Here is a 72,089-nt window from a genome sequence, read left to right as displayed (position 1 = left end):
CTCCCCTTATAATTCAAGTCGTTTATGGGACTTGAATCCGAAACTCCTCTTCTCAAACTCATGTGTTTACATATGACTTAGTTTTCGAGATTTTTTCGTGTTAGAGACTTTAATATATGATGAAAGTTGGTTTCAAAGCTTTTTTCTTTTGTCTAGTAAAAGTTTAAAAACTTTAATTAACAACTTTAAATTGACACCCTTTTTTCATCTTAAGTTAACAGTAAATGTTTGAATTTTATCTTTATTAATGATATTTGTGACAAAATTTTACATCGTTTTTTTTTAATGGCCAACGAATCCTCCAAATGGGCTACTTGCGAAATTCACCACATCGGGATACACTCGCCTTCTGAACCGGGGAAAACCCTCACCTAGGGCCGAAGCCCGTGAACACTCGCCCGAAGGCACGATAGTGCGGTGAGGTAAAACCCGCTCAGTTCAAGGATCGAACTAGCGATCGTCGCCTACTCGCCTAGTCTCCCATCATCACCAGGTGCCGCAGAAACTAAATGCTAGGGGTAGGAATTGAACTTGGGTCACTTGGGACACAAGGTCTCTCCCTAACCACTCTACCACTAGCTCATTGGCCAAAATTTTACATCGTGTTAGCCGTCATTTGTATTTAAAAAGATTTTTTTTTTTCAAAAAAGATAATTAACTGAGATATTTTTTTATGCAATGGTAAATTGTAATGATATTCATAATCCCTATAGTACAAACTTAATTTATAAGTTCTTTCTATTCTATATAAAGAAAATTCGTTTTGACTTATTCAATACACAAATTTACTATTTACCGAATCCTATACACAAATTTATTGCTTACACTCTTAGTTTCAGTTTGGTATTGGATAATAGAATGGACGAAAGAATGGAATGGACGAAGGAATGGAATGGACGAGGGAATGCAATGGATCATTACTATTTCATGTCTTGTTTGGTTACCATGTGTGAATGAAATAAATTATTATTGTGTATTGTTCGGTAGGCAAGAAAAACGGAGTAATAAAATCAGCGGTGAGTGGTGGTGGTGGTCGGTGGTAGTGATTGTGGGTGGTGGCGGTGGTGGGTGTCAGCGGCGGCAATGGCTGGTGGTGGTGGCGGCAGCGATGGGTGGTGGTGGTGGCGGCAAGTGGCGGTGCGGTGGTGACAATGAGTGGTGGTGGCGGCAAGGTGGCCGTTGGTGGTGGGTGGCAGCAGAGGTGGCGGTTGGTGGCGACAGCGGCGGCAGTTGGTGGTGACGGTGGTGGTGGCGCCGACGATGGTGGTGGGCGGCGGCGACGGCGAGTGGCGTTGGCGGTTGGTTGCGGCTGTTGATGATAACGGTGGCGAGTGGGTGGCGATGGCGGCGGTGGCAGTGGCTGTCAGGTGAGGTGGTGGCGGGTGGCGGCGATGTCGTCAGGGCCGGCCCAATGGGCTTATGACCCTAGGCACAAGCCTAGGGCCACCATGATTAAAGGGCCACCAAATTTCTATTAGGTTTTTTTATACTAGGCCCATTTTAACTCTATTACACATAAGAACATAGGCCCAAGTGTCCATATATTGCAGTCCGTTAAACCCAATCCATAAAGAAACTCAAAGCGCGGCGACGTTCTTCGAAGAATCAGACTTGCGAATGAATCGAGGCAATAAAGAAACGTGAAATCAGGGCAACGATTGAGTAAACCGATGTGTAATCATCACAATTAGGGCGGTGGGAGACTTTAGGGCTTTCAGATTTGGGGCTAATCATCGCATGGCAATATCAATTGAATAACACAGGTAACATTGTATCAACGGCTATATGGGCGAAATCAATATAGAGTTAACTGCCATTTTCGTCCCTATGGTTTGGTCACTTTGGCCATTTCAGTCCATTTTTAAAAAATGCGCCATTTTCCTCCCCGACGTTCTGGAAAGGTGCCATTTCAGTCCAAAAATCATAACCCAGTTAAGTCGGTTTGTAAATAAGGATTGATTGTGTAAATTTGTAACATAAAGGACCATTTAAGTAAAATGTATAAATATTAATATAATTATAAAATATTATATATATATATATATATATATATAATGTATACACACCACCGCCGCCGGAACCGGAGCTCCGGTGGTCACCACCGCCGCCGGAACCGGAGCTCCGGTGGTCACCACCGCCGCCGGAACCGGAGCTCCGGTGGTCACCACCGCCGCCGCCGGAACCACCACCATCAACGTCATCATCGTCATTTAATGATCTCTGCCGCCGCAATCGATCTTCTTCAACGATTGTTGAAGAATGAAAAATGAAAAAGGCAAACCAGAAGGTGAACGGAGGTGGGATGATGCAGGTTTATGGTGGTGTTCGACGGGGAGGATGATCGGAGGTCGTCGGAGATGATTATGATCAGCAGAGAATGGTAATAACGGAACGGAATGGTGGTTCGCCGGTGATACGGTGGTCGGAGGTGATCAGAGGACTCAGTGGTGAGACGATGAATGATGGAGATACAGACCGAGACGAAGAACGACGAGGTTGAACGGTGAGGACGATGACGGAGAAAAACAGAGATGATGACCGGAGATGAAGATGATGTACGGCGTTGAACGGTGAAGAAGATGATGACAGGAGGTTAGGTTCGAGTGACCGGAACAATGGTAGGAGAATGTGGTCGAACAAGTTGAAGGTGATGGTGTGGTGATGTGTTGAAAACAGCCGGAGATGATGACGGAATTTAAGGAGGGTGGTGGTTATGGCGGAGAACAGAGGTGGTTATTGAAATGTGTCGGAGGTGGTTCGTCGGAGTTGTTGCAGGTTATGGATTGGATGGTGACGGTGGTGAACGAGGCGGTGACGGTGGCCTGAGATGTTGATGGCGGCCAAGGCAGGTGTGGTGGTGGTGGTGGTGTGTTAGTGGTGAACGAGGTGGAGATGGTGGTATGAGATGTTGGTGGCAGATCGGAGTGGTGGTGGTGGCAGTGGCTGTGGTGGCGGTGGTGGGAACTGGTGATGCAGGTGGTGGAGAGTGTAGAGATAGAACAGGTGGTGGCGGTGGTGGGAACTGGTGCGGCGGCGGTGGAGGTGAAGGTGATGGTGGTGGTGGTGGTTTAGAGAGAGAGACGAACTGGTGCCATTTTCGTCCCTGTGGTTTGGTCACTTTGGCCATTTCAGTCCATTTTTCAAAAATGCGCCATTTTCCTTAAATGGTCCTTTATGTTACAAATTTACACAATCAGTCCTTATTTACAAACTGACTTAACTGGGTTATGATTTTTGGACTGAAATGGCACCTTTCCAGAACGTCGGGGAGGAAAATGGCGCATTTTTGAAAAATGGACTGAAATGGCCAAAGTGACCAAACCACAGGGACGAAAATGGCAGTTAACTCATCAATATATATTGCTCAAACCCTCAAACAGAAACTAAAATAAGTTTGCGATTTGTCGATTTTATTATTTGGAACTTGGAAGACAGACACTTGTTTCACTTAGTTTTGCGATTTCGTCTTGTGGTTGGCTTTGAACTTGGAAGACAGTGGCACTCAGGTTAAATATCCGATTATTCACATTTGCTGTTTAGGATGTATTTGCATATTTGAATTTGTGGTTTAGAGCTTATGCTTATTTCATTATTTGGTGATTCCAAGTTGTTGTTTAGGGAATTAGGGCACATTTGTTGATTTCAGTTTGTTGTTTAGGCCTTTAGGGCTTGTTTGCTTATTGTAATTTGTTGTTTAGGGAATTAGGGCTCATTGTTAATCTCTTAAATAGATTTATATTTCAGCAATGTCAAATCGAATCCATACTTTTGAATCTGGTTATTCAAAAAGGCAAAAAAACAATGTAAACAAAGTGCTTTAATCGAATCACAAAAAACGAGAACTTCTAAATATATTGAAAAGGATAACTTTTTAGTTTATTAGTGTCGTTTCTCTCGTCACTAAACGAAATTGCAGAACTGCAAGATCTCACAGAGGCTCTACTCGCTGCTGCAGTGGTACGGGAGTGGACTGATGGGTGTGGGATTTAAACGACTCGGGTACGTTTAGTGTTAAAACTTTTAAAAATAGATTACAAAATACTAAATTTCCAGATTTGGGGAATGATTTTGTGTGGAAAAACTGGGACCAGGCCAAAGTGAATTTTCTATCTTAGAGAATTTCCTTGGGAAGAATGTCGACGGTTATTGCTTTAGCCTGCAGAAATGTCCAAACGGGTTCAATTAGGTGCAAAATTTGAGAGCCAAAAGGATAAGAATGTGGACTACTTGTTTGTCAACTGTCAAGTGGCCCACTGGGTGTGGGATTATATTTCAAAATTGTGTAGAATCATATCTAGTATATTTACATTCTTTGTCAAGGATATTTTGGGATGGCACAAGCTAATTCGAGGTATCACAAAGCGGAGAAAATTAGTGTAGACAGTGATGCAAGTTGCCATATGGGTGGTGTGGAGGAGCAGGAATGAACTCGTCTTTAACACTAAACAAGCATGCTTCGCTCTGATGATTGACGAAATAAAGCATCTAGCGTATTTATGGATTAAAAGTCACTCGGTGCTAAAGGAAATCACATGGGATGAATGGTGTAAATTTAATGTTTCGAGTAAATGTAGTTAATGTGGTTCATTTTGGACAAACTTCTTGTAATTGTGACGAGGGCTAGCACACTGTTTGTCTGTTGATTTAACTAAATATACGTTTTTTGGCCGTTAAAAAAAATTGTCGGTCTCAAGGGCCTCCACTTTGTAGTTCGCTTAGGGTCTCCGAAAACATAGAAACGGCTCTGGATGTCGTCGCTGGTGGTGGGTTGTGGCGAAAGTGGTGGGTTGTGGGTTGTTGATGAATGGTGCAAAAGAGGATGGAATGGAAAAAAATCATGGGGGTGGAAGGAATGATTTTGATGAGAATGGAATGTCTTTTGGAATTGGTGATTCCATTCCATTGACCAACCAAACACCATTTTCTTCATTCACTCGTAATCATTCATTCCATTTCACCTCTCATTTCTGCATTCCAAACGCTACCTTACAATTTTTCTTTTAAACTCTTTCAAATTGACTTGTAGTTAAAAAGAAAAATGTGTTTTCAAAAAAGAAAATTAACTGAGATATTTTTATATGCAACGGAATACAATATTCATAATCCCTATTAATACAAACTTATTCAATACACAAATTTATGACCTCTTTCTATTCTATGTAAAGAAAATTCGTTTTAACTTATTCAATACACAAATTTATTATTTACCGAATTCTATACACAAATTTATTATTTACCGATACACTCTTTCAATTTTTTTAAACTCTTTCACATTGACTTGTATTTAAAAAGAAAAATGTTTTTTCAAAAAAGAAAATTAACTGAGATATTTTATATGTAGTCGTAAATTGTATTGATATTCATGATCTCTATAGTACAAACTTAATTTATAACCTCTTTCTATTATACATATTAAACTAAAGTCATATAATTTTTTAAGTATTTGTTTTTTAACTTTTAATAGTATTTTAATTATTATTTAATTTTGTTTAGACTTAAAATAACTCCAATTTTTTAAGTATTTGTTTTTTAAATTTTAATATTTTTTTTAATTACTGTGATTCTAACTTAAAAAAAACTAATTCCACATCTATGTTTAATTTTTTAATATGTACGTTACCGCAAGTATTGGATCGGTATTGGTTCAGTTTGTTACAATACCAGTACAATACATGCACTTGGCAGAGTTATAAAATGAAAACTAAATTATGCATATTAAACTAAAGCGATCATGAATAATAAGTATAATTTTTTAAGTATTTGTTTTTTAATTTTTATAGTATTTTAATTATTATTTAATTTTTTTGGACTTAAAATAACTCCAATTTTTAAGTATTTGTTTTTTAAATTTTAATAGTTTTTTAATTACTTTGATTCTAACTTAAAAAAAACTAATTCTACATCTATGTTTAATTTTGTAATATGTACGTTACCGCAAGCATTGGATCGGTATTGGTTAGATTTGTTACAATACCGGTACGATACATACACTTGGCAGAGTTATATATAAATGAAAACTAAAGTGATCATGAATAGTAACTATAATTTTTTAAGTATTTGTTTTTAAAAATTTAATAGCATTTTAATTATTATTTAATTTTGTTTGGACTTAAAATAACTCCAGTTTTATAAGTATTTGTTTTTTAAATTTTAATAGTTTATTTAATTACTTTGATTCTAACTTAAAAAAACTAATCCTACATTTATGTTTAATATTTAATATGTACGAAACTGCAATAATTGGATCGATATTGGTTCGGTTTGTTACACTACCGGTACGATACATGCATTTGGCAGAGTTGTATAAATGAAAAAACTTCAAAACCGAAAACCATAAAAATGAATACCGGTACTACCTATGTTTTTTGTATGAATACCAGCTCCTCATGTATAAATTGGATTGATATTGGTTCGGTTTGTTACACTACAGTACCATTCAATAATAAGTCGTGGTTTCTTATTTTCGTTATTTTACTTTTCAAATGAGTGTTCAATATTGAATATACATTAAACCAATTATTTTTACCATTACTTAAATTTAAATATAATCAAGTTATACATTTTTGGTCAGTTATAAATAAGTTATATGTATAATTGTTTTTTTCCTTATCATGACGAATTGAACAATATCGTACGAACAACATAGGTATTGGTATTCCTTTTTATGCTTGTTCGATGTTCCTACTGATGTGGTGTTGAACCAATTGGATTCCAACCGAATAGCATTGGTTCCGGTATAATTGTCGACGGTCGCTACTATTCATACCGGTATAAGTTTAGTCAAAGACGGAGTTGTATTCACCCATACATTCGTTTTCGTACCAGTTTCATAATAATAAAGCAAATCGATATCTACCAAAAGTTAACCCGTTGCAAAGCGCGGGAAAATCCACTAGATAGATATACATATGAATCCATAGTTATGATGAATCGTAATTGTATATTTTAAGTATTCATTTTTTTTTGTAATATTTTATTTATTATTGTTTGACTTTTTAGTAATAAATAATAACTATTAATTTTTCGGTATTGGTTTTTTATTAGTAGTATTTTATTTAGCAATCAGTTCGGTATCGGTTTGATTCACTACAGTATCGGTACGATTCATGTACTCGGCATAGAAGTCTACACGTGTTTTACATAGACCGAAACGATAAAAACAAACACCTATAATGACACTGATGTTGTTAAAACGGTATCGATTAGTTCAAATTGTCACGGTACTGGTACCGCTATTTATCATCATAGTCAGGGTTGTATAAATGAAAAACATTGAAACCGAAACCATAAAATGAATACAGGTATCGGTACAGATGTTGTTTGGTATGGTACACAAGCAATGTGATGTTTGTTTATTTAAAGAAAAGTTAGTAAAAAATAAATATCGAGACTGAACCGATGTTGTCCGTTTGGTTGTGGTTCGGTTCATAACGATAGTGGCACGATATCTCTTATCAAACAAAAAATCATAAAAAATAAGGCATACATATACCGATGTTGTTTGGTTCGGACGGTATGATAGCGATAAGATCTTAGCTAATTGAAAGCAAAATAAAATAAATAATGTTACCGAACAACTCAGTCTTTGTTGATTTGATTTGGTACGGTAGTGTCACGATAGCGGTTTTCAATAAAGTTTATACGGGAATGTTAAAAAAATAAGCATAGAATGCAAGCCAACTAAATCGATATGATATCAACTGAAAAACATCAGTATCGATATTCGTTTTTATTTTTTTTCGATCAACATAAGATTTTTTTCTTTCGATTACTAGAGCGAATGCCGATAGCATAACGAACCAAAAAGATACCAATCAAATTCCCGCCGTGAAGCGCGGGGAAAATTTCACTACTTCTATGTAAAGAAAATTTGTTTTAACTTATTCAATAATAAGAGTTAATGTGGTTTACAAAAACTAACAATCTAAGGTACTAAGGGCGGACGTTATCATGTTGGGGACTATTTCGTGGAGTTGTTTTCACCGAGCGGTGAATGTCCGCCGCCCCCTAAGCGGTGTTCGGTGATTGCCTTTTTTGGTGTATAGTCACCGATTGTTTGAGTGAGATTGATTGAGGAATATATAACTCAAACACCTAATAGTGTTTGAACCATTGCCAGTAATTGAGTGCAAAATTAGGAGTGGAATGTGGACTTGACATGACATGATATTATTGGCTAGACGGAAACTCAGACACTCTAAAGTGATTGAATGATACCCTCCACCCTAATAGTTTAAAATCACTTTGTGGAAAACTAACTTTCCATTTTTTTAACATTTGGGGGTATTAATTACATAGTTAGTCCCTGTGGTTTACACAAACTAACAATCTAAGGTACTAATAGTAAACCAAAGAATTAACGTTAATACCCCCACATGTTAAAAAATGGAAAGTTAGTACCCTAAAAAGTGATTTTAAACTATCAGTACCTTAGATTGTTAATTTGTGTAAACCATATGGACTAACTATCTAACTAACTCTAATTATTTACCGAATTCTATACACAAATTTATTATTAACCGATATACTTTTTTTAAACTCTTTCGCATTGACTTGTATTTAAAAAGAAAATGCTTTTAAAAAAAGAAAATTAACTGAGATATTTTTATATTCATTTTCATAATCTCTATAGTACAAACTTAAAATCTCTTTATGTGGTCCTCTCCATCACCGTCATTGAATTCGATATATACTTGCACCAACCAAAACAACTTATTAATTGTCTAGAAATAAATTTAATTTTACAATAATTCAAAATTTTTTTTATGACAAGTCATATGATCAATAGATATGGGTATGAATGGAATATGGTGTTAAACGAGGAAACCCAACATACTCATTTGCTACATCATCCAAAGTCAAACAAAGCATGTTACATCTTCACAAATCATATACAACAATTATCAAAATTTGATTTTTCTTTCACACATCAATCATTCATATATCCCGGTGATTCATACTTTTTTCTTGTAAAGAACTTTCTATTGTAGAAATCTTATAAAATGAATTTGTACAATTTTTTTTTATCTGTAACCATTATAAATGATTTTATACATTAGATAGGGTTTTCTAACAAGACTTTTATCTTGATATATTTTCATTTTAATGGTAAATTCATATAAAAATACACATTAAGTTATTTAAACAAAAATATGTCGGTATATTTTACAAGTGATATAATTTATAAAAATAGTTGGACAAAAATCTATTCACCCACTTTAATACCAAGCTTTTTATAAACTTGATACTGGGGTACAATTGAGTATGCATTTCTCTTAGTTATTTACATAAAACTGATTTCACCAGGGCCAACCCTGAGAATTCGTGTACTTTGTTCGAGCTCCAAGAAACGTGTACTTAGGCCTTAACGAAAATTGAATATTGGACTCACTAAAGGTCTAAAACTAATGCGAATGGACTAATAGCTAATATAAACCATAAAAATAGTTTGTAAGTGAGCCTATGTTGGTGTTTATATGTGTATACCCTATTAATTTAACCTTTTTTTAGAATACCGTGCCCTTTGAAAGATCGGACCCTGGCCGGTGGTCATCCCCGTCCACCCTCAGGGCCGACCATGGATTTCATATTCACCAACTCTTAAAAATTAGCGTCTCAAAACCTCTTTATCAAATAGGATAGAGGTATGTTTTGTCCCTACACACCCTCATATTCTATTAATAACCTTGCGCCTTTGATGCAAGTAAGATTATAGTAAAAGAGAACATAATAACCGTTCCTTTGGTTGCATAGGAAGAGCAAAACATACTGACAGTTAACGTATAACTATGAACATAACAATGCAATATTTTTATGCCATTTGCTTATATCTACATAATTACTAAACATTTTAATTATGCAACTATCTTCTAAAACATGTGAGAGAATGATTATCATATTTTCCGGGTCATTACTCGTTTCGAGACCCGAATATCTAAGCTTACGAAGACTCGTTCCACCCTCCCAGTTCTAGTGTTTTGAACTCTAATAATTTTCCTTTTATTTTAATTATCGCTTTTATTATGTTACCGTTCTATTAGATAAACAATAATAGTCAAAATGTACAGACTGGCCCAATTAAATTTCGGTGTCCCATAATACATTAAAAAAAAAAACAACAATATAATTTGAGAAAAACAGCAAGCAGACAATATTTAAATCAATAAAAATAGATGAAGTAGACGAGATGTTAAGAATAAATTAGCACATTTAAGTATGAAGTTGTTAAGAATAAATTAGCACATTTAAGTATGAAGCAATATAATAAGGGTGTAAGGGGTGCTCACCTAATAGGTGAGTCCCCCATCTTACACATAGCCAATCAGATCAAGCCACGTCAACTCCCCTAATACACTCCCCTAATACCTTGTTTTGATGGCGGCACTCACCTATTAGGTGAGTTGTTTTTTTTTTTTTTTTTTATTCTAAAATAATGCATGTTTTATAAATTAAAAAAAGATTAGTAAAAATAAAAATTAAATAAAAGACATTTCATTAAATTAAAAAAAAAAACATTCGAACTAGAAAAAAAGATACATTCAACCTAAAAAAATATAAAAACAAACTACTCCTCGTCCGAATCAACTTCAAGGTGAGGCAAATCTAAACTTCCGAGATGCTCAACGAGATCGTGTTTTAGCCTCCAATGCGTGTCTTCGTCAATGAGCTCCGTATAGGCTGTATCATCGAAGACGGGTTCGACTGGAGGATCTTGAATATGAACCGGTGCTATCGCCCTTCCGTCGTCTTTTATAATCATGTTGTGTAAAATAAGGCACGTATACACGATGGACCTTATTTTTTTCACCGTTTTCGAACGCATTGGACGATTTAGTATTCCCCACTTCGACTTTAACACACCAAACGCCCGTTCCACATCTTTTCTTGCGGCCTCGTGTTGCCTCTTGAATTTTTTTTCGTTCGGGTCGTGTGGATATGGAAAAGACTTCACAAACACGGACCAGGTAGGGTAGATCACATCAGTAAGATAATACCCGCGTTTGTATAAATGGTTGTTCACTTGAAATGGACAATTTGGCGCCGTTCCATTTCGTTGAGCAAGAAATAACGGAGATTGTTGCAGCACGTTGATATCGTTTTGTGAACCCGCTGGCCCACAAAAAGCATGCCAAATCCACAAATCTTGAGACGCTACCGCTTCTAACATAACCGTCGGGTATTGATGATCGCCTCTCATGTATTGTCCACGCAATTCTGTGGGGCACATTCTCCAGACGAAGTGTGTACAATCCAGACTCCCTAACATGCCAGGTAGGTGATGCCGTGTCTAGTAGCTCCGCTTGTTGGATGAGATTTTGGAAGAAAACTAAGCTACTATCGCTTGACGACGCATCTCAATCGTCGGGAAAGTCGGGTAGGGTAGAAAGAAACGGGAACTTGGAATCCATTTTGTGTTTGAAAGATATAAATTTGAGAATTTTGGTGTTGGTTTGTTGTGAATGTGGTAAAAAATGAATTAAGATTGGTTAGTATATATATTGTTTTAAAAAAAATTGATTTTTTTTTTTAAAATTCGACCGTTGGTAAACGGTCAATTCTCGATCCACGCGCAAAATCAATCGGTGAACCCACAATAAAAACCCACCCCGATTCGGGACCCCGCGGTGATGGCGGCGGTGTTCCCGATCGGGGAAAGGCCTCACCGATGGGACTCCCCGAGAACGCCCCGTTCACCCTAATATAAAAAGTTTATTTCGTTGTGTTTACATTTAAATCTAGCACATTTAGATTTATTAACTCAAAGTTGTGAAGAAAAAGCTCATCGAAAATAATATTGTCACTTAAGGCTGCTTTAGATATCCATAAATAATGAACAAAGACGATTACAGACTAATGGCAGGTAGACGAGCAACAAGTTGCGCCGCTACCCCCTTCTGAATAGCAAACCCTATCCTGCTAAACACAAAATTCTGCCCCTTAACATGCGCGGTGTTACTGCTTACCACCTGCTGAACCCGCTTGAGGAACCGCACCACGTCAGGGGCGAGAGCGCCAAAAGTATCGAAAGCGAGTGGGGTGAACATGTGCTGATTCTCGATGCAAGCTTTCTCATGCTTAGCTACTTTGGCCGCCTCTGCCTTAGTTATTGCTTGACCCGCCACAAACCCGTGGTCCCTTAGCCCAACGAGGGGGGACACACCTGTCAAATCAACACACGCGTGTTTTCCTCCTTCCCATCCAAAAACAAGAATGTCAGCGGGCCGTAGGGTAGATCTCCCTTCTAATGGATCGGTCAAGAAGTTCACCGGAGCTTCCTTTTTCGCCGATATCCATGAACAGGACTACAGGAGCGTAACTTTCAAGGGGCCGGAAACGCCCGACTTCCCGAACTTTTCGCTCATTAGTGCTACGTATATATATGTTTCCTATAGAATTTTTTAGGTATATACGTTTTCGACCCCCGGTTTTATAAAAATAAAATTTACTTATATAGAATTTTTCGGTCCGGTGACTTCCGACCCCCCGATGAAAATTTTCAAGCTTCGCCAGTGTCCATGAATGATTCATGTGTTATTGACTTATTTCTAGAAATGATATATCAAAGAGTAACATAGCAATGTGGTCCTTTAATTTAGGGCATTTTTATCACCTCAATCCAAAAGTGAAACTTTTTATATCTGAGTCCGTACGTTTTCATTTTTTTATTTTTGTTGTCATTCTCTTCCAATTGTCAAATTAGGTTAGAGTTTTCTATTAACTTTTGTCGGTATCCTCATTTAAATGAAGGGTATACTCGTCATTTTATGTCATAATATACTTTAATTAAATAAGGAAAACGACAAAAAAAGAAGTTAACAGAAATTTCTAACCCAGTTTGCCAATTCGATAAAAATGACAACAAAATGAATCTCAGTGACCCAGACATAAAAATTTTTATTTTGAACTGAAGTGATAAAATGAGCTAAACTCAGAGACCATTCTAACATTTTACTCTGTATCAAATAAAAATACCAATATTTTAGTCCTAGACACATGTATTAGTCGTACAAATCTTTAATGCATCATATTATCATAATATTAAATCTAACAAGTCTAACCTCCCTTAGGTCTCAACTCGAGGCAACGCGTCTTCATGCATGTTCCTCTCAAGTCTTACACGCATATACATATTATTTTATAAAATTAATTATTGTTTTTCAACAACTAAGTTGTGTTATAAATGTTCTTAACGGTATTATATATCATGTCAGCACAACTTTATAAAATAACATACAAGACTTACTAAAAAAAGGATCAAACATCCAACGTCTTTGAGTTTTATTAAAAATAGATTATAGATATACACTTTTTCTAGATGACCCAAAGTTATAATCTCAAATGAAATTATTTTAACGTTGTTACGTTTTTTTTTTTAATTTTTTTTATTTTATTAAAGCTAAATTAGATAGGTATGGTTTAAAAGATAAAATGGTTAATTGAAAAATTAAGGTTAAGGGTAGAAAACTTAAATTCGTCTAATTTATACATCTTTTTCCGTTGCGATGATACAAATCTCTTTATAATGTCTTGCAACAAAATAGTCGTTTTAGATGCCAAAGGTTTCCGATTTGCTTTTTAGCAATGAAACTACCTTAATATTTTTCGTGTGTCACGCATACCTAAGTCGTAGAGAAACCTAGACTATATAAATAGTAATTAGGGGTGCAAACGAGCCGAACCGAGCCCGACCAGCTCGAGCTCGAGCTCGTTTAACATATGAAAGCTCGAGCTCGGCTCAAAGGTAATTTTTCAAGCTCGAGCTCGGCTCGGGCTCAACTCGTTTAGTATTTATTAATTAATTTATATTAATTAATATTATTATTATTATACATATAATTAAGTTATTTTTTTATATTTATATAAATGGTAATTATTATTATATAAATATATGTTTAATATATTAATAAAAAATATATAAACAGAAAGCTCATTTAGGCTCGCGAGCCGGCTCGAGCTCGATAAGCGAAGCTCGGGCTCGTTTACTAAACGAGCTTGTTTTTTAGGCTCGGGCTCGAGCTCGTTTAAGCTCGGCTCGTTCGAGCTTTTTTTCGAGCCGAGCTCGAGTGACTCGCTAGTAGCTCGGCTCATTTACACCCCTAATATTAATACACGGCTCTTAAGATACCATTCTCTATATTATATTTGGAAGTGACAATTTGAAGGACCAAAAGGCTTTATCATTTAGTTTGTCTGTTCTTTCTTTGTAGTTGAAACAATAACATTTCTTTGTAGTTGAAACAATAACATTTATTCAATCTAAGGGTGTTCATGGTCCGGTTTTAATGGTTTTTAGTTGAGAGTAAACCTTAGAGTCAACCGAAGTGTTAGGGGACTTTGTTGCGTTGATCTTGCTAACGATATCGGGTATTACTTGGGCCATTTGCTTGGCCATGAATGAGATCATCTTCTTGCTTGAGCTCGACTTGGAGGTTTTCTTTGAGTTTGGGAGGCGGTTAGAAGACATCTATAAGATGAAGTAAAGCGAAAGGATGAGACTTGATCATAATGTGTTAGAAAAATAAAATTTTCTTTGTATGAATTAGCATGGTAGTATGTCACGTAGCGTATAAGTTTCACATCGTTCACATAAGCATAATACGTATTATCATGTGCATAAATCAAACAACAATGAAAGAGTCGTAAATTTCATTTGTTCTCGAATATTATTATTGTTTTAGATTGCGAGTAACGTGTGATTCGGGTCTTCGATTACGAAATGAACAAGGTATCAAGTATAAAACCACAGTAAAATGGATATGACATAGAAAAGATTCAATGAAAAACTTGGAGTGTCTCGGAACGAAACTAAGACTATTCCAAAGTGGTCGAAAATCCTTTTGAGTTAGGGGAACATGCTTTGGCCTAATAGGTAGAATACTCTCGCCGAAATTTCGGTTAACGGTATTCACCTTTCCGGTTACTACATGTCCCTAGTCAATCAAAAATTCAAGACTTCGGCGGTGTCACACCCCAACCGATGGCGGAATCATCGGGGCGCGGCACTGAGCGAAACAGATTGTCCAGAAATTTCTATAACAATTATCATTACCAATCAATTTAAAATAACATGTCCCATACCATGTCTCAAAAGGTAAACAAATTATTACAGACAAAATCTAGGCAAATAGTTCTATTCCAACAACTCAGATTTTTAAGTATCCCAATTGTTTATCTGCTTCTAGAGACTCCTGATTACATTAGTATAGACAACTATTTGTTGGCCTCTAGAAACTTGTTGTGGCCTCGCTTTCCTAGCAGATAAGCGTCCTAATTACCTGTCACATACGTTAAAGTAAAGGTCAATACACATAGTGTAAAGGCGAGTATACAAGTTTGATAATAGCATATAGAGTGCGAAATAGTTTACGCATAACCAGCACGTACACGGAGGAAAACGAAGCATGTTCATTATCGATATGAACCTATCGATACCAATGACTGCGGGTTGACTGCCCAAGGCAGTTCGTAATACATGATCACCACCGTAATCCATGCAAATAATTGTCCTTAACAACCCCTGTGTGAACGGGTGCTGAGTCCAAACTATAGTACTATCGTCGTTAAGGCAGGTAGACAGCATTCCATGTGTAAACATAACAAACAAGCATTCATTAAGTCACGTAATACATGCGGTAACGGTTAGCATTAAAAGTATTGCGTAGTGTGTCCGATTGTGATTTTGTATAAGTAACGTATGTAACACCCAAAAGTGCATAAAGCAAAAAGGGGTCGAGTATACTCACAGCAGTTGGATGGATTGAAGGGAGCGCTTGAGAGTAAGATTAGTCTGAATAGTTCGATAGAATAACGATAAGTGATGCGTAAAACGAGGATAAGTGTCGGTGGGTCGAACAGCGGGTCGATCGGACGACAGTCCGATCGGACAGCTGATCGTGCGAGTGACTGACCGTTCGGACGGTTGTCCGATCGGATGGTCGTTCGAGTGGATTGTTTCTTCCTTTAGGAAGGATGTGTTTGTGTATAATGTTTTGACTTTTGAAGTTTTTGTTGTAGTATTTGAAAACATTGAAGTGTTTCTACCTTTCAGGTCTGTCGATCGGACAGTCGTTCGATCGGCCGGAAATCCGATCGGTTAGACACTTTAGTGGGAACAAGTTCACAGCAGAATGTCACTCGATTGGACAACCGTTCGATTGGGTGGCATCCTTAGTGAATTGAACATGTTGAAAAATCGATTAAGTGTTAAAGCCTAAGTATCCCATGGTCCGAAGAGTAATCCGATCGGATGGTTGTCCGATTGGGCAGCAGTTCGTTCAATACTCAAACTTCAAAGATTAGAACAAGTGATTAAGTGTGGGACCCAAGGTGCAAGCCGTTCGGCTGACCAGTCGATCGAGTGGTTGTCCGTTCGAACAACAGTCCGATCGGACGGCACCTCGTCCTGGTCGTCCTGTTCGTCTCACACTTGGTTTCTTGATTGTTTGTCGTTTTATCGAGGCATTTTGATAACGTGTAAAACAACAGTAACCTTGTCACTACTTGGTGCTTCTGATCGGACAGGAATCACCCAGATCCGGTCAGTTAACTTTTTGTGACGGTGTTCCATGTTTAACCCGAAATCGGTAAACCTCGTGGCTAGAATACAGATCTTGAGCCACACAACCACAGTAGTATGTCGACACAAGGTCGGATTCCACTGGTTTTGAGTGCATTGAGTGTAAAAGAGTTGAAAAAAAGTTGGAAAACCATCATTCAATCCTTTCTTTTGTGAAAATGTTTAGATCTACTAGAGATCTTTGTTTGTTTATGTGGAAATCGGTTAAATCTAAGTTGTTCTTGGTGGATTGAGGCCAAAACATGAAGTTCTTCAAGAACACATGATGACGTCATCCTAGAACACCTTGAATCTTGGTGATTTCACGGTTAAAAGTTAAGATTCAAAAGATAGAAAGGTGTAGGAGTGCGTGTAGATCAAGAAAGTACAAGATTTAGGTCGAGATCTTACCTGAATCGAGAGAAATCTGAGAAAAGGTGAGGAGAGCGTGCTGTTCGGGCAGAGAGTTTCCAGAAATGGAAAGTGTGAATGTGACATGGGTATTTATAGGATTCCAAAAGAAGAAAGGGCTGGCCGAACGATCAGCAGCTCGATCGGAATCGAGCGGACAGCCTGTCCGATCGGACGGCTGGGCGATCGGCTGGTGGCCTGATCGATCGGTCGCCTGTTTCGAGCGTTCGGTGCGACGAGTTTTGCTGTTTCGATTTCGATTGCGAGCGTTGCGATGCGATAGAGTTTCCTAGTCAAATTACTTTTAATCCCAACTACTCATATCGCGCTGTAACACCTCGAAAATATAAAACATTACATAAGAATTATAGAGTATATAATAAACAAGAATTAGCTAACTAGGATAAATAACCCAGTTAGTTAAGAGTCTTGTAGTAACACACAAATGAGTTAAAAGCCAAAGATATTAACTAAACAAGAATGGAGGGGCCTAGGTTGTCAAAATTTAAACTTAAATTACTAAGTTAGTAAAAATAAAAACAAAATACCCCATTTTTTGAGTCCATGGTTCGATCAAAAGGCAGTAGAGGGCGACCCCCACTCTCAAAAACCCTAACCTTCACTAATCTCTCAAATTGAAGGCTCAAACCAAGTTAAAATCGAAATCTGAACATAGAATCGTGATCACCTCGTCAAGGGGATCATAAGGTATGTAAAATTTGGTTGTTTTGATTCGATTCAAATCTCTAGCATATGATGAAAATCGAATGTTTAGCTTGATTTTGATGTTGTAATGATGAAAATAGAGGAGATATGATGTCTAGAGACAAACCCTAGGTGAATTCTTGTTAAAGCCTTGCATGCAAATAATAAGATCTATAATCACCATTTTAGGTGATTGATGTGTTAGTAGAAACTTGATAAACACTGGGATCAAGACTCTTGTTTTAGAGTAAATTGAAATTATGAGATGATCTCTAAAATTTTTGATGTTAAAATATGTGTATATTGTCTAATTGGAGTTAGTTGAGTGATAATTTCAAGTCATGAACTTGGTTTAAATCATGTAGAAATCTGACCCGCTAGGTGTTTGATAAAACGCCTAAAAGAGGGTTAAAATGTTAAAGGTTGGGTAAAAACACAGATTTGACTATGTTAAGAAATCATGTGTTAAAACTTATAAAAGGGTTCTAAATTTGTTATGAATTGAACTCTTTAGGCAAGGAATCCGGGACGTCAAGCGGACACGCCGGAGGGGATACCCGTGGAAAAGGTGTGCTATAAAGGTACGTGACTTTAGTCTCGTTGAATTATGCTTATTCGTTTGAGTCTAATGTGTAATGGAGTCGTAGTGTAACGGATGCGTTTGATGTGTCTTTAAAGTGGCGAAGTTCACCCGACCATCAAACGGGTCAAAATAAAGGCTTAGAAATTAGGTTGGCTTACTAGTAAAGTGATGGTTTTCACTATGTAGCCAAACGGATTAAATTGTGGCCTTAAAATGAATTGTGAAAGTAACGGCTTGAAAGTCTTATATATCGTTAAGTGTTGGATTACACTACATTTATGAATTCAGCATTGATACTTTAAAGTTGTGAATCCAGAATATTGGATCAAACAAAGAGTAGTAAGTACAATGGTCACTTAAAACGGAATGTTTGAATTCCAAAGAAGTAAGCCTATAGTTCTAAGGGATCACGAAGCCATGAATGGCACAACTACACTAAGGTTATAAGCCCGGGGATATTGGGTAAGCATGCCAAGTGTATTAAGAAACTAAAAGTGATACAATGCAACCATTGCTAATGGGTTGGGTAAACGAAACAAGGAAATCGGGGACAAATCGTTGGCATCTCGGTTTCCGTGATGTGAAAATTTCATGGTTAGATCCGTAATTTTATTACGAACACATAGGAAAAAGAATCGGTAAAAACGGACTAGCGAGTAAAAAGTTATGATGGTTAAAATTTGGAAAATAATCAATTTCCGGAGCTGGGCTGTCACACCCCGTTTTCCACGTGTCTCACCGGTGGGCCCGGTGGGGGATTACCGTGACGATGTTGGCAACAATATAGTCAAACCACATAATTATATAATGCACAGCGGAAGCTTAAAGATAAATAAATATATTTCAACCTCTGATTGTAATATCAAATGTATTACAGAAGTCGAATGTATCCACAGCGGATCAAAATAAATAAATATTGTTCATTCAGATACGGCATCGAGTTTGCGAGACTATTCGTGATGCTTAGGCAGCTAATACCAGCCAATTTCGTCTAGCACCTGCACTTAATCTTTTTGGGGAAAATACGTCAGTTTACACTGGTAAATACATTCAACTGGCACATTTGAAAATGTTTATAAAAATTGATTTGAATGCACAAGGCAAAAACTCTTTTATAACTTGGGAAAATTATAATAAAATCTTGTGAACGTTTTACATGTTCTTTTATGCGTTCAGTAGCCCGGGTCGTGCCGGGTTAAAGATTTATAGACACACCACGTTTGCGTAAAACCGTAGTATAAAAACCAACGGCTACGTCTTTTAAATTTAATGTCGACACTTTATACCGGGTGTACGCCTACACCGGGATGTCGATGGTCGTGGCCATTTCGTAAAATGATGCCATGGATATCCGGGACAACGGTCATTAAACCCCCCAAAGGCTTATAAGCAACAAAACTGTTTAAATGAGCCGATCATATTATTTAATTAACCACCTAAGCGATGGAAGAATATAATGCTCAATCAAGCGGTATTAATATACCGTAACCCAAGCCCATATAGGGGAAATAAGTTAAAGTATTTACCTTTGCAAATATTAATCCTTAGTTAGATTAAATCACCGATAGCTTTTACTGGGGCTCCTAATCTGGAACGAAGGTTTTAATTAACCTCTTAGAATCCTAACGAGTCGTTATAATGGCCGTAGCCTAGACCGGTTGGTTCCAATATATATAGATATGGTTTAATCGCGCGAAAAGGCGAAAACCGAGAATGGAGTGTGATTCTGACCCAACAAGTTCAGAGACTTGTTTTATTCGGGTTTATGGTTCACACTCTGGATTTTGGGGTTCAAATATTATAATTTGACCCGTATCGGCTAATTTATGAAAACTAGTTTCATAAGCCGAACCGTGCGCGCAATAGGCGAAACGGTTAACCATGAGAGTCGTACGCTATTTCCTAAGTCAATTATGCCTTAAATGGGTTGTGGTATCAGTAGGATACCTTCCGTGACGCCCGTAACGAGTTTAAGTTAATATTATGCCCCGTAGGGGCTTTTCGGTCATTTTAAAGGCTTTAAAAGGGCTTTTCGAGTTCTACAGGAAATCTGAGTTTCCCGAACAGCTTATAAAGCTTAAAATACTTTATTTATTATTTAAAACCAGTAGCAACTGGAATCGGGTCAAAAGACCTTGTAGAACTCATGTTTTGGCCGAAAAGGGCATATTCGGTATTTACCGAACCGTAGCCATAACCGCAGGTTATGAGCGAGGTAAAATTTATTAAAAATCTTTAAAATTCCCAAAATATTATTTTAATACAGTGGGTAAAAGTTTTGGTGACGAAATCTTGGTTTAGATGGTCGTTATGCTAATTGCGCCGTTAATTACTAAAGTTTACTTTAGTTGCGCTTTTTAGCATAACTCTCATTCTAGACCTCGGATTGACGTGAAACTTTAAGGACATGCTTATAATTTAATAAGCAAGGTTTTGGTCCGTTCACGTGTCCGAAATACTCGTTTTAATTTCAAAAGGCCGTTACGGTCAACTTTTAGGCGAATGACGGAAATGCGCAAAAGACTCGGATAACTCATGAACCGATCACAGAGGTTTATACCAACATGTGACCTGGTCCTAAGAGAGTCCTAAGGTATATTTATACCTCACTAAAACGGGTCAGAACTGAAGTCAAAGCAAAAGTCAAACTTTTGCGACATTCGGCTCCGAACCGGGTCAATATAGCAAATGGTCGATTCAAACGAGCGCAAACAAGTTTATATACTTAATATCATGTTTTATAAGTGTCAAAACAGGTTTCATAACTTATACATTACAGATTATGCATAAATCGCTAAAATAGCTTTCTGTTGACTTTTTAACCGCACGTTTGACTCGATATTTGACATAGTTAGAGTGGTGATCAGGGGGAACCTTTTTAGAGGTTTATTACCCACATAAATACCATCTCATAACCACTTTTGATTCGTCATAAGACTGAACCTTTTGCAAGTTATTGTAATGACAACCGTTAGTTACGACGGTTGTGTTTATGAGCTATAACTATGGAAATGCATGACCAAAATGGTTGTGAACGACTTATAGAAGTGTGTTCTTGCTTATAGAGCAGAGAAAAGGACTTGAGAGCTCTTGCAATGATCAGAGATGTGTGTTTTTGGTGTTGTGAAGGTTATGTGTATAATGTGGCTATTTATAGCCAATGCCAAGCACCTATGATCATTACAAACACTCACAACTGTCCAGAGATGATGGGTAGGTGTCCCTAAGGTGTATGGGTCGTGTAGGGGGCACCCATGCCTCATTGATTGATGTTTGGTCGTTCAAATGCTCCAAAAGGCAAGTAGTTACAAGCATTCTGCATCTGGGCGTCCAATGCGGCCCGCATGGAAGTTTCATGCGTTTATAATGCGGGCCGCCTGGGATTTAAATACCAGACGAGTAAAAGAGGAGGCTCGCGGCCCGCCTCAACTTAACCATAAATGCAATGCGGGTCGCGTGAGGCCTGTTTTTCAGATTTTTAAAATCTTTTGAAATGATTACGAAATCCTGGTAATTAATAACGAAATCTTTCGTAATGATTTACCTGACCTTTCGGGTTTGAAGGGGTAACTTTGCGGTTTGGCCCTCGGTTATTTACCGATAGGGGCCTCGTGTTATTTACCCGCATTATTAAGTCCCCGGTTTATTTATTAATTATACAGAAAGCCTTAACTTTCATTATTGACGCTTTTAACCCTTCTTATACGAATGCGAGTATAACTCTTTCGTTTTAAAACGGAACTTCGCGGAATTTATGCAGTATATTCTAGTGAGCGTATAATACTGTTACGAAGCCGTGGGAACGTTAAAGGGTCACTCAGAGGTAATATTAAACATGTTGACACAGTTAACCCCTGTAGCTCGTAATCTCTCACTTTCTTCCGCGTTTCGTTTCCGTACGATCTATGATTTATTCGTTTGAAGGTTCAAACGTTATTTAGGGTTACTATACAGTATAATTACCCTTGTTGACATTTATAACCCTCGAATTGATATACTTTCAAGGTTTGTCAAAATTAGTCCTTTATTTATTATGGATGCCACGTGTAATCAAATGACACGTGTTAACACATCATTGGACACAAAAATTCGAGGTGTTACATCCTCACCCCCTTAAAATAAATCTCGACCCGAGATTTACTCAAATAAATAGGGGTACTTTTCTTTCATTGTAGCTTCGACTTCCCACGTATATTCAGGACCTCTACGAGCATCCCATTTGACTTTTACAATCGGTACGTGCTTTCTGCGAAGCTTCTTCACCTGTCGATCTTCAATCGACAAAGGTTTTTCTATAAATTTTAAGCTCTCATCTATATGCACATCTGTGTGTGGAATCACCAATGATTCATCGGTGAAGCACTTTTTGAGATTGCAGATGTGGAACACATTGTGAATTCCATTGAGCTCTTCAGGCAAGTTTAACTTATAGGCGACTGATCCGATTCGTTCAATGACCTCAAAAGGTCCTATGTATCTCGGACTCAGTTTGCCTTTCTTGCCGAAACGCATCACCCCCTTCCAGGGTGATACCTTAAGCAACACTTTTTCACCTACTTCGAAGTGAAGATCCTTACGTTTTGGATCAGCGTAGCTTTTCTGCCTATCGCGGGCAGCCTTGAGACGTTCCCGGATCTGGACAATCTTGTCCGTTGTCTGGAAAACAATCTATGGTCCTGATAATTGGACCTCTCCTACTTCCGCCCAACAAACAGGCGATCTGCATTTCCTACCGTATAATGCCTCGAAAGGCGCAGCCTTTATGCTGGTGTGGTAGCTATTATTGTAGGAGAATTCGATTAGGGGTAGGTTCTTATCCCAGTTACCGCCTAAATCGATTGCACATGCACGAAGCATGTCTTCTAGCGTTTGGATAGTACGCTCACTTTGACCATCCTTCTGTGGATGGTAAGCCGTACTAAAGTTTAAACGCGTGCCCAAAGATTGCTGGAAACTTTTCCAGAAGTGTGATGTGTATCTAGTATCCCTGTCGGAAATAATAGACACAGGTATGCCGTGTAAGGCTACAATCTTATCAACATAAAGTTGGGCTAACATATCGGAGCTATACGTCTCCTTGATGGGTAGAAAATGAGCTGATTTAGTCAGCCTATCGACTATGACCCATATTGTATCATTTCCTTTCCTGGTTTTGGGTAACTTGGTTATGAAATCCATAGTTACGCATTCCCACTTCCACTCGGGAAGTTCAGGCTGTTGTAGCAAGCCAGACGGCTTTTGGTGCTCGGCTTTGACTTGAGCACAAGTCAAGCACTTTGCTACGTGGGCGACTACAGACTTTTTCAAGCCTATCCACCAATAATTTGCCTTTAAGTCTTGGTACATCTTGTCAGCACCAGGATGGACTGAGTATTTGGAACTATGGGCTTCCTGGAGAACAACATCTCGTAGTCCTCCATAAATCGGAACCCACATACGTCCGTTCAATCTAAGAATTCCATCCTTGCTAAGAGTCAACTGCTCCTCAGTTACTCCCAGCTTTTCATTAGGGTAATTAGCTTCCATCACAGCCTCTCGCTGTGCAGCTAATATCCTTTCAATTAAATTGTTCTTGACCTCAATGCTCTTGGCATTGATTCGAATAGGTTTTACCCTTTCTTTTCTGCTCAAGGCATCGGCGACTACATTCGCCTTGCCGGGATGGTACCTGATCTCGCAATCATAGTCATTCAGGGTCTCCATCCAACGGCGCTGCCTCATGTTCAACTCTTTCTGGTTGAACAGGTGCTGGAGGCTTTTGTGATCAGAATAAATCACAAATTTAATACCATAAAGGTAGTGCCTCCACAACTTCAGTGCAAATACAACGGCACCCAACTCCAAATCATGGGTGGTGTAATTCTTTTCATGCACCTTTAATTGCCTTGAAGCATAGGCAATCACCTTGCCCTTTTGCATAAGCACACACCCCATGCCTGTGTGTGATGCATCGCAGTAAACTACAAATTCATCTGTACCTTCCGGTAATGTCAGCACAGGTGCGTTGCTTAGCTTTTGCTTCAGTATTTCGAAGGACTCTTGCTGCTTTGGGCCCCAAATGAACTTTTCTTTCTTCTTGGTTAGGGAAGTCAAGGGCGCAGCAATCCTCGAAAAATTTTCAATAAACCTCCGGTAGTATCCTGCTAACCCCAGGAAACTACGAATTTCGGTAGGCGTCTTTGGCTCTTGCCAGTTCATGACTGCCTCTACCTTAGCGGGATCTACTTGAATACCACGCTCGCTCACAACGTGTCCTAAAAACTGAACCTCTCTTAGCCAGAATTCACATTTCGAGAATTTGGCGTAGAGTTTCTCACGCTGTAGTAATTCGAGAATGCAACGAAGGTGCTTCTCGTGGTCAGCTTGGTTCTTGGAATATATAAGGATATCGTCGATGAAGACTATGACAAATTTGTCCAAATACGGCTTGCAGACGCGATTCATGAGATCCATGAACGCAGCCGGTGCATTTGTGAGCCCAAAAGGCATCACTAGGAACTCGTAATGACCATAGCGAGTCCTAAATGCAGTCTTGTGTACATCTTCATCTCTGACCCTTAGTTGATGATAGCCCAACCTCAAGTCGATCTTGGAGAAGTAGCTTGCTCCTTGCAGCTGATCGAATAGATCATCGATCCTTGGTAAAGGATATCTATTCTTTATGGTAACTTTATTTAGTTCTCGATAGTCGATGCACAACCGCATCGATCCGTCCTTCTTCTTTACAAATAGGACAGGAGCTCCCCAGGGAGATGAACTAGGTCTGATAAAACCTTTCGCCAGCAGTTCATCCAACTGGGTCCTCAGTTCTTTCATTTCTGTCGGAGCTAATCTGTAAGGTGCTCTTGCTATCGGAGCTGCTCCAGGAATGATGTCTATTCTGAACTCCACTTGTCTATCTGGTGGCAAACCAGGTAGTTCTTCAGGAAAAACCTCGGGGTATTCAGAAATGACAGGAAGATCCTCGATCTTCGGCTTCGGTTCTTCAATTATCACCTGAGCCATGTAAATTACACAGCCTCTGTTCAAACACCTTGAAGCTTTCAGCATAGATACGTCTTCGGGCAATCCGTAATGCGTATCCCCTCGAATGGTAAGAGATTCACCACTCGGAGTCTTTAAAACTATCTGCCTTTTGCCGCAAATGATTTGGGCCTGATTACGGGATAACCAGTCCATGCCTAGCACAATGTCAAAACCCGCTAATTTGAAGGGAAGTAGAGATAAAGGAAAAGAATGGTTCTTAATGGACATTTCACATCCTTCTAGAACAGTTGAGACGGTTTCTATCGTGCCGTCTGCTAACTCTACTTCGTATTTCGCATCAAGGGTTTTGATAGGCATATTTAGTAGTTGGCAAAATTTCTGGTCTACAAAGGATTTATCAGCGCCAGAATCGAATAGTACTCTTGCAAATATATCATTTACGAGAAAAGTACCTGTAAGCACATTGTCGTCCTTAACTACTTCCTTTGCATCCATGCGAAAAACTCTCGCATTTGACTTCTTTGTCTCTTCCGCCTTCTTGGCATACTTTGGGCAGTTACTCTTAATGTGCCCTTTTTCATTACAACCATAGCAGGTTGCATCCTTGATTTTCTTGCACTCCACAGTCTTATGATCCTTGGACTTGCATAGTCCACAGGAAGGAGTCTTTGATTGCGACTGTGAGTTCGATGCAAATCTGCATTTCCCAGAGTGGGGTTTCTTGCAGATCTTGCAGTTGGGCCTTTCACCAGTTTGCCCATCCTTCTTTGCCTCCGACCCTCTTTTGCCTTCACCGCTTCCACGGTTCTTCTTCCCTGATCTTCGTGAGGTATCATCCTCACGTTTTCTCTTCTCAGCCTCCTTGTTCCTTAGTGTCCTCAGGCGGACAGCGTCTAAAGTTAGAGACAGAGAGAGGTCAGTAACTGACCTGAAGGTCGTCGGCCGAGAAGCCTTTACGCTAGCCTTTATTGCAGGCTCTAATCCCCCAATGAAACGGGCGATTCTTCTGGGTTCTGGTGTCACAAGGTATGGAACTAGACGAGACATGGTATTGAAACTCGTCAAATACGCCTGGCAGTCCAGGTTCGTCATCACCAGTGAGACAAAATCAGCCTCGATCTTCTCAACCTCATGCTGAGGGCAGTAGTTTTCTTTAATGAGAGCAATAAATTCCTCCCATGTCATCTTGTACAAAGCAGACTTACCAGATGCCTGCACCAACGCCCTCCACCACGCCAGGGCCTCGCCCTTAAAAGACTGGGACACATACTTCACCACATCCCTCGCTGCACACCCGCTGATGTCCACAATAGTGTCCATCTCATCTAGCCAGGTGATGCAATCAACAGCACCTTTCTCCCCTGTAAATTCCCGGGGCTTACATGATACAAAGTATTTGTAGGTGCAACCCTTAGCACTGGATGCATCAGTATATTCTCTATCGCGGTGAACGCTGTGCTCAGTGGACGAGTGTTTGTCGTCATCTTTCTTGGGTTCAGAGGGTGGTTTGGAGTGTGTCTTTGGTTTAGAGGGTGGTTTTGACACGGTTCTGCCTTGGGACTCAGTATATTGACGATCAAGAGCTGCCTGAACAGCATTGTCAATCAGAGCCTTCAGTTGTGCGCCTGTCAAATGCACTGACGCATTGTCATAGTCATCTTCATTTGTGTGGCTGTTCTCTCCATTGGGATCCGCCATTGTAACTTGAATCTGTTACAGAAGATAACAAAATTTTATTCAGGAGATTATTATATAATTGTCTTTTATGAAAATTTGTCAACCATGGTACAGAGACCATATTTGGTTAACTTATTATTTCATTACATATTAGGATTTGAATATATCCTATTTCAACTATATAAATAGTATTGGTGGCATAAAGCCTAATCACGAGGATGTTTTATAATATTAGCCGAGATTTCATAGAATCAAAGGCATAGAGAATTGAACCGTAGTTCTTTTATCTCTTCCTGACAGAGAGTCATAGACTACCACTGCCTTTTGTCTTTATAAGACAATTATTTCGGCCCATAGGCACTACACCTCTAATGGATGTTTTTTAATATGGTTGGCCCGTAGGCACTACATCTCTAATGGATGTTTTAATATGGTTGGCCCGTAGGCACTACATCTCTAATGGATGTTTTTAATATGGTTGGCCCATAGGCACTACATCGCTAAATGGATGTTTTATAATACTGGCCCGTAGGCACTACATCACTAATGGATGTTTTTATAATACTGGCCCGTAGGCACTACATCACTAATGGATGTTTTAATAATATTGGCCCGTAGGCACTACATCACTAATGGATGTTTTTATAATACTGGCCCGTAGGCACTACATCACTAATGGATGTTTTTATAATACTGGCCCGTAGGCACTACATCACCAATGGATGTTTTAATAATATTGGCCCGTAGGCACTACATCACTAATGGATGTTTTTATAATACTGGCCCGTAGGCACTACATCATTAATGGATTTTTTTATAATACTGATCACCTTCATTGGTGATTTAACCCACGATTTATAAATCATTCAGTTGGGTTTTGAAATCCTTAAAGGATTATTGTATAAGAATGACGTGCGTGATTTTAACGAATCACATCTGCCATGATCGTTAACATGCGTACAGAGGTTAACAGGGAATCAGAATCTTTTCATTTAGGTCGTACCATCTTGACTGGATCTTTAAAAGACACCAAGCTAGGTTTCACCTTTTAAGATTCTTTATTTAGGCAGATCAATTAAAAGGAATGGTTTTGATTTAGTTTATACATATTAAAACAAAACTCATAACATACATTCCAAAATTTCAAATACGATTACATATTGCCCTAAACGGGTCTTTCAAATAGTACATACCTCCATAGAGGTTTTTAAAATAAGCGACAAGTCCACGCAGGGACTAATACAAGATAGATGTCCATGCAAGGACTAAAGATAAGTCCACGTAGGGACTGAAATACGATAAGTTGTCCACACAGGGACTTATTTCAAAATAGAAATTACATTAGTGCAGCTATTAAGGGCTAATGGTCACGTTTCTTCTTTTTGCCCTTTAGTAGATTTGCCAAGCCCTTGAGAAATCCTCGGTGGCTTTTCTTCTCTTCCTCGAACTCTCTCTCCACACGATCTAGTCGATGGAGTATTTCTTCCTGTTCAGGAGGAGAGAATCGTGGTTGTGGCGCTTGATGCGGAACTGGAGGTCTGGGAGGTATTGGATACCCATGAGCTGAGTAGTCCGGTGGTCCCATGTTTCCATGTGCTCCGTCAGGGTAGCGCGCATTATATCTTGCCGACACCACATATGGGTCGCGCTCATAGCCGTAGTTGTATTGCGCTTGTGATGGTTCGAACGGGTTGTAAGCCGTTGGACCCGTATAAGCAGGTATGGGTTGGTCATACCCAAATGGTGGCGAATTTTGTGCAACTGGTGCGGAGTTCGCCTCCTGTATAGGACTTGAAGGTCCTTCTTCTTGTAGTGGCGGATAGTGGCTACTACTAGAGTGTCGAGGAGTGCTGAAGTGAATACCCCCTCCTCCTCGTGTAGACATACGAGCATTTGTCCTCCTACGCCTTGGCGGATCAGGTATTACTGGTTGCGCCGGTGGCGGAGGTGGTGGCGTAACTGCCACAAAGCGTGAATCCTCAGAGGGATCCTGTGGATGTCGCGGTTGTTGAGATGTCTGTTGAGGTGGCGTGTAGTACCACTCATGTCGGTCAAACAACGCTTGGAAACTGTCTGGTCCCTGATAGGGTGTGCCATGGAAGGATGACCCATCAGAGACTTCTATCGGATGCGTGGGCGTACCACGCGCTGGCTCAGTAGGATCCTCATCTTCCTCCATGGGATCTTCAGAAAAGTGGTCTTGTGGCCCTAGTGGAACAAAACCTGATGGTTCCTGTATGTAGTCAGCCGGATTAAACTGACCTATGTAGTATCGAGTAGGGTCGTCATAATTCCGGGTCGATACCGAACGTTGTAGAGGTATGAAGGAAGGTTGTGGGTTGTTGGGATCATTCTCTGAGTTTGGTCCAAAGGAGTGCCGGTAGGACGGCGTCGAGCTGTGCGAAGTGGAATGCCTCGCAGGTTCGTAAAGATCTCTTCGTCGTTGTGGTTCTTCGCTCCGTGTCATCGAAGGATGTCTTGTACCAGATGGTCCAGCTTCGTTATCGTGATGTGTCACGATTTCTCCTCTGCCTCTTCGTCCCCTTCCTCTTCCTCGGAATATAACAGGTGGCATTTTCCTGCTTTATAAAACTTTAAATTCCAATAATAAAAGAAAAAGACAAAAAGGAGTATTAATCCGAATTTGTCCTATGTTATTGTCTAGACTCAAGTATGTGCAATTGTGTCATTGAGATTAAACACAATAGGGTAGTGTTTAATTCACTCAACGTTGGCTCTGATACCAACCTGTCACACCCCGTTTTCCACGTGTCTCACCGGTGAGACACGTGGAAAACGGGGTGTGACATGGGCAGAAGTGCAGGATTTTAACCTGCACCTGCTGGAAAACTGGCTCCCCCGCGCCACGCGGAAGATCCCATTAGAAACCCCGCGACACGCGGAAGCCGCACGACTCGCGGAAGATTCAATGAACTCCGCCGCGACACGCGGCAGAGTCAAGGCTGGAAAATTTTTTTTTTTTTATATTTTCAGACAGGAACTTGTTTATACACCTCATTGTAATGTCAAAACTAACATTTATAAATGGTTTTGACTCTAGGTAATGATGTGGACACTCCGTATGGTGATCAAGCACGCTTTCAAGAACCGAACACTAAATTTTGAAGCTTCCGCATTAAACTTAACTTTGTTTAAATTATGGTGAAGTTGTAAATGGCTTTGTTAACTATGTTTTGAAATGTTTTAAACTAGTCGGTAGGTAACTAGTAGATGATACTTTGAAACTTTTACCTTGTTCTTGTGTAGTCTAAGATACTTTATATATATTTCTAAGTATCTTTTATATTAAAACTCTTAAAAATATAAATGGGTGTTACACGCACACTGTCTCTTCTCCACTAATTATCATACTATATCAACATATAATCATCCTTAATTCGTATTCGCTTTGCGATTGCGATTCGTTTGCTATTGAATTCGATTGCGTTTGGAGTTTCGATTGCGATTCGACCGATTACCACACATAACATAAATAAACACGCACAAGTAACACATAAGGCACACACACACGTATAATAATCACCAAAATGTGTTATTCGAGTTTGCGAGCGTGATGTTGATTTGATTAAATTGATTAGCGTTTAACTGACTTTATCGCATTGTTACTTCCTATTATTCACAGTCCTAAAGCGGTTCGTAGTGATAAACATTCGATTACTTCGATTTAACTAATTACTCCACATAGTACAACTAACGTAAAAACATTAAATAGACTGACTATAAGTCAAAGAAGTCAAAACAGGGATTGAGCAAGGAGAGACAGATTGAAATTAGCAATCTTTTCCTCCTTTGACTTCAATCTTGACTTTGACTTTGACTTCCAAAACACTGGGGTGTTACAGCCTCCCCTTGTTTAGGGAATTTCGTCCCGAAATTAGGCCGAAGCCGTAACAAACAATTGCGGATACTTTGCCTTCATGTCGCTTTCGAGTTCCCAAGTGAACTCTGCGCCTCGTTTGCCTTCCCATCGGACTTTCACAATAGGAATGCGCGAGCGTCTGAGCTGCTTGGTTTGGCGATCCATGATTTCAACAGGTTTCTCCATGAAGTGTAGTGTTTCGTTTATTTGGAGGTCATCGAGAGGTACGATTCAATCATGCTCAGCCAGGCATTTTCAGAGGTTTAACACGTGGAAAGTCGGGTGGACGTTACTAAGTTCCTCCGGTAGTTCGAGTCTGTAGGCGACTTTTCCGATCCTTTCCAGAATCTTAAAAGGTCCAACATATCGAGGCGGTAGTTTCCCTTTCTTGTCGAATCTGACCACACCCTTCCAAGGTGATACCTTTAGGAGTACGTAGTCACGAACGTCAAATTCAAGGGGCTTGCGTCGTCTATCGGCGTAGCTTTTCTGTCGGCTCCGAGCTTTCAACAAGTTATCTCGAATTTGGAGGACTTTGTCAGTCGTTTCTTGCAGTATGTAACACCTCGAAAATTCGTGTTAAATAAAATAACGACACGTGTCTTATAAGACGAAAAGCGTTATAAACTCGGATTTATTAAAGATGGTTGACAGGATTTAAAAGTGTCGTCATGTTAACTATTACACCTCTGAACGACCTCGTTATAAATCCCAAGACTCAAAACATATTAAAAACATCTAGTGTATGTTCAAGTTCAGTGGATATTAGCAATGAATGATTCATGAATCAATTGGTGGACTCCCACGAAGGAATTCCTACGGTAACCCTTAGTTTTCGGTACTTTTATGAAGAATCCAAGCAAGCATACCAAGATGGTAGGGTATGTTACTGTATTAAGCACTTTATAGAGGCCCCAATCTGATAAAACATGTCCCAAATTCGAAAGCCTCAAGTTACCCCTTCAAAACATCAAAGATCGACAAATTTTTGTGCCTGATGACAGGCTTACGGACCGCAAGGGAGGGCTTACGGTCCGTAAGCAAGTGCCAGCAACCAGAAAACCGGCTGTTACCCGTTTTGCGCGCATGAAACCATATTTAACAGTTTTTCCACATGTCCCTTGGCCCCTAAACAACCCCTAAACATGTAGGACACCTGTGGAAATGTTGTGGTTAGTCCTAGACTTAATTGTCAACACATTGTGGTGTCTTAGTGCACTATATAAGGCTCTCAAAGTGCAACACTTTGATCATTCATTCCTCAACAACCTTCTGATCAAGTGTGGAGCACAAGAGCACTCTCCAGGCCTTCCTAATCATCCATTAGACCCTTGTAAGTTGTCTTAATCTTTCTAAATTAATTTTAGCTTAGTTATTTAGCTAAAAGTCAAACCGTCGTAATTACGGTTTGACTTCGAGATTAATAAGTAATGGCTCAGTCAATTATCGAATCAAAAGTAGAGATAAGATGGTATTTATGTGAGTAATAAAACCTCAAAAGGGTTTCCCCTGCTCATCACTTTAACCAGGTCAAAAATCGGGTCAAACCTTTACTTAAAAAGTCAACAGGAAGTCTAAAATACCGTTTATGCATAATTAACATTGTAGATCATTTACAACCTGTTGGATCATTGTTATAACTTAGTAATAAGTGTAAGAACATGTCTAAACATGTTCAAACCCGACAACTTCCTGTTTAGACCCGGTTCGGAACCGAGAGTCACATAGTTTGACTTTCACTTTGACTTTCAGTTCTGACCCATTTAGGCATATTTTAGAAATGCCTCAGAGCTTTAATTGGACTAGGTTACATGTTAGAACAACCCTCTGTGATTATACACCTTGGTTCATTAGTTAACCGATTAATATGCATGCTTCCGTTAATTGCTCATATGTTGACCGTTATGCCCTTATTACCTTAAAACGTGATTTATGAAAATATAAAAGTGTAGAAACCTTAGTTACTGATATATAGACTTGTATGCAAAGTTTGACATCAGTTTGACTTGTAGATTAAGAGTTATGCTCATTATCGCAAAATGAATGCTTTATGCTAATAAAATGGCGTAATTAGCGTATAGCCTAGTTAAACATACTTTTTGGTATCAAATCTTTTACCCACTGATGTAATATATTATTTTGGGATTTTTAAAGATTTTTAATTAATTTTAGGTTGAGCATAACTCATAGTCGTTGGCTTAATTCGGTGAATGTCGGTTTTGCCCTTACGGGCCATAAAATGAGATTTACATATCTAAACGAATCCAAACCTTTTGCTACTGATCACATATGATAAATAAATTCTTTTAAGCCTTCTGGAAATGTAAAAATATCAGATTTAAGTATCGAACCCGGGAATGGCCTTTAATCGCCTTAATTAGCGTTTTTAACGCATAGTATGTTTTAAAATCATATTGGACATACCCAAGTTGATACCTACTGATATAAGAGGCAAATTATAATATTTTTAACAGTAAGCAAAGGTGGATAAACTCAGACTTCAGTTCTGAGCTTTTCGGCTTATGTGAAATTACCAAAATACCCCTACGGGGCATAGTTTGGTTAAAAACGATAACTTTCACACATATGCTTTATCTTACTGTTATAACTCATTAATTGGAGTATATTTACTGATTACAACAGACCTGTAACTCAGTTAAACACCTAAACCTTTCTACAACCTTTAAAATGACCAAACTACCCCTACGGGGCCTAGTTTGTGTTTAAACATGTTTCGGGCATAATGAAAGACACCTTACTGATGTCACAACATATTTGAGACTTAATTAACTTAGGAAACCTGTATATAGCTCTCATGACTACCCGTCACTCTTATTACGCGTACGGTTCGGTTTATGTAACAAATTTACATAAATTAACCGAAACGGGTTAAACCTTAACGGTTTTATCTCGAAATCCAGAATGTGAATAATAAACCCATATTAAACAAGTCTCTGGATTTCTCGGGTCTAAATCACATTCTATCCGGTCTTCGCTTAATCAGGCGTACGAACCGTATCTTTGAAACTAGTCGGTCTAAGCTTAAGCTTAATAAAAGACCCGTTAGAATTCTAATAGGTTATTATAAACCTTCGTTCCAGATAAGGAGGACCAGTAAAAGCTACTTGCGTTTGCTTATTGTGATTTATACATTGCTCAGGTAAATACTTTTAACTTATTTTCCCTATACGGGCTTGGGTTACGGTATATAGCGTACCGCTTGATCGAGCATCGAATCTCCACAGTTAAGTGGGTAGTTGAATAATTTGATCGGCTCGTTTAAACAGTCTTGATTACTTAAAGTCTTTGGGGGGTTAATGACCATGTCCCGGATATCCTTGGCATCATCTTACGAGATGGCCACGACCTGAGCACGGGGTGTAGGCGTACACCTGTCAGTGTATAACTCTATGATGTGGTGTGTCTATTGATCTTTAACCCGGACAAGATCCGGGCTACTGAACGCACAAGTAACATGTAATTCGTTCACAAGATTATAATATTAAATAATTCTCCCAAGTTAAATAAAATGTTTATGCCTCGTGCATCCAAACCAATTTTCAATCATTTTTCCAAAATGAGTCAGTTGAATGTATTTACCAGTGTAAACTGACGTATTTTCCCAAAAAGATTAAATGCAGGTACTAAGCGAAATTGGCTGGGATTTCTCCTTAGCATCATTAGAAGTCTCGCAAGCTTAAGATGCCTGAAGTCTGTTGAACTATTGTCTCATATTTTATTTCGATCCATCTGTGGATAAACAATCGAACGTTGTGATACTTGATATTACAATAATTAAATTCGGTTGTGTTACATCTTTTAAATTGCTTCCGCTGTGCATATTAAATATTGTGTTGTTTGACTATTATGTTGCCAACCACGTCACAATACTCCCCCACCGGGCCCACCGGTGACACATGGAAATCGGGGTGTGACAGGTTGGTATCAGAGCCAACACTGAGTGAATTAAACACTAGCCTTTTGTGTTTAATCTCAGTTACACAATTGCACAATTCTAAACTTCGAGTCTAGACCTACAACATAGGACAAATTCCACTTTAATTGTATTGTCCTTTATTTTTGCATATATTTTGTTTTGTTATCTCATGCCATATTGCTCAGGAACGAACAAAATGCCGCCAAGATTCTTCAGGAGAAGAGGAAGAGGCAAGGGGCCAATCACCGCCCCCAATAATAATGAAGCTGGACCTTCGAATGCGCGAGCTCCATCTACCACGGAGAGTGACGATCCCCAACAGAACCGGAGGAACCTCTTTGAGCCGGCTAGACGGTCGGTCTCACACAGTTCAACTCCTCCTAACCCTTATGGACCACAACCGGATTATGAGACCAACAACCCTCAACCTTCATACATACCATTACAGCGATCCTTATCGCACAACTCTTTTGGTGACCCTACACCAGTTTTTAGAGGCCGGTTTAACCCGGCAAACTTCCTACAAGAACCAGTGGGTTTTAACCCATTGGGTCCAGAAGATCATTTCTCTGGAGATCATGCGGACGACATGGACGAGGATACGGACCCTGTCGAGCCTGCCAGTGGTACACCAAACCACCCGATAGAGATCTCTGACGGATCTTCCTTCCACAGATCACCCTATGTTGGTCCAGATAGCTTTCAAGCTATGTTTACCAGGCACGAATGGTACTATACACCTCCTCGCCATTCATCGCCTCAGCAGCAGCAACAACAACAACAAGATCCCTCTGAGGATCCAAGGTTTGTGGCAGTCACGCCACCACCTCCGCCACCACCAGTTCAACCGGCACCCCCGCAACCACCAAGGCGTAGGAGAACCGGAGCGCGTATATCTACGCGAACAGGAGACTTTCATTTTAGTTCTCCACTACAATCAAGTGGCAGCCACTACCCGCCACATCAAGAAGATCCACAAATGGGTGGGCCTTCACATCCAGTTGCACCACAACCACCACCTATGGGTTTTGATAACCCAATTCCGGCATACACGGGTTCCATGGCGTACAACCCGTTTAAACAGTGTAACACCTCGAAATTTTGTGTCCAATAATGTGTTAACACGTGTCATGAGTCACACGTGGCATTAGATATGAAATAAAGGACTAAAGTTGACAAACCTTGAAAGTATGCAAATTCGAGGGTTATAAATGTCAACAAAGGGTAAATATACTGTACAGTAAACCTAAAACGATGCTCGTACCTTCAAACGAATAAATCATGGATCGTACGGAAGCGAAACGCGGAAGAAAGTGAGAGATTACAAGCTGCAGGGGTTAACTGTGTCAACATGTTTAATTATACCTCTGAGTGACCCTATGATGAACCCGAGGCTTTGTAACAGTAAAATACGCTCACTATATTGTACTATATAAATTCCGCGAAGTTCCGTTTTAAAACGAGAAAGTTATGATCAAATTCGTACGAGAGGGGTTAAAAGCGTCAACAATGAAAGTTAAGGCTTTTCGGATAATAATTTAACTAACCGGGGGCTTAACAGTACGGGTAAAAGGCACGAGCCCTTAATTGTAATTAACCGAGGGCCAAATCGCAAAGTTACCCCTTCAAACCCGAAAGGTCAGGTTATTAATTACCGAAGATTTCGTTAATCATTACAAAAGATTTAAAAAGATTTGAAAACAACCCTTACGGACCGCAAAGGTCCTGCCTTACGGACCGTAAGGGGGTGAAAGATTTAGCTTGTCTCCGCCACAGGCTTACGGACCGCAAGGCCCAAGCCATACGGTCCGTAAGCGATGCCCAGCGACAGAAAGTTGGATGTTGGCTGTTTAAAGCGGTAAAACATTAATGTATGGGTTTCCCAGAGGTATGGGCGACCCCTAATCACTCCCTAGCACTATAGGACACATGTGGATGATCAGGGAGCATGGGTAGACCTTGTTGTGATGATCTTGATGATCTAAATTGCCTATAAAAGGCCACTTTGTGCAACAAGTATTCCTCACACCTTCTCTTGCATCTCTGATCATCTCTGGAGCTCAATACTTCATTCTAAGCTTCACATTTCGTGCATAAAGCTTCTGTAAGTTGTTCAACCCTTTGTGGTTTAGTTTTTGCTTAGTTTTAGCTTAAAAGTCAATCCGTCGTAACTAACGGTTGACTTAACGGTTAATCACAAATGGTCCAGTGATTTACCGAATCAAAGATGGTTATGTGTTGGTATTTATGTGGGTAATAAACCCCTAAAAGGGTTCCCTCTGATCACCACTCTAACTAGTTCAAATAACGAGTCAAACATGCTTAGAAAAAGTCAACAGAAAGCTATTTTGCGATTTTTCATATAATCTGTAATGTAGATGGTATGCAACCTGTTTGAACACTCATAAAACATGATAATAAATGTATTAACACGTCTAAGCTTGTTTGATCCGGCCATTTGCTATATTGACCCGGTTCGGAGCCGAATGTCGCAAAAGTTTGACTTTTGTTTTGACTCCAGTTCTGACCCGTTTTAGTGTAATGTAGATATGCCTTAGGACTCTCTTAGGACCAGGTGACATGATGGTATAAACCTCTGTGACCGGTTCGTTGTTTGTCCGAGTCTTTTACGCATTTCCGTTAAATGCTTAAAAGTTGACCGTAACGCCCTTTATAAATTAAAACGAGAATTTCGGACATGTGAAAGGATCATGACCTTGGTTACTGATCTCTAAGCATGTCCCTAAAATATCACGTCAATCCGAGGTCCAGAATATGAGTTATGCTAATTAGCGCAATTTGCGAAACCTTAGTAATTAAATAGCGCAATTAGCATAACGCCTATCTAAACCCGGATTTCGACACCAAACCTTTTACTCACTGATGTAAAATAATATTTTGGGATTTTTAAAGATTTTTAATTATTTTTAACCTGCTCATAACCTGCGGTTATGGCAACGGTTCGGTAAATACCGAACGTGCCCTTTTCGGCCATAACTTGAGTTCTATAAGGTCTTTTGACCCGATTCCAGTTGCTACTGATTTTAAATAATAAATAAAGTATTTTGAACTTTATAAACTGATCGGTAAACTCAGATTTCCTGTATAACTCTAAAACCTCTTTTAAAAGTCTTTAAAATGACCGAAAAACCCCTAAGGGGCATAATATCAACTTAAACTCGTTACGGGCATTATGGAAGGTATCCTACTGATACCACAACCTATTTAAAGAATATTGACTTAGGAAAATAGTGTAGGACTCTTACGGTTACCCGTTGCGCCTTTTGCGCGCACAGTTCGGCTTATGTAACTAGTTTACATAGATTAGCCGATACGGGTCAAACCATATTGTTTCGACCCCAAATTCCAGAGTATGATTATTATACCCATATAAAACAAGTCTTCAAACTTGTTGGGTCAAAAATCACGATCCATTCCCGGTTTTCGCCCTTCAAGCGATTAAACCGTAACTATCCTTGAAACCGACTGGTCTAAGCTACGGAAAATATAAAGACCCGTTAGGATTCTAATAGGTTATTTTAAAACCTTCGTTCCAGATTAGGAGACCAGTAAAAGATATCTGTGATTTATTCAATTAAGGATTATACTTGCAAAGGTAAATACTTTTAACTTATTTTCCGTTACACGGGCTTGGGTTACGGTATCTAAAATACCGCTTGGTCGGGCAATTGACCCCAACTCATTTGTAGTTGGGTATTATCGATGTGACCCGTTTAAAACTTGTTTTGTTGGCTTAACGCCTTTGGGGGCTTAATGACCATGTCCCGGATATCCTTGGCATCATTTTACGAAATGGCCACGACCTCGACATCCGGGTGTAGGCGTACACCCGGCATTATGTCTATAACTATAAAAGTATAGCCGTTGGTTACCCGCCACGGTGTTATATGCTATGTGGTGTGTCTATTAAACTTTAACCCGGCACGACCCGGGCGACCGAACGCATAGCAAGCATGTAATTCTTTACAAGATTTAATTATAAATTATCCCAAGTTACAAAAGAGTTTGTGCCTTGTGCATTCAAATCAATTTTAATAAACATTTTACAAAAGTGTCGGTTGAATGTATTTACCAGTGTAAACTGACGTATTTTCCCAAAAAGATTAACTGCAGGTACTAAACGTAATCGGCTGGCTATAGCTCCTTAGCATCTAAAAGAGTCTCGCAAGCTTTTGATGCCTTGTCTGTTGAACAATACTTTTTATTATCTTGATCCCCCTGTGGATACCATTCGACTATTTGTGATACATTCGATATTACAATCAATGGTTGAATTATATTTATCTTTATGCTTCCGCTGTGCATTCATATAATTGTGTGGTTTGACTATATTGTTGCCAACTACGTCACGGTAATCCCCCACCGGGCCCACCGGTGATACACGTGGAAATCGGGGTGTGACAGGTTGGTATCAGAGCCAACATTGAGTGAATTAAACACTATCCTAATGTGTTTAATCTCAGTGACACAATTGCACATACTTGAGTCTAGACAAGAACATAGGACAAATCCGAATTGTTATTCCAAGTTTGTCTTTTTATTATTATTGTTATTTAAAGTTTTGAAAGCAGGAAATATGGCACCTGTAATTTTCCGAGGAAGAGGAAGAAGAGGCCGAGGAGAGATCGTTACTCACCACGATCACGAAGCTGGACCTTCGAATACGCGAGCTCCTTCGACCACAAGGAGTGAAGAACCACAAAGACGTAGAAACCTTTTCGAACCTGCGAGACATTCCACCTCGCACAGCTCAACACCATCGTACCGTCACTCGTTCGGGCCAGATTCCGAAAATGATCCCAATAACCCTCAACCCTCCTACATGCCTCTACAGCGTTCGGTATCGCACCGTGCTTTTGACGATCCCACTCCTTACTTCAGGGGTCAGTTTAACCCAACAGATTACATTCAGGAACCTGCAGGCTTTATCCCGTTAGGACCACAGGATCACTTCTCAGAAGACCATATGGATGAGGACACTGATCCAATCGAACCTGCTCGTGGTACGCCCACACATCCTATCGAGATCTCAGATAGATCTTCTTTCCATGGCAGACCTTATCAAGGGCCAGATAGTTTTCAAGCGCTGTTCAACCAGCACGAGTGGTACTTCACACCTTCCCATCAGACATCGCAACACGAGCAGCAACAACAACAAGATCCCTCCGAGGATCCACGCTTCGTGGCAGTTACGCCACCACCTCCGCCACCGGTTCAACCAATAATGCCTGATCCGCCGAGGCGTAGGAGATCGGGTGCTCGTATATCCACCCGAGGAGGGAAATTTCACTTCAGCACCCCTCGCCACTCGAGTGCTAGTCACTATCCGTCAGTACCGGAAGAAGGACCTTCAAATCCAGTACAGGAGGCGAACTCCGCACCAGTTGCACCATCTTCGCCACCATTTGGGTATGACCACCCAATACTTGCATATACGGGTCCAACGGCATACAACCCGTTCGAACCGTCGTCGCACGCACATTACAATTACAACTATGATCGCGACCCATATGTGATAGCGGCTAGGTATAACGCCCGCTATCCCGACGGAGCTTTTGGAAACATGGGGATACCGGACTACTCAGCTCATGGGTATCCAGCACCTCCTAGACCTCCAGTTCCGCAACCGGCGCCACAACCACGTTTTTCTCCGCCTGAACAGGAAGAAATCCTCCACCGTTTGACTCGTGTGGAACGGGATTTCGAGGAAGAACGAAAGAACAACAGGGGATTCCTTAAGGGTCTAGCGAACCTGTTGAAAGGCAAGAAGAAGAAACGTGACCATTAGTTAATATATGTTCTAATATAATGTCTATTTTAAATAAGTCCCTGCGTGGACGTTTATCGTATCTCAGTCCCTACGTGGACTTATCCTTTAGTCCCTGCGTGGACACTTATCTTGTATTAGTCCCTGCGTGGACTTGTCTCTTTATTTACCTCTATGTAGGTATGTACTTGCTTAAAAGTCCCGTTTAGGGCAGCATGTAATCGTATTTAAAGTTATGGAATGTTATGCTATAATTTCATTTTTGTTATTACTATATATGAAATAAATCAAAATCATTCCTTTTAAATTAAATCTGCCTAAATAAAGAATCTTAAGAGTGAAACCTAGCCAGGTGTCTTTTAGACCCGGCCAAGATGGTAAGACCTGATTGAAAAAGATTCAGAATTCCAGTTAACCTCTGTAATAATGTTAACGTTCACGACAGATGTGATTCGATAAAATCGCACGCGTCATTCTTATATAAAGATCCTTCTAAGGATTTCAAAGCCCAAATTAATGATATAATAAATCATGGGTTAAATCATCAATGAAGATGATCACTTGTTAAACATCCATTAGCGATGTAGTGCCTACGGGCCAACCTTGTTAAACATCCATTAAAGATGAAGTGCCTATGGGCCATAATTATTGTCATATAAGACAAAAGACAGTGGTGGTATACGACTCCCTGTCAGAAAGGGTAAAAGGAATACGGTTCAAACCTTCATACCTTGATTCTCTGTAATCTCGGCTAGTATTATAATAACGTCCTTGTGACTAGGCTTTTATGCCACTAGCAATATTATCTGCAATTAGGATAAGTATATTCAAATCCTGAATAAAAAGTGAGTAACAAATTAACCAGAAATGGTCTTTGTTACCATGGTTAATGAATTGCCATAAAAGACAATTCAATAATAAACTCCTAAATAAAATTTTTGTTATCTTCTGTGACAGATTCTATTTACCATGGCGGATCCTAATGGAGAAAATAGTCATACGAGTGAAGACGAATATAATAACGCCCAAGTACATTTAACGGGCGCTCAATTAAAAGCTCTTGTCGACAACGCTGTTCAGGCAGCTCTAGATCGACAATATACCGAATCTCGAAGCAGAACCGTATCCAAACTGTCACGGTCCCCGGCCCGGTTTGACCCGTTCCAGGAGCCGCGGGACAGAAATCCTGCGGTACTTGATTGATTATGAGTTTAGCAACGGAAAATTTATTTACAGGATCGGCTAAGTTAAAACTTTTCCCGATTATTTTATTTCACAACTCGGGATAAACCCCGATAATTTACAATAATAAGATTTTACTGATAAAACATATTTCTTTATTTTATATTGAACCACTATCTTAAGCTTGAAATGCTTCCCCAGCATTTTTCCTGAATTATAGCAGATCACCTGAAACATGTTTGAAAAAGATTTTTGTCAGCGGGGAAATACTGAGTGAATTATTCTAGTTATTGGAAAATGACACATTTATTATAATTCACAGTGTTAAGATCTTTTATAATGTTTCTGATATCAACCAATCTACCCACAATACTTTACCACTCGACCCATTAGCCCATACGTCCAATGGTGTCTGTGATTATGGTCATATCACCCAATGGCTGCCCCACTGGTGACGATTATCAAGTAATGTATACAATACCCCACATACCGGCTGCAATTTGGTGATTACATAAACTTAATCACTGTAAGTTATAATTCTGAAAATGATTTGGAGTATTGTAAACAGTTAACAGCTCACAAACGGTGAGAAAAGAGTTTTATAAAAGAAGAATAACTCACAACTGTGAGAAAAGAATTTACAAAAGAGGAATAACTCACATTGCAGATTTAGTACTGACAGAATATGATTTTAGTCCTGTTAACCTAATTTCAACAATAATGCACACAAAACAGGGTTAGAGATCAATACAGCAGTTACGATAACTCACGAGATCAAATTCTCACAATGAATGACAAAGTGCAATACTTCAACTCATTTATCGAATTGACGACAAACGACAAAGTATAATACTTCAACTCATTTATCGAATTAACGACAAACGACAAAGTATAACCCAAAGTGGGCGGCACTTAGACATTCTTTTGGATATATTGATCCCGGAAAATGAATCGTAATAGCGATCGAGTAATTACCCTGTTCCGCGGCAACGATTCGATATTAGTGTGTGCCTTCAGACTATTTCTATCATAACTCGAAGTGAATTTGGAATTTAAACGTTAAACCAACGCAGAAGTTCCAGTCCCACAGCCGACTATTTATAGTTAGAAAATCACCCCCTCGCGCCACGCGAGGGGTCCTCCTGTTCCTGTCGCGTGGCGCGACAGGCCCTAGTCTACCCTAGGTTTGCTTCGTGTCTTAGTAGCTTGGCTGAGTAACTTGCACGAACTAATTTCATTTTTTACAGCAAAATTGAAAGATAAACATCTACTAGGGTTTAACCCCCCTAAGTTTTAGGGGCCCTGATCCTGATTCTGATTGTTTCGAAAATTTTAGGGTTAGTGCAGAATTACTTGGGTGTTTCGATTAGGGTTTCTTTATTGACTAATTATCATTCTAATTATAGATTTTAATAATAGTTGTTACATCCTCCCCACCTTAAGAAAAATCTCGTCCTCGAGATTTACTGAAACAGATGAGGATACTTGCGTTTCATTTCTGATTCCAGTTCCCAAGTGTATTCTGGTCCTCTCTTGGAATTCCATTTGACTTTTACCAGTACAAGTCGCTTGTGTTTGAGAAACTTGATTTTCCTATCTTCTATTTGTAAAGGTTTTTCTATGAATTTCAACTTCTCATTTACCTCTATGTCTTGAAGAGGTACTACCAGAGATTCGTCTGATAGACATTTCTTGAGATTGGATACATGAAATACATCATGCACTCCAGCTAGTTCCTCTGGTAATTGTAAACGATAAGCAACTGGTCCGATTCGTTGAATCACTGGGAATGGTCCAACATATCGGGGACTCAGTTTTCCTTTCTTACCGAATCTTACAACGCCTTTCCAAGGAGATACTTTCAGTAGTACTTTGTCTCCTATTTGAAATTCAAGTGGTTTGCGACGATTGTCGGCATAGCTCTTTTGGCGATCTCTGGCTGTTTTCAATCTTTCCTTGATTTGAGTTATTTTGTCTGTGGTTTCTTGCACAATTTCTGGACCTGATAATTGACTTTCTCCTATTTCCGCCCAACATATAGGCGTTCTGCATTTGCGTCCATACAGTGCCTCGAATGGAGCGGCTTCAATACTTGAGTGATAACTATTGTTATAGGAGAATTCAATTAATGGTAAATGGTTATCCCAATTACCTCCAAAGTCAATGACACACTCTCGGAGCATGTCTTCTAGAGTTTGGATCGTCCTTTCACTTTGTCCGTCGGTTTGTGGATGATATGCGGTACTCAGATTGAGTCGGGTTCCCATTGATTCTTGGAAACTTGTCCAAAATCGGGAAGTGAAACGACTATCTCTATCCGATACAATGGAGAGCGGGACTCCATGTAAGGATACTATTTCATCCACATACAGCTTGGCTAATCTTTCCATGCTAAAGGTTTCTTTTATTGGTAGAAAATGAGCGGATTTGGTTAATCGATCCACGATTACCCAAATTGCATCATTACCTTTTCTGGTTTTGGGTAACTTAGTAACAAAGTCCATTGTTATGAGTTCCCATTTCCATACAGGCATTTCTAACTGTTGTAGTAAACCTGAGGGTTTCTGGTGTTCGGCTTTAACTTGTGAACAGGTTAAACACTTAGATACGTATTCAGCTATATCCTTTTTCATTCCTATCCACCAGAAATTCTTTCTTAAATCTTGGTACATCTTATTGTTTCCTGGGTGTATCGTATACCTAGATTTATGAGCTTCTTCTAGAATTTTCGATCTTAAATTTCCTTGTTTAGGTACCCAAATTCTGCTTTTGTGGAATTTCCAAATTCCATCATTTCCTTGTTCCAATTCTTTTAGGTAACCTTTCATTCCTTCGGCATCATCCTTGATTGCCGTTTTCTAGATTTCCTTCACTTGTTCTCTTAAATCTACTTGTAGATTTATTCTAAGAGCACGGACTCGCCTTTGTTTTTCATGATACTTACGACTTAAGGCATCTGCTACTACATTGGCCTTTCCTTCGTGGTATTGAATATCACAGTCGTAATCACTCAAGACTTCCATCCACCTTCTTTGCCTCATGTTTAATTCTTTTTGCCCGAATATATACCTTAAACTCTTGTGATCTGTATAAACAGTAAACTTATCTCCAAATCTTAAGGGCAAAAACTATAGCTCCTAATTCTAAATCATGAGTCGTATAGTTTTCTTCGTGCTTTTTCAATTGTCTGGAGGCATACGCAATTACCTTCTTGCGTTGCATTAACACACATCCGTATCCTAATTTTGAAGCATCGCAATATACTTCAAAGTCTTCTGTTCCTTCTGGTAAGGCTAAGATTGGCGCATTGGTTAATTTCTGTTTTAGAATTCGGAAGGCTTCTTCTTGTTTTGGTCCCCACTCGAACTTAGTGGCTTTACAGGTTAGCTTAGTTAATGGTACATCTATCTTGGAAAAATCCTTAATAAACCGTCTATAATAACCGGCTAAACCTATAAAACTTCTAACTTCCATTGCAGTTTGTGGAACCTTCCAGTTGGTAATTGCTTCTATCTTAGCAGGATCTACGTGAATACCTTCATGATTTACCATGTGTCCTAGGAATTGCACTTCTTGTAGCCAAAATTCACACTTCGAGAATTTAGCGTACAACTTTTCTTTTCTTAACAAAGTTAAGAGCGCATGCAAGTGCTGACAATGCTCAACTTGACTTTTGGAATAAATGAGTATATCGTCAATGAACACGATCACAAATTTATCCAAATATGGTTTACAGATTCTGTTCATCATGTCCATGAATGCAGCTGGGGCATTGATTAATCCGAAGGGCATGACTGTAAACTCATAATGACCATACCTAGTTCTGAAAGCAGTTTTAGGTATGTCCTCTTCTTGTACTTTCAACTGATGGTATCCGGATCTTAAGTCTATTTTAGAGAAATACCTAGCTCCTTGCAATTGATCGAAAAGATCATCAATCCTAGGTAATGGGTATCGATTCTTAATTGTAACCTTATTCAATTCTCTATAATCAATACACATTCTCATTGATCTATCTTTCTTTTTCACAAACAACACTGGTGCACCCCAAGGGGATGAACTAGGTTGTATAAATCCTTTGCTTAGAAATTCATCTAATTGCTTCTTTAATTCTAGCATTTCGGTAGGAGCTAATCGATAAGGTGCCTTGGCTATCGGTGTAGTTCCTGGAATTAGATGAATCCTAAATTCTACCTCTCTATCTGGTGGCAACCCAGGTAAATCTTCCGGAAATACATCTGGGTATTCTGAGACTACAGGGATCTCCTTAAGTTCTTTTCCTTTAGTACAAATGATTACTGAAATCATATATACTATTCCCTGTTTTCGTTCATAATTAGCAACTTTCATTACTGATATGAACTTTAATGGCTTCCGAGGTTTATCTCCTGCAATCTTAATTACTTCTCCCGTAGGTGCTTGAATTTCTATAGAGTTTCGATCACAAATGATTTGAGCATGGTTGGCTATTAACCAATCCATTCCTAACACAACATCAAACTCAGCTAATTTCATAGGCAATAAGTTTGCAACAAATTTGTGACCTGAGAGTTCTATTTCTACTTTTTGCAAAACCTGATTAATTTCTATGGAATTCCCATCTGCAGTTTCGACTGTAAAAATCTGCCTAACGGTAGTCAATGGTAACTTAAGAGCTTGACAGAATGAAGTATTTATAAAACTTTGGTTTGCACCAGAGTCAAATAATACTTTTGCATAGATGTTGTGAACTAAAAACGTACCGGCTATCACATCTGGAATGAGCTCGGCTTCTTGAGTAGTTAGCTGGAAAGCTCTGGCATTTTTCTTAACAGTTCCTTCAACTGGTTTGCCTTTGTTATCGGTGATTTTGTTTAGTTTAGGACATTCGGTTTTGTAATGTCCTGTTTCCCCACAGTGAAAACAGGTTACCGTTTTCTTCTTACAGTTTTCTTCACTATGGCCTACAGATTTGCAGAAGTTACAAATTGCATTGCATTTTCCAAAGTGCTTCCTTCTGCAATTTCTGCAAAATGGCGGGATTGAAGATTGTCTCGCTCCTTTCTTTTTGAAATTACTACTATTACCCACCCTGAATCCTTGGGTAATTTTCTGAGCCAATTCTTTCTTCCTATCTTCATCTCTTGTGCGGATCAGTTCATCGGTTAGGGTGTTAGCTAATTCTACTGCATCGTCAATAGTACGAGGTCTCGCAGCCTTGACGATGTTGCGAATTTCGCTAATTAATCCCCAAATATATCGAGAAATGAGAACCGGTTCTGGCGAAGCCAGGTTAGGTACCACTCTCGCATATTCGAAGAATGTTGAAGTATAACCACGACAATCTACCCCTGTCATTCGATGATTTAGGAACTTATTTGCCATTTGTTCCTTCTCATACTCAGGACAGAATTTTCTTTCAACAAGATTCTTAAATTCTTCCCAAGTCATAGCATAAGCCACCTGTCTTCCTTTTGCCTGCAGCACTGTGTTCCACCATTCTAGTGCTCCTTCCTTAAACAGGTTTGAGGCATACATGACTTGATCTTCTTCAGCACATTTACTTATTGCAATTACTGCTTCGGTTTTCTCTAACCATCGCAGCGTTGCAGTTGCTCCTTCGTTGCCTGCAAATTCAGCGGGTTTACAAGCAAGGAATTCTTTGAAAGTGCAACCAGGTGTTGCAGCTTTTCGCTTCTTAAGGCGCGGCGTGTGCTGAGATTCATTATCATGTTTTATATGACCATTGCCCCCGTTTATACTATTACTGAAATTATCTTCGATAGTATGTTTACTAGGAACGATATGTTGCGGATCGTTCGGACTTTTGATAGCAGCAACGAATATTGGAATTGCGTTGGCTATCCCTTGAGCAACAATATTTTCAATATCTTGTTTGGTCATATATTGATCTTCTGGGTGTTGCTCTGATTGATTAACTTCATTTACTGGTTCGTTACCATTATTTGCCATCTGATGATAATTTATTATAAGTAATTAGCAATTAGCAATTTATACAATTAATCGAACAATTTATAACACATAAAGTCAAAATTATCGATTTCTCGATTCCATTTTATATCAGTATAGTATGCATCAATACACACCAATATTTTACAATGTTTTATTCGTTATGTTACAACTGGTTTTGCTATTTACTTTTATTATTATACAAAGATAGCTTCACCACCCTCCTACTTGTCATCCTAAAAACGAAGTTCCCTCTCGTCATACTTCCAGGCAATCTGTCCCCCTATCTCCCTAATTCTATTCCCTGCATCCATCAACTCCTCACCAAAATGGCGAAGTTCAGCCAGATTTTCATTGCTCATTGGTGGATTAGGTAGGGGTTCTGGGTCAAACTGTGGAAGAAAGGAATAAGGGTCGTTGACAATATTTTGGAATTGCCAATCATTTGTCCACCATTCTTCCATTTCGACAGGTTGATCATGGACTATTGGTTCAGTGATTGTTGGTGCAAAATTCATAGGGATTGTGTTTTCGATAGGATAGGTAAAAATATTCGTATTGACAGGCTGTAAAGTATCACAGTTGGCCAATAGAATATCTATCTGCTCTTGAAAAGTTAACCTTTGGTTTTGGTTGGAATTCTCCCCAATTTCTACCTGAGTTGGTCTAGAACCTTGTCCTATTTCTGTTTCTATTTCTTGAGAATATTTATCAGACTGTTCCTCCATTAGCCTAGACTCGTCATTGGCTTCAGTTTCCTTTTCTTGTTGATCAGGTTTTTCCTGGATTATAATTGCCTTTCCTTTTCCTAAAGGGTCCTTATTTCTAGGAGGTTTTGTAACTGGCTTTTTCTTACGTATACGGCTTCCCCATACATAATTTTTCTTTTTCTTTCTTTTTGGTTTGGTCAATGATGGAGTAGGAGATTTTATAGGTTGGTCCACATCAGCAACATACCCCGTAAATTCATGAGAAACTTCTATATTCACTGGGTACAGATTGAGGTTCTGAAAAGCTTCAGATATCTCGTTCATGCTGTGTAGCATATATGCAAAATGCACAAAATATCAAGTTAAAACTTTGGAGCAAAGTTTAACAAATAAACATGGAAGTTTTATTTTACACTATTTGTACAAAACACAGGGAAATACACTCAGATTTATTTTTCTAAATTTTTTATTTATTTACTTATTGGGATGTGCTGTTTGCTAAATTTAGGGCATCTAGAGATTTGCATGTTCTGCCACAGTGGCTAGCATATACAAATTTGCCCATTTTTCATCGAGTTTATCTTCCCAAGGTGATTTCTTAAGTAACTCCTGGGTTTCCTTTTTAATCTTCTTTTCTCTGATTTGCTCCTTACTTTTCTTAATAATCATATTCCTTTTTCTAGGAGAAAGCGAATATTCATAATTCGCTTTTTGCACAAATATTCCTTCTTCAGGAATTGTAGGGAGCTTTGAAATTTTAGTTTTGGACGAACTTCCTTCTTCGTAAATTGATCTATCTAATTTAAGATAGATATTTTGCAACTTTTGTTTACCTATACTGTAACTAACAAATAATCAGTTAATAGCACATAAACACATAATCACGTAATAGTAATCAGGAAAATTAAGTATCGTTTAAATACTTAATTAGCTTAACTTAGTGGCTCTGATACCACCTTGTTTCTGTCACGGTCCCCGGCCCGGTTTGACCCGTTCCAGGAGCCGCGGGACAGAAATCCTGCGGTACTTGATTGATTATGAGTTTAGCAGCGGAAAATTTATTTACAGGATCGGCTAAGTTAAAACTTTTCCCGATTATTTTATTTCACAACTCGGGATAAACCCCGATAATTTACAATAATAAGATTTTACTGATAAAACATATTTCTTTATTTTATATTGAGCCACTATCTTAAGCTTGAAATGCTTCCCCAGCATTTTTCCTGAATTATAGCAGATCACCTGAAACATGTTTGAAAAAGATTTTTGTCAGCGGGGAAATACTGAGTGAATTATTCTAGTTATTGAAAAATGACACATTTATTATAATTCACAGTGTTAAGATCTTTTACAATGTTTCTGATATCAACCAATCTACCCACAGTACTTTACCACTCGACCCATTGGCCCATACGTCCAATGGTGTCTATGATTATGGTCATATCACCCAATGGCTGCCCCAATGGTGACGATTATCAAGTAATGTATACAATACCCCACATACCGACTGCAATTTGGTGATTACATAAACTTAATCACTGTAAGTTATAATTCTGAAAATGATTTGGAGTATTGTAAATAGTTAACAGCTCACAAACGGTGAGAAAAGAGTTTTATAAAAGAAGAATAACTCACAACTGTGAGAAAAGAATTTACAAAAGAGGAATAACTCACATTGCAGATTTAGTACTGACAGAATATGATTTTAGTCCTGTTAACCTAATTTCAACAATAATGCACACAAAACAGGGTTAGTGATCAATACAGCAGTTACGATAACTCACGAGATCAAATTCTCACAATGAATGACAAAGTGCAATACTTCAACTCATTTATCGAATTGACGACAAACGACAAAGTATAATACTTCAACTCATTTATCGAATTAACGACAAACGACAAAGTATAACCCAAAGTGGGCGGCACTTAGACATTCTTTTGGATATATTGATCCCGGAAAATGAATCGTAATAGCGATCGAGTAATTACCCTGTTCCGCGGCAACGATTCGATATTAGTGTGTGCCTTCAGACTATTTCTATCATAAATCGAAGTGAATTTGGAATTTAAACGTCAAACCAACGCAGAAGTTCCAGTCCCACAGCCGACTATTTATAGTTAGAAAATCACCCCCTCGCGCCACGCGAGGGGTCCTCCTGTTCCTGTCGCGTGGCGCGACAGGCCCTAGTCTACCCTAGGTTTGCTTCGTGTCTAAGTAGCTTGGCTGAGTAACTTGCACGAACTAATTTCATTTTTTACAGCAAAATTGAAAGATAAACATCTACTAGGGTTTAACCCCCCTAAGTTTTAGGGGCCCTGATCCTGATTCTGATAGTTTCGAAAATTTTAGGGTTAGTGCAGAATTACTTGGGTGTTTCGATTAGGGTTTCTTTATTGACTAATTATCATTCTAATTATAGATTTTAATAATAGTTGTTACACAAACCACACTCCAAGCCGAAAACACACTCAAAATCCCACAGCAAACCCCTGTCAAAGCCCAAAAAGGACGACGATAATCACTCGTCCAATGAAAACAGCGTTCGTTGTGAAAGGGAGTATATTGATACATCCCGTGCCAGGGGCTGCACCTACAAGTACTTTGTGTCTTGTAAACCCCGAGACTTCACTGGGGAGAAAGGCGAAGTCGATTGTATGACGTGGCTGGATGAGATGGACACTGTGGTGGGCATCAGTGGCTGTGCGGAAAGGGACGTGGTAAAGTTTGTGTCGCAATCGTTTAAGGGCGAGGCCCTAGCTTGGTGGAGGGCGCTGGTTCAGGCCTTGGGAAAAGCTGTTCTATACAGCATGACATGGGAGGAATTCATTTCTCTCATCAAAGAAAATTACTGCCCTCAACATGAGGTGGAAAAGATAGAATCCGACTTTGTATCATTGGTAATGACAAACCTCGACTGCCAAGCTTACCTAACGAGCTTCAACACGATGTCTCGGTTGGTTCCATATCTCGTAACCCTGGAGCCAAGGAGAATCGCTCGTTTCATCGGTGGGTTAGCCCCCGAGATTAAGGCAAGTGTGAAGGCCTCACGGGCAACGCCCTTCAGATCTGTAACCGACTTATCTTTGTCCCTCACTCAGGATGCGGTCCGGTAACGGTCGCTGAGGAACAAAGAGGCCGAGAAGAGGAAGCGTGAGGACGATACCTCCCGAAGGTCGGGCAAGAAACACCGTGGGAACGATGATAACAAGAGAGGGTCAGAGTCGAGGAAAGATGGGCAACAATCCGGAGAGAAGCCCAAGTGCAAAAACTGCCAGAAATTCCACTTTGGGAAATGTAGGCTTGGGTCGAACTCACAGTCTCAGTCGAGGTCGTATACTTGTGGACTGTGCAAGTCCAAGGACCACAAGACTGTGGACTGCAAGAAGATAAAAGATGCGACCTGCTATAACTGCAATGAGAAGGGGCACGTTAAAAGCAACTGCCCTAAGTATGCCAAGAAGCCTGAAGAGGCCAAGAAAAACAATGCTAGAGTCTTCAAGATGGATGTGAAGGAAGCTTTGCAAGACGATAACGTAATCACAGGTACTTTTCTCGTAAATAATATCTTTGCAAGAGTACTTTTTGATTCAGGCGCTGATAAGTCCTTCGTAGACCAAAAATTTTGCAAATTACTGAATATGCCTGTCAAAACCTTAAATGTGAAATACGAGGTAGAGCTAGCAGACGGCACAGTAGAAACCATCTCCACTATACTAGATGGATGTGTGATATCCATTAAGAACCACTCTTTTCCTCTATCTCTACTTCCCTTTAAACTGGCTGGTTTTGACATAGTTCTGGGTATGGACTGGTTATCCCACAACCAGGCCTAGATCGTCTGCAACAGAAAACAAATAGTGCTAAAGACTCCGACTGGTGAATCGCTCACCATTCGAGGAGATACGCAGTATGGATTGCCCGAGAATGTAACTATGCTCAAGGCTTCAAGATGTTTAAAAAGAGGCTGTGTCATCTACATGGCACAAGTGATTAGTGAAGAGCCCAAACCAAAGATAGAAGACATTCCAGTCATTTCGGAGTATCCAGAAGTTTTCCCCGAAGATCTGCTGGTTTGCCACCAGATAGGCAAGTGGAATTCAGGATCGATATCATCCCTGGCGCGGCTCCTATTGCAAGAGCACCTTACAGGCTAGCGCCAACCGAAATGAAAGAGTTAAGGACCCAGCTGGATGAGCTGCTAGCTAAAGGTTTCATCAAACCTAGTTCGTCTCTCTGGGGAGCACCTGTCCTGTTTGTTAAGAAGAAGGACGGATCGATGCGTCTGTGCATCGACTATCGTGAACTTAATAAGGTCACGATAAAGAATAGATATCCCTTGCCGAGGATCGATGATTTGTTCGATCAGTTGCAAGGGGCAAGTTACTTTTCGAAGATCGATTTGAGGTCAGGCTATCATCAACTGAAAGTCAAAGATGAAGACGTACATAAAACAGCATTTAGGACTCGCTACGGTCACTACGAGTTCCTAGTGATGCCTTTTGGGCTCACAAATGCACCGGCTGCGTTCATGGATCTCATGAATCGCGTCTGCAAGCCGTACTTGGACAAATTCGTCATCGTTTTCATCGACGACATTCTTATATACTCAAAGAACAAAGCTGACCATGAGAAACACCTTCGCTGTATCCTCAAGCTGCTACATCAGGAGAAACTCTATGCCAAATTCTCTAAGTGCGAATTCTGGCTACGAGCAGTCCAATTTCTAGGACACGTTGTCAGCGAGCGTGGTATCGAGGTGGACCCCGCTAAAGTAGAGGCTGTCATGAATTGGCAAGAGCCAAAGACGCCTACTGAGATTCGTAGTTTCCTGGGGTTAGCAGGATACTACAGGAGATTCATTGAAAATTTTTCAAGGATTGCTGCGCCCTTAACCTCCTTGACCAAGAAGAAGGAAAAGTTTGTTTGGGGCCCTAATCAGCAAGAGTCCTTTGATATTTTAAAGCAAAAACTAAGCAACGCCCCTGTGTTGACACTACCGGAAGGTACCGAAGAATTCGTAGTTTACTAAGACGCGTCACACACTGGCATGGGGTGTGTGCTCATGCAGAAAGGCAAGGTGATTGCCTATGCTTCGAGACAGTTAAAGGTGCACGAAAAGAATTACACCACCCATGACTTGGAGTTGGGTGCCGTTGTGTTCGCACTAAAACTGTGGAGGCATTATCTATACGGAATCAAGTTTGTGATCTATTCAGATCACAAGAGCCTTCAACATCTGTTTACTCAGAAGGAATTAAACATGAGACAACGCCGTTGGATGGAAACTTTAAAAGATTATGATTGTGAGATCAGATATCATCCCGGCAAGGCGAATGTAGTCGCTGATGCCCTGAGCCGGAAAGAAAGGGTGAAACCCATCCGCGTCAATGCCAAGAGCATTGAAGTCAAGAATAATTTGATTGAAAGGATATTAGCTGCGCAGCGAGAGGCTGTGTTGGAAGCTAATTATCCTAAGGAAAAGTTAGGAGTAACTGAGGAGCAGTTAACTCTTAGCAAGGATGGAATCCTACGTTTGAATGGACGAATATGGGTTCCGATTTATGGAGGACTGCGAGATGTTATCCTCCAGGAAGCCCATAGTTCCAAATATTCTGTCCATCCTGGAGCAGATAAAATGTATCAGGATCTAAAGGCGAATTATTGGTGGATTGGCTTGAAAAAGTCTGTAGCCGCTTATGTAGCCAAATGCTTAACTTGTGCGCAAGTCAAGGCTGAGCATCAAAAGCCATCTGGCTTGCTACAACAGCCTGAACTTCCTGAATGGAAGTGGGAATGTGTAACTATGGATTTTATTACCAAGTTACCCAAGACAAGGAAAGGAAATGACACAATATGGGTTATAGTCGATAGACTGACTAAGTCAGCTCATTTCTTACCCATCAAGGAGACTTATAGCTCCGACACTTTAGCCCAGTTATACGTTGATAAGAATGTAGCCTTACATGGCATACCTGTGTCTATTATCTCTGATCGAGATACTAGATACACGTCTCATTTCTGGAAAAGCTTCCAGCAATCTTTGGGCACACGTCTGAATTTTAGTACGGCTTACCATCCTCAGACAGACGGTCAGAGTGAGCGTACTATTCAAACGTTGGAAGACATGCTGCGGGCATGTGCTATCGATTTGGGTGGTAGTTGGGATAAGAACCTACCACTAATCGAATTCTCCTACAACAATAGCTACCATACCAGCATAAAGGCTACGCCTTTCGAGGCATTATACGGTAGAAAGTGTAGATCGCCTGTTTGTTGGGCGGAAGTTGGAGAGGTCCAATTATCAGGACCAGAGATAGTCTTCGAAACAACAGACAAGATTGTCCAGATTCGAGAACGTCTCAAAGCTGCCCGTGATAGGCAGAAAAGTTACGCCGATCCAAAGCGTAAGGATTTTCACTTCGAAGTGGGTGAAAAAGTATTACTTAAAGTATCACCCTGGAAGGGGGTGATGCGCTTCGGTAAGAAGGGCAAACTGAGCCCGAGATACATAGGACCTTTTGAGGTTATCGAACGTGTCGGGTCAGTTGCCTATAAGTTGAACTTACCAGAAGAGCTCAATGGAATTCACAATGTGTTCCACATCTGCAATCTAAAGAAGTGCTTCGCTGATGAATCATTGGTGATCCCACACACAGATGTGCATATAGATGAGAGCTTGAAGTTTGTAGAGAAGCCTTTGTCGATTGAAGACCGACAGGTGAAAAAGCTTCGAAGAAAGCATGTACCTATAGTTAAGGTTAAATGGGATGCCCGGAGAGGTCCCGAATTCACGTGGGAAGTTGAATCCACGATGAAAGAGAAATACCCTTATTTGTTTGAGTAAATCTCGGGTCGAGATTTATTTTAAGGGGGTGAGGATGTAACACCTCGAAATTTTGTGTCCAATAATGTGTTAACACGTGTCATGAGTCACACGTGGCATTAGATATGAAATAAAGGACTAAAGTTGACAAACCTTGAAAGTATGCAAATTCGAGGGTTATAAATATCAACAAAGGGTAAATATACTGTATAGTAAACCTAAAACGATGCTCGTACCTTCAAACGAATAAATCATGGATCGTACGGAAGCGAAACGCGGAAGAAAGTGAGAGATTACAAGCTGCAGGGGTTAACTGTGTCAACATGTTTAATTATACCTCTGATTGACCCTATGACGAACCCGAGGCTTTGTAACAGTAAAATACGCTCACTATATTGTACTATATAAATTCCGCGAAGTTCCGTTTTAAAACGAGAAAGTTATGATCAAATTCGTACGAGAGGGGTTAAAAGCGTCAACAATGAAAGTTAAGGCTTTTCGGATAATAATTTAACTAACCGGGGGCTTAACAGTACGGGTAAAAGGCACGAGCCCTTAATTGTAATTAACCGAGGGCCAAATCGCAAAGTTACCCCTTCAAACCCGAAAGGCCAGGTTATTAATTACCGAAGATTTCGTTAATCATTATAAAAGATTTAAAAAGATTTGAAAACAACCCTTACGGACCGCAAAGGTCCTGCCTTACGGACCGTAAGGGGGTGAAAGATTTAGCTTGTCTCCGCCACAGGCTTACGGACCGCAAGGCCCAAGCCATACGGTCCGTAAGCGATGCCCAGCGACAGAAAGTTGGCTGTTGGCTGTTTAAAGCGGTTAAACATTAATGTATGGGTTTCCCAGAGGTATGGGCGACCCCTAATCACTCCCTAGCACTATAGGACACATGTGGATGATCAGGGAGCATGGGTAGACCTTGTTGTGATGATCTTGATGATCTAAATTTCCTATAAAAGGCCACTTTGTGCAAAAAGTATTCCTCACACCTTCTCTTGCATCTCTGATCATCTCTGGAGCTCAATACTTCATTCTAAGCTTCATATTTCGTGCATAAAGCTTCTGTAAGTTGTTCAACCCTTTGTGGTTTAGTTTTTGCTTAGTTTTAGCTTAAAAGTCAATCCGTCGTAACTAACGGTTGACTTAACGGTTAATCACAAATGGTCCAGTGATTTACCGAATCAAAGATGGTTATGTGTTGGTATTTATGTGGGTAATAAACCCCTAAAAGGGTTCCCTCTGATCACCACTCTAACTAGTTCAAATAACGAGTCAAACATGCTTAGAAAAAGTCAACAGAAAGCTATTTTGCGATTTTTCATATAATCTGTAATGTAGATGGTATGCAACCTGTTTGAACACTCATAAAACATGATAATAAATGTATTAACACGTCTAAGCTTGTTTGATCCGGCCATTTGCTATATTGACCCGGTTCGGAGCCGAATGTCGCAAAAGTTTGACTTTTGTTTTGACTCCAGTTCTGACCCGTTTTAGTGTAATGTAGATATGCCTTAGGACTCTCTTAGGACCAGGTGACATGATGGTATAAACCTCTGTGACCGGTTCGTTGTTTGTCCGAGTCTTTTACGCATTTCCGTTAAATGCTTAAAAGTTGACCGTAACGCCCTTTATAAATTAAAACGAGAATTTCGGACATGTGAAAGGATCATGACCTTGGTTACTGATCTCTAAGCATGTCCCTAAAATATCACGTCAATCCGAGGTCCAGAATATGAGTTATGCTAATTAGCGCAATTTGCGAAACCTTAGTAATTAAATAGCGCAATTAGCATAACGCCTATCTAAACCCGGATTTCGACACCAAACCTTTTACTCACTGATGTAAAATAATATTTTGGGATTTTTAAAGATTTTTAATTATTTTTAACCTGCTCATAACCTGCGGTTATGGCAACGGTTCGGTAAATACCGAACTTGCCCTTTTCGGCCATAACTTGAGTTCTATAAGGTCTTTTGACCCGATTCCAGTTGCTACTGATTTTAAATAATAAATAAAGTATTTTGAACTTTATAAACTGATCGGGAAACTCAGATTTCCTGTAGAACTCTAAAACCTCTTTTAAAAGTCTTTAAAATGACCGAAAAACCCCTAAGGGGCATAATATCAACTTAAACTCGTTACGGGCATTATGGAAGGTATCCTACTGATACCACAACCTCTTTAAAGCATATTGACTTAGGAAAATAGTGTAGGACTCTTACGGTTACCCGTTGCGCCTTTTGTGCGCACGGTTCGGCTTATGTAACTAGTTTACATAGATTAGCCGATACGGGTCAAACCATATTGTTTCGACCCCAAATTCCAGAGTATGATTATTATACCCATATAAAACAAGTCTTCAAACTTGTTGGGTCAAAAATCACGCTCCATTCACGGTTTTCGCCCTTCAAGCGATTAAACCGTAACTATCCTTGAAACCGACCGGTCTAAGCTATGGCAAATATAAAGACCCGTTAGGATTCTAATAGGTTATTTTAAAACCTTCGTTCCAGATTAGGAGACCAGTAAAAGATATCTGTGATTTATTCAATTAAGGATTATACTTGCAAAGGTAAATACTTTTAACTTATTTTCCGTTACACGGGCTTGGGTTACGGTATCTATAATACCGCTTGGTCGGGCAATTGACCCCAACTCATTTGTAGTTGGGTATTATCGATGTGACCCGTTTAAAACTTGTTTTGTTGGCTTAACGCCTTTGGGGGCTTAATGACCATGTCCCGGATATCCTTGGCATCATTTTACGAAATGGCCACGACCTCGACATCCGGGTGTAGGCGTACACCCGGCATTATGTCTATAACTATAAAAGTATAGCCGTTGGTTACCCGCCACGGTGTTATATGCTATGTGGTGTGTCTATTAAACTTTAACCCGGCACGACCCGGGCGACCGAATGCATAGCAAGCATGTAATTCTTTACAAGATTTAATTATAATTACAAAAGAGTTTGTGCCTTGTGCATTCAAATCAATTTTAATAAACATTTTACAAAAGCGTCGGTTGAATGTATTTACCAGTTTAAACTGACGTATTTTCCCAAAAAGATTAACTGCAGGTACTAAACGTAATCGGCTGGCTATAGCTCCTTAGCATCTAAAAGAGTCTCGCAAGCTTTTGATGCCTTGTCTGTTGAACAATACTTTTTATTATCTTGATCCCCCTGTGGATACCATTCGACTATTTGTGATACATTCGATATTACAATCAATGGTTGAATTATATTTATCTTTATGCTTCCGCTGTGCATTCATATAATTGTGTGGTTTGACTATATTGTTGCCAACTACGTCACGGTAATCCCCCACCGGGCCCACCAGTGATACACGTGGAAATCGGGGTGTGACAAACAGCCAGTACACACCAACTACAATTACGCCGAAGCCGATCCATACGTGGTAACGGCTAACTATAACACCCAAGGACCCTATGGAGATCCATGGGGAGTAGGGTACCCAACTCATGGGTACCAGATACCTGCAAGACCAATTATACGGACACAATCGCAACCACCAAGGTTCTCTCCGCCTGAGCGTGAAGAAATTCTGCAAAGGTTGGACTATGTAGAGCGAGAATTTCACAGGGAGCGAAGGGAGCGACAAACGTTCTTCCAAGGATTGACAAGCTTGATCAAAGGAAAGAGCAAGAAGGACCACTGAATCCTTCCAAGTATTGTTGAGCCCCTGCGTGGGCCAGTCTTGTAGTAATAAACCCCTGCGTGGGTATGTTTTGTTAATAAACCCCTGCGAGGGTATCTTATTTGTGTAAGTCCCTGCGTGGACTATTATATTGTTAAAGCCCCTATGTGGGTATGTTTTGTTATTAAGCCCCTGCGTGGGTACGTGTGTTATTAAACCCCTGCGAGGGTAAGTACTTGTTTAAACCCCTGCGTGGGTAAGTTGCTATTTGAAAAGACCCGTTTAGGGCAGCATGTAATATTGTAGTAAAGTAATGAATAATTGTTTTATAAATTTCATATTGCTATCATATGCATAACTATTACATATGAAATAAATGAATCAAAAATTATTCCTTTTAAGTAAATGTCTGCCTATGTAAAATTTTTCTTAAAGTGTGAAACCTAGCCTTCGGGTCATTATAAGGTCGGGCCAAGATGGCAAGACCTGTTAAGAAGATTCAAATCCCTGTTAACATCTGAAAACAGGATTAACACTCCTGGCAGATGTGATTCATTCGAAATCACACACATTGTTTTATAAGGATCCTTTAAAGCTTCCAAACCCAATTAACAATCTCTGAATCATGGGGTAAATCGTCAATTAAGATGACCATACTTTTACCTTACGTGGTAATACGTGCCTGCGGGCCCTGCTCATTTCCACATGAGCCAAAAGACAGTAGTAGCGATGACTCCCTGTCAAATAATGGTAATGAGCTAGGTTCAAACCTCAAATGCTTTGATTCTCTGAAATCCTAGCATATAATTTATAAATGTCCTTGTGACTAGGCCTATTGTGCCAGTATACCTTCATGTTTGATCCTCTAAAATCATAACCCATAAAATAAATTGTCCATGTGACTAGGCCTTTGGTGCAACAAATAAAACTGTTATTGTTTTATAACTAGGATAAATTATTATAGAAATCCTAAATAGATATGATTAATAAATTAACCAAATATGGTCTCTGTAACCATGGTTAATGAATTACCCAAGGGGGGAATTCCATAATAAACTCCCACATAAACTATTGTCCTTGTTTTCTGTAACAGTTCAATTGAAATGGCTAACTCAGACGAGATAAATAGCCATCCAACGGAGAATATTGATAACGCCCGGGTTACCTTAACGGGTGCTGAATTAAAGGCATTGGTCGACGACGCGGTTACAAAGGCTTTGGAAAGACAGTACGAAGAATATAGTGGGACTCGTAGTAGGACCTTATCTACACAGCCTTCAAAGCCACCATCCAAGAAGGATGACCCGAAGAAAGACGATGATCGACACTCCTCAAACCACAGTGCTCCATCACAGCAGGTTATACTGAACAGAGGACACCGTGAGAAAGGTTGTTCTTATAAATATTTTGTTTCATGTAAGCCCCGAGACTTCACTGGGGAGAAAGGAGCTATTGACTGTATGACGTGGCTGGATGAGATGGATACGGTTGTTGATATCAGCGGATGCGCTGAGAGAGACGTGGTCAAGTTTGTGTCGCAGTCTTTCAAGGGCGAAGCTTTAGCATGGTGGAGATCTCTGATTCAAGCCACCGGGAAAATCCCCTTGTACAGCATGTCGTGGGATCAATTTGTTGCCCTTATCAGGGAAAATTACTGCCCTCAGCATGAGGTGGAGAAGATAGAGTCTGATTTTCTATCACTGGTGATGACAAACCTTGACTGTCAAGCTTACCTAACGAGCTTCAACACTATGTCCCGGTTGGTTCCCTACCTGGTAACCCCGGAACCAAAAAGAATCGCTCGTTTTATCGGTGGTTTAGCCCCCGAGATCAAGGCAAGCGTGAAAGCTTCTCGGCCGATTACTTTTAGATCGGTAGCTGACATTTCCTTATCCCTCACTCTGGATGCGGTCAGGCAGAGAGCGCTGAGGAATAAGGAGACGGAGAAAAGAAAGCGCGAAGATGATAGTTCGCGTAGGTCGAACAAGAAACACCGTGGGAACGGTGACACCAAGAAAGGATATGAGTCAAAGAAAGATGGGCATCATTCTGGCGAGAAGCCCAAATGTAAGATTGCAAGAAACATCACTTTGGAAGGTGCAGACTTGAGTCGAACTCTCAGACTCAGTCAAAAACCTATGCTTGTGGTATATGCAAGTCCACGGATCACAAAACCTTGGATTGCAAGAAGATAAAAGACGCAACGTGCTACCGTTGCAATGAAAAGGGGCACATTAAGACCAACTGCCCTAAATACAACAAGAAGCCTGAAGAGGCCAAGAAGACCAATGCGAGAGTCTTCAGAATGGACGCGAAGGAGGCTGTGCAAGACGAAAATGTCATAACAGGTACTTTCCTTGTAAACGATGTCTTTGCAAGAGTACTTTTTGATTCAGGCGCAGATAAGTCTTTCGTAGATAACAAGTTTTGTAAATTGTTGAATTTACCTGTCAAAACCCTAAGCGTAAACTATGAGGTAGAATTAGCTGATGGTACCATAGAAACCGTCTCAACTGTGTTAGAGGGATGTTTTATATCCATTAAGAACCATTCTTTTCCTCTGACTCTACTTCCCTTTAAGTTGGCCGGTTTTGACATAGTTTTGGGTATGGACTGGTTATCTCACAACCAGGCCCAAATCGTCTGCAACAAGAAACAAGTGGTGATATGGACCCCGTCGGGTGAATCACTTACCGTTCGGGGAGACACCCAGTATGGACTGCCTAAGCAAGTGACTATGCTCAAGGCTTCAAAATGTTTAAAGAAGGGTTGTGTCATCTACATGGCACAAGTGATTATTGATGAGCCTAAACCAAAGATAGGAGACATCCCTGTTATTTCTGAATTCCCAGAAGTTTTTCCGGAAGAACTACCTGGTTTGCCACCAGATAGGCAAGTGGAATTCAGTATTGATATCATCCCCGGAACGGCACCGGTTGCCAGGGCACCTTATAGGTTGGCGCCCACCGAGATGAAAGAGTTGAGGACACAACTAGACGAATTGTTAGCCAAGGGTTTCATCAGACCTAGTTCGTCTCCTTGGGGAGCACCAGTTCTGTTCGTAAAGAAGAAAGATGGGTCGATGCGTCTGTGCATCGACTATCGTGAGCTTAATAAGGTCACGATCAAGAACAGATATCCTTTTCCCAGGATCGACGATCTATTCGATCAATTACAAGGGGCAAGCTATTTCTCGAAAATTGATTTAAGGTCAGGCTACCACCAACTGAAGGTCAGAAATGAAGACGTGCATAAAACTGCATTCAGGACCCGTTATGGCCATTACGAGTTCCTCGTGATGCCTTTTGGGCTCACTAATGCACCTGCCGCGTTCATGGATCTCATGAATCGCGTTTGCAAGCCATATTTGGATAAATTCGTTATCGTCTTCATTGATGACATCCTGATTTATTCAAAGAACCAAGCTGATCATGAGAAACATCTTCGATGTATTCTCAAACTTTTACATCACGAGAGGCTCTATGCCAAATTCTCTAAGTGTGAATTTTGGCTTCGAGAGGTCCAATTCCTTGGACATGTGGTCAGTGAGCATGGCATCCAAGTGGATCCCGCTAAAGTTGAAGCAGTCATGAACTGGAAGGAGCCGAAGACGCCTACGGAGATTCGTAGCTTCCTGGGATTGGCAGGATATTACAGGCGTTTCATTGAAAACTTTTCAAGGATTGCTGCGCCCTTAACATCCTTGACTAAGAAAAAGGAAAAGTTCATCTGGGGCCCTAAGCAGCAAGAGTCCTTTGAAATACTAAAGCAAAAGTTGAGCAACGCTCCTGTGTTGACATTACCTGAAGGCACAGAAGAATTCGTAGTTTACTGCGATGCTTCACACACCGGCATGGGGTGTGTGCTTATGCAGAAGGGCAAGGTTATTGCCTATGCATCACGACAGTTAAAGGTGCATGAAAAGAATTACACCACCCATGATTTGGAATTGGGTGCCGTTGTGTTCGCACTGAAATTGTGGAGGCATTATCTTTATGGAATCAAGTTTGTGATCTATTCTGATCACAAGAGCCTCCAGCATCTGTTTAATCAGAAAGAATTAAACATGAGGCAACGCCGTTGGATGGAGACCTTGAATGATTATGATTGTGAAATCAGATACCATCCCGGCAAGGCGAATGTAGTCGCCGATGCCTTGAGTCGTAAGGAAAAGGTGAAACCCATCCGAATCAATGCCAAGAGCATTGAAGTGAAGAACAATTTGATGGAAAGGTTGTTAGCTGCACAAAAAGAAGCTGTGTTGGAAGCTAACTATCCGAATGAAAAGTTAGGAGTAACTAAGGAGCAGTTAACTCTTAGCAAGGACGGGATTTTAAGATTAAACGGACGAATATGGGTTCCAGTTCATGGAGGACTTCGTGATGTTATCCTCCAGGAGGCCCACAGTTCCAAGTACTCCGTTCACCCTGGAGCTGATAAGATGTACCAAGATCTAAAGGCAAATTATTGGTGGATCGGCTTGAAAAAGTCGGTAGCCGCCCATGTGGCCAAATGCTTGACTTGTGCGCAAGTCAAAGCTGAGCATCAAAAGCCATCAGGCTTGCTGCAACAGCCTGAACTTCCCGAGTGGAAGTGGGAATGTGTAACTATGGATTTTATTACCAAGTTACCCAAGACTAGGAAAGGAAATGATACAATATGGGTTATAGTGGACAGACTGACTAAGTCAGCACATTTCTTACCCATCAAAGAGACTTATAGCTCCGATATGTTAGCCCAGCTGTACGTTGATAAGATTGTAGCCTTGCATGGCATACCTGTGTCTATTATCTCTGACAGAGATACTAGATACACATCGCACTTTTGGAAAAGCTTCCAGCAATCTTTGGGCACACGTTTAAATTTTAGTACGGCTTATCATCCTCAGACTGACGGTCAGAGTGAGCGTACTATTCAAACATTGGAAGACATGCTACGTGCATGTGCAATCGCTTTGGGTGATAGTTGGGATAAGAACCTACCCTTAATCGAATTCTCCTACAACAATAGCTACCATACCAGCATTAAGGCTGCACCCTTGGAGGCGTTATACGGTAGAAAGTGTAGGTCACCCATCTGTTGGGCGGAAGTTGGAGATGTCCAATTATCGGGACCCGAGATAGTCTTTGAAACGACGGACAAGATCATCCAGATTCGTGATCATCTCAAAGCTGCCCGAGATAGGCAAAAGAGCTACGCAGATCCGAAGCGTAAGGCTTTTCACTTCGAAGTAGGTGATAAAGTGTTGCTCAAAGTTTCACCCTGGAAAGGAGTGATGCGATTTGGCAAGAAAGGCAAACTAAGCCCGAGATACATAGGACCTTTCGAGGTTATCGAACGTGTCGGGTCAGTTGCCTATAAGTTAAACTTACCTGAAGAGCTCAGTGGAATTCACAATGTGTTCCACATTTGCAATCTGAAGAAGTGCGTCGCTGATGAATCACTGGTAATGCCGCACACAGATGTGCATATAGACGAGAGCTTAAAATTTGTTGAAAAACCTTTGTCAATTGAAGATCGACAGGTAAAGAAGCTTTGTAGGAAGCATGTACCTATTGTAAAGGTCAAATGGGATGCCCGAAGAGGTCCCGAGTATACGTGGGAAGTTGAATCCACCATGAAAGAAAAGTACCCTTATTTATTTCAGTAAATCTCGGGGCGAGATTTATTTTAAGGGGGTGAGGATGTAACACCTCGAAAATTCGTGTTAAATAAAATAACGACACGTGTCGTATAAGACGAAAAGCGTTATAAACTCGGATTTATTAAAGATGGTTGACAGGATTTAAAAGTGTCGTCGTGTTAACTATTTCACCTCTGAACGACCTCGTTATAAATCCCAAGACTCAAAACGTATTAAAAACATCTAGTGTATGTTCAAGTTCAGTGGATATTAGCAATGAATGATTCATGAATCAATTGGTGGACTCTCACGAAGGAATTCCTACGGTAACCCTTAGTTTTCGGTACTTTTATGAAGAATCCAAGCAAGCATACCAAGATGGTAGGGTATGTTACTGTATTAAGCACTTTATAGAGGCCCCAATCTGATAAAACATGTCCCAAATTCGAAAGCCTCAAGTTACCCCTTCAAAACATCAAAGATCAACAAATTTTTGTGCCTGATGACAGGCTTACGGACCGCAAGGGAGGGCTTACGGTCCGTAAGCAAGTGCCAGCAACCAGAAAACCGGCTGTTACCTGTTTTGCGCGCATGAAACCGGATTTAACAGTTTTTCCACATGTCCCTTGGCCCCTAAACAACCCCTAAACATGTAGGACACCTGTGGAAATGTTGTGGTTAGTCCTAGACTTAATTGTCAACACATTGTGGTGTCTTAGTGCACTATATAAGGCTCTCAAAGTGCAACACTTTGATCATTCATTCCTCAACAACCTTCTGATCAAGTGTGGAGCACAAGAGCACTCTCCAGGCCTTCCTAATCATCCATTAGACCCTTGTAAGTTGTCTTAATCTTTCTAAATTAATTTTAGCTTAGTTATTTAGCTAAAAGTCAAACCGTCGTAATTACGGTTTGACTTCGAGATTAATAAGTAATGGCTCAGTCAATTCTCGAATCAAAAGTAGAGATAAGATGGTATTTATGTGAGTAATAAAACCTCAAAAGGGTTTCCCCTGCTCATCACTTTAACCAGGTCAAAAGTCGGGTCAAACCTTTACTTAAAAAGTCAACAGGAAGTCTAAAATACCGTTTATGCATAATTAACATTGTAGATCATTTACAACCTGTTGGATCATTGTTATAACTTAGTAATAAGTGTAAGAACATGTCTAAACATGTTCAAACCCGACAACTTCCTGTTTAGACCCGGTTCGGAACTGAGAGTCACATAGTTTGACTTTCACTTTGACTTTCAGTTCTGACCCGTTTAGGCATATTTTAGAAATGCCTCAGAGCTTTAATTGGACTAGGTTACATGTTAGAACAACCCTCTGTGATTATACACCTTGGTTCATTAGTTAACCGATTAATATGCATGCTTCCGTTAATTGCTCATATGTTGACCGTTATGCCCTTATTACCTTAAAATGTGATTTATGAAAATATAAAAGTGTAGAAACCTTAGTTACTGATATATAGACTTGTATGCAAAGTTTGACATCAGTTTGACTTGTAGATTAAGAGTTATGCTCATTATCGCAAAATGAATGCTTTATGCTAATAAAATGGCGTAATATATAGCCTAGTTAAACATACTTTTTGGTATCAAATCTTTTACCCACTGATGTAATATATTATTTTGGGATTTTTAAAGATTTTTAATTAATTTTAGGTTGAGCATAACTCATAATCGTAGGCTTAATTCGGTGAATGTCGGTTTTGCCCTTACGGGCCATAAAATGAGATTTACATATCTAAACGACTCCAAACCTTTTGCTACTGATCACATATGATAAATAAATTCTTTTAAGCCTTCTGGAAATGTAAAAATATCAGATTTAAGTATCGAACCCGGGAATGGCCTTTAATCGCCTTAATTAGCGTTTTTAACGCATAGTATGTTTTAAAATCATGTTGGACATACCCGAGTTGATACCTACTGATATAAGAGGCAAATTATAATATTTTAACAGTAAGCAAAGGTGGATAAACTCAGACTTCAGTTCTGAGCTTTTCGGCTTATGTGAAATTACCAAAATACCCCTACGGGGCATAGTTTGGTTAAAAACGATAAATTTCACACATATGCTTTATCTTACTGTTATAACTCATTAATTGGAGTATATTTACTGATTACATCAGACCTGTAACTCAGTTAAACACCTAAACCTTTCTACAACCTTTAAAATGACCAAACTACCCCTACGGGGCCTAGTTTGTGTTTAAACACGTTTCGGGCATAATGAAAGACACCTTACTGATGTCACAACATATTTGAGACTTAATTAACTTAGGAAACCTGTATATAGCTCTCATGACTACCCGTCACGCTTATTACGCATACGGTTCGGTTTATGTAACAAATTTACATAAATTAACCGAAACGGGTTAAACCTTAACGGTTTTATCTCGAAATCCAGAATGTGAATAATAAACCCATATTAAACAAGTCTCTGGATTTGTCGGGTCTAAATCACATTCTATCCGGTCTTCGCTTAATCAGGCGTACGAACCGTATCTTTGAAACTAGTCGGTCTAAGCTTAAGCTTAATAAAAGACCCGTTAGAATTCTAATAGGTTATTATAAACCTTCGTTCCAGATAAGGAGGACCAGTAAAAGCTACTTGCGTTTGCTTATTGTGATTTATACATTGCTCAGGTAAATACTTTTAACTTATTTTCCCTATACGGGCTTGGGTTACGGTATATAGCGTACCGCTTGATCGAGCATCGAATCTCCACAGTTAAGTGGGTAGTTGAATAATTTGATCGGCTCGTTTAAATAGTCCTGATTACTTAAAGTCTTTGGGGGTTAATGACCATGTCCCGGATATCCTTGGCATCATCTTACGAGATGGCCACGACCTGAGCACGGGGTGTAGGCGTACACCTGTCAGTGTATAACTCTATGATGTGGTGTGTCTATTGATCTTTAACCCGGACAAAATCCGGGCTACTGAACGCACAAGTAACATGTAATTCGTTCACAAGATTATAATATTAAATAATTCTCCCAAGTTAAATAAAATGTTTATGCCTGATGCATCCAAACCAATTTTCAATCATTTTTCCAAAATGAGTCAGTTGAATGTATTTACCAGTGTAAACTGACGTATTTTCCCAAAAAGATTAAATGCAGGTACTAAGTGAAATTGGCTGGGATTTCTCCTTAGCATCATTAGAAGTCTCGCAAGCTTGAGATGCCTGAAGTCTGTTGAACTATTGTCTCATATTTTATTTCGATCCATCTGTGGATAAACAATCGAACGTTGTGATACTTGATATTACAATAATTAAATTCGGTTGTGTTACATCTTTTAAATTGCTTCCGCTGTGCATATTAAATATTGTGTTGTTTGACTATTATGTTGCCAACCACGTCACGATACTCCCCCACCGGGCCCACCGGTGACACGTGGAAATCGGGGTGTGACACAGTAGCTCGGGACCGGTTAGTTGCAAGTGACCGATCTCGTGCCATACAATAGGCGATCGCCATCTTCTTCCATATAAAGCCTCGTACACTTGGTACCATATAGGTAGTGTCGCCAAATCTTTAATGCAAAAACAACCACGCCTAGCTCGAGATCATGGGTTGTATAGTTCTTCTCGTGGATTTTGAGCTGACGAGAGGCGTAAGCTATAACCTTGTCTCGTTGCATAAGAACACAACCAAGACCAAGGTTTGAAGCATCACAATAGACAATGAAACCGTCGTTTCCGTCGGGCAATGTGAGAACAGGGGAATTGCAGAGCATGTGCTTGAGGGTTTGGAAAGCAGACTCTTGTTCGGTTCCCCAAACAAAAGGCTTGTCTTTATGCGTAAGAGCGGTAAGCGGCACAACAATCTTTGAGAATCCTTCAATAAATCGTCGATAATAGCCCTCTAGTCCGAGAAAAGAACGGACTTCAGACTGGTTCTTAGGCGTAATCCAACTCTTAACTGCTTCAATCTTCACAGGATCGACATGAATACCTTGACTATTGACAATGTGACCCAGAAACTGAACCTCCTCTAACCAGGATTCGTACTTGGAGAACTTGGCATAGAGTTGATTCCCCTGGAGTAGCTCGAGAACCAAACGTAGATGTTGCGCGTGTTCGGCTCTTGACTTGGAATAGATCAAGACATCGTCGATGAATACGATGACGAAACGGTCGAGATATAGCTTACACACGTGATTCATCAAGTCCATGAAAACCGCGGGTGCGTTGGTTAAACCAAAAGGCATAACAACGAACTCATAGTGGCCGTAACGAGTGCGAAAAGCGGTTTTGGGTATATCCTCCTCTTGAATCCGTAGCTGGTGATAGCCTGAGCGTAGATCGATCTTAGAGAAACACGTAGCACCTTGCAGCTGATCAAACAAATCATCGATGCGGGGCAGGGGATAGCGATTCTTGATGGTTAGCTTATTCAATTCCGGGTAGTCGATGCACATCCTGAACGACCCATCCTTCTTTTTGACGAAGAGGACTGGCACGCCCCAAGGAGAGGTGCTCGGGCAAATGAAGCCTTTTTCAAGCAATTCCTGGAGTTGATTTGAGAGTTCACGCATTTCGGATGGTGCGAGTCGGTAAGGGGCTTTTGCAACAGGGTTGGCTCTAGGAATGAGGTCGATACGGAAGTCGATATCACGACTTGGCGGTAGTCCAGGAAGATCATCAGGGAACACCTGAGGAAATTCACGAACCACAGGAACGTCTTTTACTTCTGTCTTCCTTTTCTTTTCCTTCTTTACTACTATAATGTTAGCTAAGAAAGCTCTGTATTCCTTGCGGAGATACTTGCTAGCTTGGACACACGACATGAGTTTAAGACCCTTCGAAGCAGTTTCGCCGTAGACACATAATGAATCACCATTCGCGAGGGAGAATCGAATCATCTTGTCGAAGCATACAACTTCAGCATGGTTTTCACGAAGAAAGTCCATGCCTACTATAACGTCGAAACTTCCGAGTTGCATTGGAATGAGGTCGATGGGGAAGATGTGATTGTTGAGCTCAAGAGTACAATCACGAAGGACAGAATTAACGGCGACAATTCTTCCAGTGGCGACTTCAACATCGAATGTCGAGGAGAGATAAGAGCACTTACGACTAAGGAGCTTCTCAAATTCGAATGACACAAAGCAATTATCGGCTCCAGTCTCAATCAAACATGATGCATAAATACCATTCACAAGGCACGTACCATTGACCACGTTGTTATCGGCCTGAGCTTAGCGCACGTTGATGTTGAAAGTTCTGGTGCGTGCGGCTTGTTGCTGCTGCTGAGGCTGTTGCTGTTGGTGAGGCTGCTGCTGGTGTTGTTGGGGCTCCTGCTTCATGAACCTGTTGGGGCACATGCTCGGAAAGTGGTTGGGGTCACCACATGCGAAGCAAACTCGGGCATTGACCGCGGATGCCTGAGCTGCTTGTTGGCCTTGCGGAGCCGGGAGCAGAGCTTGATGAGCAGTGGCTTGAGCTGGGGTGTTGCGGGGACCAGTACGGAAGTTGGCAGTAAAGTGGCCGTACATGTTGCAGTGAGCGCAGAAACGACAGGCAAGACCCACCGGATGATGATATGGGCATGTTGGGCAAACCGGGTGGGTGCCTGTGTATGCACGCTTTGCAGGTGGTGCATAAGTAGTCGGAGCTGGACGGTGATGGTGCTGTTGCTGGGCCGGTACGGCCTGGAGAGGAGCAGCAGTGGTAGTGACTGCACAGTTCTTGTTGCTGGAGCTACTGTTGTTCTTCTTCTTTCGGCGTGAGGACTTCGACGGTTGAGCGGCGGCGGTTTCGGCAGTTGGAGCGGCGGCGGTGGCTTGATGCAGGTGCTTCGAAGTTTTATCCCAGATACCAGCCTTGACCCGCTTGTCGTTGATTTCAGCGGCCAGTAAGTAAGTCTTCTCGATCGTCTTAGTCTTAGCCGCTTGCACGAAATCTGCAACACAGTCAGGCAGGGCTCGGATATACTTCTTGATTGCCATGTCAGAAGTCTTCACTTGATCCGGGCAAATGATACTAAGCTGCTTGAATCGAGCAGTTAGAGCAGCGTTTTCTCCATCCTTTTGCATTATGTGCCAGAATTCATCTTCTAACTTTTGGCGTTCATGAGGAGAGCAGAATTCTTCCAGCATGACTTCCTTGAGTTTGTCCCACGACAGACCGTAGGCTGCATCGTTCCCTCGTTTGTTTCTCTCGCCGTCTACCAGTCAAGTGCGCGGGACCGGAAGACGCCAGTAGCGTTGAGAGTGCGGAGATCGTCGGGGCAACCGCTTTGTCGTAGGGTGACCTCAGTGGAATCAAACCATTGGAACAACGCTGTAGGGCCTTCCTCGCCAGTGAATTCCTTTGGCCCACAAGCCTTGAACCTCTTGAAATTGAAGGCAACTTTGGGGGTAGCTTTAGGAGCTTCGGTTCTCGACTCCTCAGATGATTTGCTGACGTTCTCATAGACATCACTCACAGCCTTTGCTACTTGTTTAGCGATGATAGCAGCAAGACGTCTGTCTCTCTTTTCTTGGCGAGAAAGTGGGTGACGGGATCCTGATGATGGTCCAGTTGACATTGTCTGCAACAGACATCGTCATAGGTCTTAGACACATCATAATCGGATCTCACCTCACACGTCTAATACTTACTAAAACTTAGGTACATAGGTGCATAATCACATAAACACATAAGCACGAAATCACAGATTCACATAAACACAGTAGCACATAAGCACATAAGCATGTAGGGCACAAAAGCACAGAAACACATACGCACGTAATCACAGAGGCAGTCAGAATACAGAAACCTATCATTCAAAGTAAGCGATTGTTCAATTATAGTGATCACGTTTAGCGTAGCGACCGGTAGCGTTTAGTATGGTATAAGTGTATAGTATAGCGAGCATCTTAGCGTACAACGTTTCCTTATGGTAGCAACGATTTATTAATGTTTTGAGATAGATGAGCAATGCGGGTTGTGTGTGTCGATCGTGGTGAAAGCAAAAGTCGAATAAGTCTCAAAATTTTAAACACGAAATCAGTTGAACACATATAAACACATAAAATCAATGAGTCATCAGAGTCAGCAGTTGCGGGCTCAGAATCAAAACACATAAAAATCGAGAAGTGGATCGTCTGCGGTTGTTAGAAGTTGACTACCCAAAGCGATTCGACTATTCTCAAGGACTCGGTGTGCACATTTTGACCTTCAGGATTGGGCCTCTGCCTCGATTCTTGGGCATCCGGCGCACTTCCCTCTAGTCATTCTGTGCGTTCAGGTCGTTGGAGTCCGTCGAGACTTTGGTGAGAGTTTTGTAAAACCGTGGTCAAGTCGTCAAGGTTAGGGTTTCACCCCTGGCTTGACAACTTCCCTTTGATTTTAATAAAATAGAGGAGATTATTCATCAAAATATGGATTTCACCCCTGAATTGGTATAATTCTCCCCGCTGGTAAGTAAAAATGCGGGTTGATTAAGCAGATTTTAGTCGAGAGTTTGCGGTTTTCACACCTATTCTCGACTAAATCGCTTCTTCATTATTGAAAATTCGAGTGCAGTGATAGTGTAGCGTAGGCGAGAATGACGAAGAATAGCAGTAAGCTCATACAAAATCCCTACTGGACATG

The 72,089-nt window shown here is 40.2% G+C and overlaps 1 protein-coding gene and 1 long non-coding RNA gene across 2 annotated transcripts; both read left to right on the top strand.

Annotated features, from left to right (window-relative positions):
• Nucleotides 1-3,355: 3,355 nt before the first annotated feature.
• Nucleotides 3,356-4,598, top strand: LOC110934968. Its single transcript, XR_002588762.1, has 2 exons — nucleotides 3,356-3,999; nucleotides 4,092-4,598. It is a non-coding gene; the product is annotated as an uncharacterized LOC110934968 (long non-coding RNA).
• A 30,333-nt stretch (nucleotides 4,599-34,931) lies between these two features.
• Nucleotides 34,932-61,058, top strand: LOC110933809 (serine/arginine repetitive matrix protein 1-like). Its single transcript, XM_035989468.1, has 3 exons — nucleotides 34,932-35,800; nucleotides 59,957-60,469; nucleotides 60,779-61,058. Exons 1-3 carry the CDS (start codon nucleotides 34,932-34,934, stop codon nucleotides 61,056-61,058), a joined length of 1,662 nt encoding a protein of 553 aa, XP_035845361.1.
• The last annotated feature ends 11,031 nt before the right edge of the window (nucleotides 61,059-72,089 follow it).

This window comes from Helianthus annuus, chromosome 4, assembly GCF_002127325.2.
Source record: "Helianthus annuus cultivar XRQ/B chromosome 4, HanXRQr2.0-SUNRISE, whole genome shotgun sequence".
Classification (NCBI taxonomy): domain Eukaryota; kingdom Viridiplantae; phylum Streptophyta; class Magnoliopsida; order Asterales; family Asteraceae; genus Helianthus; species Helianthus annuus.
The sequence above is the reverse complement of the archived record's forward strand: the minus strand, read 5'-3'. Positions and strand labels throughout refer to the sequence as shown.

Coding starts and splice junctions, on each gene's coding strand:
- LOC110933809 (XM_035989468.1), top strand. CDS start 34,932: ATGCCGCCAAGATTCTTCAGGAGAAGAGGAAGAGGCAAGGGGCCAATC. Junction 35,801..59,956: donor GCATACACGGGTTCCATGGC/GTACAACCCGTT, acceptor TTTCTGTAACAG/TTCAATTGAAATGGCTAACT. Junction 60,470..60,778: donor GCCACCGGGAAAATCCCCTT/GTACAGCATGTC, acceptor GGATGCGGTCAG/GCAGAGAGCGCTGAGGAATA.